Here is a 60,948-nt window from a genome sequence, read left to right on the forward strand (position 1 = left end):
AAATGCCTTCCTCCCCAGGACCTTCCTCTTCGGCAATGCCTTCCTCCCTGATTGTGCCTCAGGCATCGGCAAATAACCGAGAGGGAAGACCTGAGGCTAATCAGGAAAAGGAGGAGGGCATATCAGAGTCTCTGACTGAGAATCAAGCAGAGGAATGCTGGCTTGATGCGAGGCAGCATCACAGGCAAAAGTGTGAGCTGCAACGCAGGAGGAAGGGACGAATCAGAGACTGAGCTGAGGGACTGACACACCCCACAGGGAATAAAAGTGGGTGTGTTCACTCTGAGAGTTTCGTACAGGACAACGTGTGACTTATTCAGAGGAGCTTCGGAGGATTCTGTGTTGTGACAGCTTGTGTGATTTATATTCCTGCTTTCTTGTCGGACTTGGCAGACAGCGTGTGTGAGACTGCCAAGAACTTTATCGGCTCAAGGCATTAACTCTATAATTACTGGTTTTGCTTGCTTGTTTGTATTCAGTTGGAATATGGACTTCTCACCTCCTTTGTAAAGGTGAGACATAACACATATCCCTGCTCCATTCATTACACTTGTCCTTCTTGTCTCTCAGTTTGAGTTCTTTGTACAACCATGCTGAACTTGTCTGGTATCTTTTATTTTTCTTCCTTTGGAGAATTGTTCTTTTTGTCCTTGGACCTTTAGTGTTTCATTTTTCATTTTCCCCATGCATTCTGAACTGTTTTTCCTTCTAGGATTTTCATCCATGGAATCCTTCCTAACCTCGATTTTAATTTGTTAAAATCGGCTCACTCAAAGTGTAAAATACTGTTCTGACTTTCTTCAATCACCTGTCCCTGCATTATGGCAAATTATAGTATGATATAGTCATTCTCACCCAAAGGTCCTACAACGCTCTTTTAATCACTTCATGTCTATTAGTTGGGATTAAGTCCAGTATAGCTGACCAGTTTTGTCAGCTAAGTACATCAAAAAACCTGTTCAATATTGCAAAGGTTTGTTTCCCAGTTGATGTCAGGGTAGTTAAAGTCCACTATACTACATGGGGGTGTTTCCTGCATACCTTGGCTAACTGATTAGCAAAGAGTTTTTTTCTATTTCCTCCACTTGTTTAGGTGTGGGAATTGCTATCTGTTTCCTCACGCGCGTGCAAGGACAATGGGCCTTCTGGTAGTTGTTTGTAACACGAGGCGAGGGACAAGGTCAAAATGTTGCCACTTCTTACCCAGGATTGTAGCAAACTTAAACTTTACAGCTTTGTATTCTCATATGGTATTTTGTGTGATGTAATGAGTTTGTAACAACACACTAACAAAAATTGCAAACGTTAACAAAGATTGCTTCTAATAAAAGAGGGTGTCAGAGCTTGCCCTGTGCTCTCATCCCGATTTGGCTTCAAGACGACTGCCTCAGTGTCTTCATTCATGAGAGACCACCACAACTGGTGACCCCGACGTGATCATCTGCGAGGTGGTACGTCTTTGGACCATCCATACTCATCGGCTGGCATAGCCTTGGTATACCTCATCCCTGATTCGATCGCAGATCGCCGTGGATCCCTCCATCACGTCATTTCGCTTCTTCGCCTCATCCTGAACCCAGACCAACGGTATCAGCTTCCAGATCCTCAGTGGAAAGGTCCTGCTGAACTTATAACCTGGGGATGAGGGTACGCTGACAACAACAACACCATCTGGGTCCCTGGACGACATGTAAGGCCTTTTCTACCCAAACCAGCCTTGCCTACATCAGCATCATGAAGCTGCCCACTGCATTCATCATTTGTTTCCTGGGTTTCCACATCGTTCCTGCCAATACGACAGCCACCCCATCTTCCTGTGATGCCTGCATCAAAACTACTTGCAGTGGAACGAAGACCCAGTCCACCCTGATCTATCATACTTTGAAACCTGAATGCAACTCCATGACGGTCTCCCCTTGTCTGCATAACAACACTCAACACGCACGATGCTACACCAAACAAGGTATCCAATGCTACGAACCAAAGGCTGTGGGCCCATCACCGCCTCACTGTATGTCTATGCCTACAAAGGAGGATCCAGCTCTGACCTTGCCTCAATGTTCTCTACCAGTCAAGCAAAAATGGGTACATTACCCATAATGTCACTCGGGGGATACCAACACTTCTGTGTGTTTTGATGCTTGTTTTGCCATCAACAAAGGCCAAGGTCCTAACGACACTGCAGGAGTCACCTGCGGCTCACACAGCTGGCAAAGATCTTATCTACAGGAAAGGAAATATCTCTTCCAAAAGGTGTCCGGGACTAACGTGGGGGCCACCACTGTTACAACTACTGATACACCCCACCTATTGACTCTGCTCAAGTAAGAGGCCCAGGACGGGACTTGGGGGTACCGTATCCACATATATATGCTCAATAGAATTATAAGGTTGCAAGCTGTATTAGAAATTATAACCAATGAAACTGCTCTTGCTTTGAAAACATTAGCTAAAGGAAGTGCATTGTCTAGAACATATATCATGCAAAATCGCTTGGCGTTAGATTATCTTCTTGCCAAAGAAGGAAGAGTGTGTGGAAAATTTAATCTTAGTAATTGTTGTATTGAAATAGATGATAGTGGAAAAGTTATTCAACAAATCACTGATAGAATGATCAAGATTGCACATGTACCTGTACAAACATGGAATGGTCTTGATTTTAGAGACATGTTTGGATCCTGGTTCCCAAAATTACCTGATTTGCAAGCTATTGTAGCGCTTATTGGTATGATTGCTGCGGGATGTATTATATTGCCTTGTGTATTACCTATCTTTGTACGCACTATTTCTAACAGTTTATCCCTTTTGGCTGAGAAAAAGCCACTGCACAGGTAATGGCTCTCTAGAATCAACAAATAACTAACCACTGCCATCCGAAGAAGAAATGGGAGAGCCAACCTGTGATGACCCAGACGAGGACAAGATGTTTGTGATGGTCGAAGAAGTCACGAACGCCATGGATAACATCAGCATACACAGCACTCTTGCCTACGCGCCTAACAAAGGCTGCTGTTGGAACTAAAACACTCCCTGTCTTTTAAAAAAAGAAAAACAGAGGAGATGTGGGAATTGCTATCTGTTTCCTCGCGTGCAAGGACAACGGGCCTTCTGGTAGTTGTTTGTAACACGAGGCGAGGGACAAGGTCGAAATGTTGCCACTTCTTACCCAGGATTGTAGCAAACTTAAACTTTACAGCTTTGTATTCTCATATGGTATTTTGTGTGATGTAATGAGTTTGTAACAACACAGTAACAAAAATTGCAAACGTTAACAAAGATTGCTTCTAATAAAAGAGGGTGTCAGAGCTTGCCCTGTGCTCTCATCCCGATTTGGCTTCAAGACGACTGCCTCAGTGTCTTCATTCATGAGAGACCACCACATTTAGGTCCCCTATAGTGCACACCTATGGTAATATCATTTAATTTTCCTTTGATATTCACTGAAATACTTTCAAGGAGACTTCATCTCTAGTATTATGTATTTCTGTTGAGGTCTAATAATTCTTTACATACTATACAATTCTTCCCCCCCCCTTTTTTTTTTTTTGAATTGGTTTTGTTTCTTTTGAACAATATATATCCTTCTAGCAGTACAAGTAATCCTGGGGTTATGAGCATTCCTTTAGTGAATGTTTGAAGTTACGTGAAAAGCACCCCCAAGTGTTTGCGAACAAGACTGAAACTACAAATCTTGCAGCACCACGGCAGTTGTTCACTCTTACAAACAACTGGCCAAAACTGAACTTCTGAGGGGAGGATCCACCCCTCAGAAGCCCCATTCAGGAATCTAGAAGCCTCGCCTGGCACATTGACGGCTGAAATGGAACTTCTGAGGGGAGGAGAAGCCCCATTTGGCCCTCTGTGGGCCTCCCGAGGCCTGTTGTAGGCTTAAATTTATTTATTTTTATTTATTTTTGATTTGTCAATCGCTTACAAGATAATAGGTATAAGTATATACATAGTTATGAATACATGAAATGGGTACATATAAGAAAAATAAAAGAAACAATAGAACAGGGACGGTAGGCATGTTGGTGCGCTTATGCACGCGCCCTACAGACCTCTTAGGAAAGGGCTGAGGTCAATAGTAGACAGTCTAAGGTTAAAGTTTTTGGGGTTTGGGGAAGGAACCACAGAGTCAGGTAGAGTATTCCAGATTGAATTGAGCTTCTGAGGGGAGGATCTGCCCCACAGAAGCCCCATTCAGGAATCAGAGACCTTGGGTGGTCTTAGGCAGGTGGCCTCTTCCATCAGTAGACTCCCCATGGCCTTCCCCACCCTGAAATACCTCATGCGCACTTAACAAGCCTTGCATTTGATTAGTGAATGTGTGGGCAAAAGGAAGGAATGAGCTTGCTCAAGGTATGAGATTCACCCTCATGAATCCTCGGGTTACAAAAGGAGTGGGCAGGCTCCATTACATTTGTAACTTGAGGACTACCTGTATATCCAGGTCATGGTTTCATCCCACAAGTTTCAGTAATAGTAACAATATCCTTATATTTATTACCAGTAACCCTGAACAATCACCTGAACCCAACTCAAATCAGGAAAACAATCCAATTATAATCATGTTGTCTCTATTCTTCTCCTGGAGAGGCACAAAGACAATAAGAAAATATTATCTTTACATTACATGTCTCATTGCAGCCAGTTATATTGAAATATCCATGGCAGGTTCCCAGCAGACCAGAAGAGGGAAAGAACTTTACCAAGTCTGATCTTGTCATAAGAAACCAGTGTAATCTTTATATGGTGTTGGAGAATTTTGCTCGGGGAAAGGTTGTTTGTTTGTTTCATATGTGAAAGAGCATACCAAAATGCAATTATGCCACAACTAAACATTGCATTCTGAATTGGCATAGTACGTGAATTGTTTTCTCAAATAATTAGGAATTCTAATTATTCTGAAATCGCCTAGCCGTTGAATGAGGATCTAGGTTACATGATAATTTCACAAATGTCATATTGAAAAAATATGTCTAAAAAATATAGACTGCCACCTACTCAGCAGGATGTGGGATTTCTTCTGTGCATAGGTCTCTATTGCCTGCTCAGCATGAGGTTCAGTCATGTTGGTCCTCCACAATAAAACATTTTTAAAAATCTTACGGCTTTTATTTATTTGCTTTGCCAAGCAGCAAGAAGCAAAACATTTTGCAATGAGGATTTCGTGGGCCTCAAAGGCAAGATGGTTTTCTTTTTCATTACAGGCTGTGTTTTAAGAATATCCCATCAGATTTCCAAAGATACGACTCCAGAGACCTTTTTGAAGACCAAATTTCTACAATATACTCACATAAAGAATTTAGGTATGAAATTTTATCCCGTAAAATCTCATTTTTTTCTATACTATAAAATAAATCTTGGTGAGTTTTCTTGTACAGAGTAAAAGTGCATGAGACAAGATCCAATGATTTCAAGCAGTTGCTGACTTCTTCACTTTAGACTGTTAATCAGAAGGGAAGAATTTGCCCTGCAACTGATTATAATACTCTAAACCTATCCATACAACCATCATTCTCATGACATATATCAGACACACATTAGTTTTTCTAATAAGTATCTGCAAAAATCTAGACAATCACTAAATGGTAATGAGAATTACAGAAAGCTCCTTCTCCTGGTTATTCAAATCTGTTTGCAATCTAGGTGTAATTATCCTATGAAGCCAACTTTGGATATCCCTCTTTGCCCTCCATCTGAAGAAAAGTGGAGTTTAACAGAATTTGTGGACAGTTTGTATTTCCACTGGCAATGAAATTTATGGTATCTCAACCTGCACCCAGGCAGAAGAGATATTAATTTATTTTCTTCCTTCTTACATAGGATGAGTATCCTGTCTCTTCCATTCTAACCACTTACAACAACAGTTAGAAGTACTGAACTGCTGATACTGTTTTCTTACATTCAAAGGCTTATCAATAGAACAAAGTCTACTAATTGATCTTTTGGAGGTTTTTTTTTTTTCTTTTGCAATACTCTTCACAGTAACAGTTGTGGAAGTTTAACATTTTTTCTAGAAAACAAATCTTTTGAATGTAAAGTGGAAAGAGATTATTACTACGTGAACTCATGTGTTAAAGATTAGCATTTTGGCACTCCCACAAATGAGATTTACATGGCTTTTGTTTAATTGATTACATAAATAGTAAAAAATTCTGGGTCTCATGATGATCATGGAAACTTATATAGTGGACATTTTATGACAGAAAACCAAATGTCAGGCGAGGAATGTTTAGCTGTGCAGAAGTATTGGGAGGGAAAAGGTTTCGTTTCTTTATTATTTATTTGTTTGTTTCAATTTATTTGTTACAATCCAGTTGAAGAGCTGAAGATCTACATCTACTGCTGAGAGCCATTTCTAATCCATATTCTTTGGATTGGATTATTTGGAGGAAAAAGCAGAAAATAACTTCAGAATTACTGGGAAACTGAATGACTAACTATCAGAAGCTGTGTCCTTCAGATTACACTACAGCTATTTAAAACTGCCCAGAGTATTAGAATATGCAAAATGTCTCTCCCACCCTACTTCAATAATACAGGTAGTACTCAACTTATGACGTGGTTTATGTCAGAGCTGATTATTAGTTAAGTAATATATGATTCCTGTTCAATGAAAGCAAAAAGCTATTTGGCATTTCCTTCTCATTCCCACAATGGTCAATCAGGTACATAAAGTTTTTAAAAGTATGTCATCTCAGTAATAGTTTCCCTCATGGTTTACACCCAGAACCTGGTAGTGAGGAATACAAATAAGACTTGGAATTAAGGGTTGTGACATGGTGTGTTCGTAAAGGATGAAACTGGACAAAATAACAAAATGACTATTGCAAGAAATTCCTTCTTCTCTCCTATTTCTGCCACCCACTGGTGTTATTTCCTATCAGTGTATAAAGATTCATGAACTGGAATAGGCATTGCAACAACTCAGCCAATGGGGACTGTTTGGTGACTGAGACACAGGATTTGTTGTGTGAGCCATGCAAGTGGTTTGGAGCCTGGGCATGACTTAGCTTATCTGTTCTGTGCACTGGTGGGATTTGAATAACTTAACAACCAGTTGTCTGGCTGGGTAGGTATAGCCAGTTGGTCATGTGACTGGGTGGGTGATGTCACTCATCACCCAGCCCCACCTCCTGGCCACTCTCCTCAAAGGCAGAGGTAGGATTCAGCCGGTTGCAGATAATCCCACTACTGGCTGGCCCTGCCCCACTCATTCCCCCCCCCTTTTTTTTACTATTTTTTAGGCCATTTTTAGGCCATTTTCAGGCCATTTGGGGGGGCCAAAAACAGCCTGAAAAATGGCCTGAAAATGGCCTGAAAAAAACTGCCTGAAAACAGCCCCCAAATGGCCTGGAAATGGCTTGGAAAACAGGCTGAAAAATGAGCAGGGGCGGAGCCAGCCAGTGGTGGGATTTGTTGGTTCGCTGAACTGTGTAAAATCTTAACTACCAGTTTACTTGAACGGGTGTGAACCAGCAGCAGCCCACCTCTGCTTCTGTGTAAAACGAATTCATTTTGTCTTTGCTTGAGAGCGCTTGTTCTTGTACTTGCTACTTCTTCTCTCTGCCATGTTGCAAGAGCTGCATGGATATTGTATATATGCATTATGTTTTATATTATTGTATATAAAGAAGTTTCTTCTATATAATGAAACCTGCTTAATTATTTGTTTGTGTGCTACAAACTGCAACAGGTTATGGGCCCAGAACACACCCAGCCAGTCCAAACACACAGTACGACTGAACTGTAATCAAGGTGAGGGACAGCCTGTGTTATAAACAAAAGAGGACAAGGCTGAGAAGGCTTGCAGGATGGCTGTTGATTTCAAGGAGTGGTCTCTGCCTTGATTGTGACAGAAGAATTATATTATTTGGGCTGCAAAAATGGAATGCTTCCTGAAGGCTAAGTAGCTCTGGAATATTGTTATTAATCTACCCCAGGGGCCATTAGCAGCTGCAGATCTACAGCAGCATGATAAGGCATTTTAAATTTGGAAGTTGAACAATTCTTGAATGTAGCTGATTTAAAAACTGCAAAGGAGGTTTGGCTGAAATTGAGAAATGTGCATATAAGTGCATCAACATGCAATATTGTGCAATTATTGAGACAATTGTACAGAGCCCAGCTGCTACCACAAGAGAGTGTAGAGAAGCATTTGCTGCACATGCAGACTCTGTTTATTGAATCAGACAGTGTGGAATGCAGATTCCTAAATCTCAGAAACTGCTCTTGGTATTAAACAGTCTTGATGAAGCGTAGGACATTGTTTCAGCCATTTCTGAATGCAAACCAGAACAGGAATTATGTATGGAAGCCCTTAAAGTCTGTTTGATTTCTGAAGAAAACAAACACCATTTTAGAAGAAGCCACGAGGAGAAATTCCTGAGGTGGGGGCCCAAGGAGCAGAGAGAGAAAGGCAGCAGACATGATGTCTGCAGAAACCACAATAATAGAAGAAACTGGATTATTTATTTATTTATTTATTTATTTATTTGATTTGCCAATTGTTTACAAGACAATAAGTATAAATGTATACATAGTTGTGAATACATGAAATGGTTACATATAAGAAAAATAAAGAATAAGAGAAACAATAGGACAGGGACGGTAGGCACGTTGGTGCGCTTTATGCACGCCCCTACAGACCTCTTAGGAAAGGGGTGAGGTCAATAGTAGACAGTCTAAGGTTAAAGTTTTTGGGGTTTGGGGAAGAAACTACAGAGTCGGGTAGAGTATTCCAGACATTGACCACTCTATTGCTGAAGTCGTATTTCCTGCAATCAAGATTGGTGCGGTTTACTTTGAGTTTGTATCTATTGTGTGCTCTTGTGTTGTTATGGTTGAAGCTGAAGTATTCATTGACAGGTAGGACATTGCAATGTATGATTTTGTATACCATGCTTAAGTCAGACCGAAGACGGCGTAATTCAAGGTTTTCTAGTTCTAGAATTTCAAGTCTGGTGGCATAAGGTATTCTACAGCAGTAGAGGAGTGGAGAACTCTTCTTGTGAAATATTTCTGGACTTTCTCAATTGTGCTAATATCAGATACGTAGTGTGGATTCCAGACTGATGAACTGTATTCGAGTATTGGTCTAGCAAATGTTTTGTATGCTCTGGTTAGTAGTGTGATATTACCAGAGAAAAAGCTACGTAGGATTAGGTTAACAACTCTTAATGCCTTTTTGGCTATGTAGTTGCAGTGTGCTCTAGCACTTAGATCATTAGAGGTGAGTATTCCAAGGTCCTTTACAGAGCTTGGGTCATCAACAAGATCTTGACTATTCAGCTTGTATTTTATTTTCTGATTCTTTTTGCCAATATGTAAGACAGAGCATTTATTTGTTGAGATTTGAAGTTGCCATTTGTTTGACCATTCGGATACATAGTCAAGATCTTTTGTAGGGTAGCAGTATTGTCTGTGGTATTGAACAGCTTTACATCATCAGCGAAGAGAACGCATAATTGCTCTTAATATGATCACAGAGGTCGTTTATGTAGAGTATGAAGAGAGTTGGTCCTAGAACACTGCCTTGGGGAACACCACTATTGACAGGTACTGGATTTGATAGGACGCTCCCGATTTTGACCATTTGTTGTCTGTTTGACAGGAATGCTTCTATCCAGTTATTCAGTTGTCCAGAGATACCATAGGATTTTATTTTTAGGAGTAGTTTGTCGTGTACCACTGAATCAAAGGCTTTACAGAAGTCTATGTAGATTGCGTCTATTGTTTTGCCCTGGTCGAGTTGTGTCGTCCATATGTTTTTGCAGTGTAAGAGTTGCAGATTACAGGATAGTTTTTCCTGAAACCAAATTGTTTATTGGAGAGTAGGTTATTTGTCTCTAAGTGAAGGATGATGGATTGGTTAATAATTGATTCCATGACTTTACAGGTGACGCAGCATAAGGAGATTGGCCTGTAGTTTTCAACTAGGCTTGGGTCTCCCTTTTTGAAGATGGGGATGACTGTGGCTTGTGACCATAGGTTAGGCAAGGAGCTGGTTCTGAAAGATTTTTCAAAGATTATGCTTAGAGGTTTGGCTATGGCAATGGATAGCTTTCTTAAGAATTACAACCCAGCAAAGAATTTCTAAGAAGAAAGAACAGGAATGGCAGTTTTTCATCTATGGTGATAAGACTCGTTTAAAGAAAGATTGTTTACAAGGAAGAAAAACAACAAATGGGCAAGCTGCTGTCGCAAAAAGTTATCTATTGTAATAGCAAAGACAAATGATTAATAGACAGTGGGACTAGTCAAACAATTATTAATAATTCTAAAATGTTTTTCAAAATGGATCCAGCTAGAGGAGATGCAGTAGCCTTAGCAAATGGCCAGAAGGCTAAAGTCATGGGAAAGGGTAGTGTGCTGATTCCATGTCTGGAGGAAAAGTTTAATAACGTATTATGTGTGCCTGAAATGGAGCATATATTACGAGTTTAGACAAACAAGGTTTTGAGACCATCTTTGTAAATGGGAGATGTCTCATAAAAAGAAATGGGAGTTTATGTGCACAGGGCATACCTGTAAAACAACATAATCTTTTATATGTTGCAGGAACAAAAGATTCAATGTGCCCAAACATTTGGAAATGTGGCACAACATGATTCATGCATTCATCTCTTGCACAGAAAGCTTGGTCATGCCAACTTCAGAGTTTTGCAAAAGATGCAACAGTTTGGAAAAGGATTAAATTGAAAGGGTGTAAGGCATACTTGGATTGTGCAGTATGTAAATCTTCAAAGTCCAAGGCATTCGCAGTAAGCAGGAGTAGCATAAAGCAGATAAGAGCTCTAGAGCTGGTACATGCAGATTTGATTGGCCCAATGGAAGCCAGTTTGGAAGGAGCAAAGTATGCACTGGTCATTGTAGATGACTACAGCAGATTTGATTTCTGCTATTTACTAAAGAGTAAAATAGAGGTGCTATAGAAATTTAAGCAATGGATAAGCTTTATAGAAAGGAGATATAAACCACAGGTATGTCCGCTGAAAACTGACAGAGGTTCAGAATTCATGTCAGCAAGTTTTCATCAAATCCATATACAGCTGCTGAGAATGGTGTAGATGAGAGGCAGAATGGAGTCTTACAAACAATGAAGGACTCACTGCTAGAGGATTCTGGTCTGAGTAGGTCATATTGGGGTGAAGCCATGTTGACTGCTAATTATTTAATCAATAGGCTGTGGAGTTCATCTATTAATGATACTCCATATGCAGTATTATATGCGAGAAAGCCACCTCCGGCACATTTAAAGGTGTTTGGATGCAATGCATGAGTGGGTGCATATTCCAAAGGCAATCAGGAGAAAAGGTCAACCAAAGACTAGAAAGCTCAGGTTTACGGGCTATGAGCCTGGCTCAAACAGCTATTGCTTTAGCGACAGGAGCAAAAGAATAGTGATTTCCCGATCCGCTAGCTTTGCAGAGCAAAATTGGAACAGAATTGATGCCCATTTTTGGAATGATCCACTTAGTGATGGTTACCCATTTAGTGATGGTAACTCACTTAGTAATGGTGTTCAGGGAGAAGAAGCTGAAAAAGAACAAGAAAAAGAGTCAAGAGAAGATGATGACTCAGATATGAAGCAAGAGAGGGTTGAAATACAAGAGCAGTCTATGCCACGTAGGTTAGAACTATGGAACAAGGGGATTCCACTTGATCGGTATTCTGCTAGTGAAGTAAAGGTGTGTAATGTGTGGCATGAGCCAAGGAAGTATTGGCATTATGTAAAATTGAACAAGTGAAGTGGAAAGAAGCCATGGACAAAAAGATGAAATCCATGGGTGAACATAAAGTGTTCGCATCTATGACTTTGCCACAGGGTTGCAAAGCCGTAGGATGTAAATGGGTATACAAAAAGAAAGTACTACCTAACAATGAGGTCCAATATAAGGCAAGAGTAGTGGCACAGGGTTTTTCACAGAGGAAAAATGTACACTTTGATGAGGTATTCACACCTACAATAAAAAGTGAAAACATAAGGTTGGCACTAGCGTTCGCAGTGGCACATGACCATAAAATTTGACATTTTGATATAAACTCAATGCAGAATTCGAAGAATAAATTTACATGGTTCAAGCATCAGGGTATGAAAGTGAAAAGCCTAACACTGTGTATAAATTGAACAAGGTCATTTATGGGCTGAAGCAGTCAGCCAGGAATTGGAATGTCTGTTTAGATACGGCATTGAAGGGTCTTGAGTTCAAGAATTGCAAGGCTGATCATTGCATATATATTGGAAAGTTACAAGGTGGGGATTGTCAATTATTACCATTTGTGGATGGTCTTTGTTTCATTGCAAAAGATGTGTCACAGAAAAAAAAATTGCTAATCAAATAGAGAGAAAAATTGAAATAAAGGATTTGGGTGAAGTACAAAATTATCAGTGTAGAGATGCAAAAAACTGAGAAAGGTGGTTATGTTCTCAGTCAAAGAAGAAAAATTGAACAGCTGTTAGAGAGAGAGAACATGAAGGATTGTAATACTGCCCCAACACTTATGAGCACAGATTTGCATAACAATTTGGGTAAGGACAAAGTAAAGCCTGTGATCAAGAGATATATCAATTAGCAATAGTGAGCCTGTTATATCTGTCACAGTGGTCCAGACCAGACATAGCTTGTGCAATAAGCATCTTAAGTCGCTTTACTGAAGCACCAACACAGTTGCATTGGATCGGTGTAAAAAGATTTCTCAGGTATTTGAAGGGAACTGTGAATTTGGGTCTTCAAATACAGGTCTCTGAAGAATTAAAGTTGAAATATTATGTTAACAGTGATTATGTCAATGCTGTAAAAAACAGAAAGTCCAATTCTGGGATTGTGGTATTATTTGGAGGGGCTTTAATTGGTTGGAAGTCCAGAAAACAAACAACTAGCCATTTCTACTGCTGAGGCAGAATTAATTCAGAGGTAACTTGGCATGTACAGCTGTTACAGAATTTAAACATAAAGATAAATGAAGCTGTAACGGTATTTGAAGATAATGCTGTTTGCATTAAAATGGCAACAGGTGACAGAGTAAAAAATAGAAGCAAGCATGTAGATATTAAATATTGTAAATGTAAGAGAAGCCATCAAATGTAAATTAATTAGCTTGCTTCATTGTTCTTCAGAGGACAATCTGGCAGATATAATGATCAAGCCATTGGGTGGGGTGCACCATGGGAAGAATATTAAGTTATTTGGTTTTATGTCTATTCCAGTCATAAAGGGAGGAGAATCAGTGTATAAGGATTCATGAATTGGAATAGGCATGGCAACAAGTCAGACAATGGAGGGACAGAGATGGTATTCAGCAGGTTCTGACCAGTTCAGGAGAACCGGTAGCAGAAATTTTGAGTAGTTCAGAGAACCAGCAAATACCACCTCTGACTGGAGATTTTACAGTATCCTTCCCATGCCACACCCACCAAGCCATGCCCACAGAACCAGTAGTAAAAAAAAATTGAATCCCACCACTGTGGGGAATGTTTGGTGACTAAGACACAGGATTTGTTGTGTGAGCCATGCAAGATGGCTTGGAGTCTGGGTGTGACTTAGCTTAACTGTTCTGTGTATAAAAGAGTTCATTTTATCTTTGTTTGAGAGTGTTTGTTCTTGTACTTGCTATTTCATCTTCTCTTTATCATGTTGCAAGAGCTGCATAGGTATTGTATACATGCATCATGTTTTATATTATTGTATATAAAGAACTCTTCTATATAACAAATCCTGCTGAATTATTTGTTTGTATGCTGGTTGGATTGCTACAAACTGCAACATTTCCAAAACTAACAAGTTACGTAGATCTCATGAAATGCAGACAGTTGAGATATATTAAACTATTGACTTTTTATTGCTAATTTTCAAACATTAAACAAATCTATATATTCAGTTTTATTTAAAAATGTGTACATGTGTGAATTTATAGTTTCAAATGATACTTATTTTAATAACATAAATAAATCATATCAAAATGCATGATTACTACAAGAAAACAATCACAAATTCCATAATTACATCGTCTTATATTGCTTAAAATATAATACTTAAAAGATATTTAAATTATATCCTAGAATATTCCTATAAATAAATCATATAAATTATATCCAAATATATCAAACATATCAAAATATAATAATAAATTATTAGTTATATCCAGTGGTAAAACTCATTTAAATGCTATGGCAAACAAATAGTGATTCTTTGAAGATAAGTACTGTGTTAGTAGGTAAAATATTCTCAAAAATTATTCAAATACTTAAATATATAAAATTGTATCGCCAGATGCTATCAAAAATTCCACTTTTATAATTGTAACTCATTCAATTAGAGCTCCAAGGGAGTCATCAGTTGCATTGGGCTTCAGTTCCTATAATCTCTAACCATAAAATCATTAGGTGATCTGGCTGAAGATGAGGCAATTTGTGGTCCAACAAATCTACAGGATACCAGATTTAGAAAGACTTCCTTGTTCTAGAAACACTAATAAATTTGATGGTAGGGGTCAAGCATAAAAATACTATTTTCTAAATTCATTTTTTGCAAGAATGCTTCTAAAAATAAGAATCTCAGAATAGAAAGGGGCATCCAATTCTTATAAATATCCAACATGAATAGATGCTTCCATATAATTCGTATACACCATAATGGGGAAATCTATAACTAACTCCAACAATAGCTCTCCAGAGGTATTAGGATCACATCTATGCAGAGGTGGTATTCAGCAGATTCTGACCAGTTCTGGAGAACCGGTAGCAGAAATTTTGAATAGTTCAGAGAACTGGCAAATACCACCTCTGACTAGAGATTTTACAGTATAATTCCCCTGCTACGCCCTCCAAGCCATGCCCATAGAACCGGTAGTAAAAAAAAAATGACTCCCACCACTGCATCTATGGCATTGTATGGGTGAATAATTGCCATCTTAATAATTTTGAAAGATATATATAGCAGATAGGCTGCTTTAAGTTTTACTGTACTAACTCTCACCATACCTGATCCACATACAGTATGGATAAGGTCTGATAAGAGTTTAAACCAGTGACTTCTAGTTGAGCACAATTTTATATTACTGTTCTACACGTTAAACAACCTAATGCTATGATGATGGTAGTTCAAGAGGAGCTTTCTGAATTCACAGCCATTTTTGTACAAGGATACATGACTGAAGGTGCTATTGTTTAAATACTTTTAGTTAGTCTGTCCTCAGCTTAATCAATATTAAATTCTCCTTTACATTATAGTTAAAATTATTTGACATAAAAACATCATTTTCTCTTACATAAATTAGGCCTATTGTAATAAAACAGTGATCAAAATCTTTTTCAAAAATAAGCTAATATAATTATTCTTACTCTGGAAAGAAGTAAATAATTTGACATATATCTGAATTCTCACAAACTGCAGTATCCAAAAATATTTGTAATTTTTTTGTATCATATGAACAAAGATTTCTGTAAACTGACCTTAACATTGACCTGTAATATATATTGCTTTTTCTTCATTATATGAAAAACATATCATTTTGATCATCCATTGTTCTTCTTGCCCTGGTGCCCCTTGCTTGCTTTCTTTGAAGCGCACGCATCCCTCAGATAGTCATATAGCAAATCAAGTTCACCAATCATTTTGTTCATTCCATTGTCTCCCAACTGAAAAATCATAGCAAAAGTATGGTCTTCAACAGATCTGAGTACACACTGCTTTGCATAGAATTTTACTTGGTGATGATTTTTATAAAGGGCTCTACTTAATCTAGTATCGCAAAATATTGCTTGTTTGCTTTAACATATGGAAAGTAGGGGGTTTTTGTTTTGCTTTTGTCTTTTGTTCTATAGGATCTGTTGTGTTATCCCATATGATAGAAGACATAAGACATACAGTCAATTATCAAGCCTATTTAGGGTAATAATGACCTTGCAGAACCTAATTCTGATATCTCATACACACAACATCAAATAAAATGTAATCAAAAATTATAAAACAATTTTAAAATATCCTATGGCCACTTGAATAGCAACTTAAAAACTAAAATAATTAAAGGAAGCTTATGCTATATTAAACAATTTGGACTTCAAATTGTCATTATGCAATTCTACAGCTACTGCAGATTTTGACTGGGCTTACTAGATGTGAAAGCATGGAAGATTCTTTTAATCCATAAATTGGAGAGTTAAGTTTCTGTTGAAAAAAGATCATAATTCCTCTGACTGATACCTGTACTGCATGTTTACCTGCATCATGTTAAAAAAAATGTTTCCCAATATATTGCAAAGAGAGAGAGAGCTGTTGCATTTGCCATCACCAAGATTATTACTTTGCTCTGATATTGTTTGCCATCATAGTGAAAATATGCAAAAGCAAATATGCAACAGTTCAAAGTTTGGCAAAATAACATACTCAATAAAAACTAAAAATCAAAATAGGAAATGTTGAAAACAACTGAAGAAATGGCGGGTGAAGGAAGAAATACAAATAATGTGGATGCAACTATAAGATGCTACTTGTCAACTTTCCCCAATTTCATTCTTGTCTTGATTTAACATGGTCTACCTTTTCTCCAATAATATATCTACAATCCCTGAAAGGTGGTCAGAACTATTCTAAACATTTAATTCAACCTTCCATAGTGACAAAAATAGGCAGCATATCTCCATTGCTCTCACCAATCTATTCTTAAATTAATGTACCTGTTCTAATTTATTTTTCATTCTTTTCAAATTTCCTTCTATGTATGTTGTATCTGCTGTTGGTTTCTGAAAAGGAAAATATATATACATATATATAAAACAATGTGGTTTGCATTTCACACCTCTTTCTTTTTATTTATGTTGAATTTTAGAAATCTTGGATGTTTTGATTTGAGGTTTCCTCTGCTACTGTTATCAGTACCAGAGCTATGGTATTAGATGTAGATGATTAGATGTAGATGAAGATGTAGATATAGATGTACTGTAGATAAACAGAGGCCAACTCTATTTGCAGTTTGAAACCAACCAAGAAAAAAAAGAAGTGGATGATTTGAAGAAAGTTGAGAACAAGGGATACAGAAGAGATAAAAACCATTTGAAGTTTTCTCCAAACTGGCATTTCCTTTACATACTGTATGCTGAAATATTCCTCCCACCATCATCTGCAATGAAATGGTCTGTATTCTGACAGGAGAGAGTGTCTGCTCAATACACAATTTTTATGATGCTTACACAGTCACGCAGTTCTGTAGTCAAATGCGCAAAAAAATATATTACTTCATGGAAATTGGGATTTGGGTTCTTCAGATCATGGAGGACATGTGTGACAGTATCTGTTACTCTTTTCATTAAGTAGCAATGTTCATTCCTCTGCAAAATAAACAGGCAAACAATGGAGATTGGACTATGCAGGAATAAACACACCTACGTACATCGACAATTGCAAGAAGGGCAAAAAGGAACAAGTAACTAAACATGTGTTATGTTGTCCTGAGCAAAAACAGAAGGTATACATTAGCATCCAGTGGTCAGGATGTAAGTATGTAATGATTGAAATCATGTCACTATGCCTGTCTCAACATTTTGACAGTTTGTTGCCCTCTGGAGGAATGAATCACTGAAGCCAAGATAGCCCTGACTCTGGGCCTGAAGACTCTTCAGTAGATTTGCACATGTGATGCATATAAAAAAGGACTTTGATGTCATAGTTACAGCTTTTCTGTTTCATTTTTCAGATATTTTGCTGCAGAAGCTTAAGTTTATATTGATAAAAATAAATAAATTAATTAATGCATGTTTAAAATAGAGCCTCACCGTGACGTTGATGTATAAATCCTGTCCCACAAACCTGTTAACTGTGTCCTTATCATAAACTCTTGCCTGAAAAGAGAAACAGGAAAACTGTAAGGCAAAAAAATGAGACTTTACCTTCGTGAAAGTCCTATTTTGTAGCTACTAATTTACTGGAACTGCAGTAGCTTTCTAATTTCACCAGGGAGTTTTAGAAACCAAGAAAAAGGTAGAAATAAAAATGTACATTTTTTTTTTTGAGCTAGCCATAGATTCATACACACCATTTTGAATTTTTTAAAAATAAACACAGTGGCTGATTTCTGCATAACTTGGTAAGCATTATGCCATTTATGACAAACCGTGGCAGAATCACAAATTGGTCTAAGCTGAAATCAGACAAACCAATATGAAAATCTGGCAAAAAAAAAGTAAAGTTCACCAAAATAGAAAATCTGAGGAATTTGCGGGTGAATCTTGACATGGAAATCACAATATATTGTAAATATTTAACAAATCCGAGATTTACAAGATTTATAAACAGAACATAACAGGGAGCAAAATTAAACAGCTGACAATGTGCAGAAAGCCAATAAAGAAATGGACATGTACCAAGCTGCTACGAGATTGCCATGTAGAGACTTCTCGATATGTTCCACTGAGTTATGGCCTTTTCAAATTATACATATTATATATCCAATTTGGGAAACCCTAACTCACCAGGACAAATCCAGCTGTCACAAAATAGCCTGTCTTTTCAGAAAGAAAAAAAAAGGCAGAAAAAAAATGGATGCAAACTAGAAAATACCCAATAGAAAGGTCCTATAACCCAACTCTGGCACTGTGCAAAGCCATCTGGTTTTACCTCTCTGGCCACGGTATAGGTCATGTTCTTGAAGGCAAACTTCCTGAAGTGATTTCGGCTAAGGCTGCAGGACTGATTATTTAGCGTGCCTGTTTGGTTCAAGGGCAAAGGACTTGCAACAGTGAGGAGGAAGAGGTAATAACAGCAGAGCACCCAAAGAAGAGAGCATCTTGTCCAGTTCTTCCATGGATCCATAGTTCCAAAAGAATAGCAGTCACCCCTGGAATGTCTCAGCTACAGCCTTGGACTTTTTAATAGACACAGAAAATTAAGATTACCCCCAAAAGACACATAAAATGAGTAGTTCTAGTCTAGTCATGTCTATAAAATAGCAAGGCATATATACATTAGTACTTACCTGAACTTTTTGGATGTCATTTAAAACAGTCGAAGGTACTCTTATATATGCGTGTGCGCATATCCATTGCTACTATGCTCAGACAATACAAATGAGTTAAAATGACATCATCAGGTCTCACACTTTCCACTTCCTGACAATTTATTAACCACAACATTAAAAAAGCCACAGATACAGTAAATTACTTATGAAGTGTCCCAATTGATGATGCCGGGGGTAAAAAGGGGTTTTGTTACCTTAATACGTGCAAGTTAAGGTCAACCTAAATGTGATATCATGGTTTAAAAATGCAAATTATAGGCGGGAAAGACAATATATCTGGGTCAAGCTCACAGCAAAGAGTTAAAACCTCTCTTGACATTTTTCCCATCAAGATCATTACCACAGGTCTGCTGTTAGACCTTTTGAAAAGATAACTCATAAACTGATGGAAATTCTAAGTATCTCTGATTCAGTTCTGCTGGTTGCTAGAATTGCAGACAATATATTCTATAACATGGAAGAATCTCTGTCTAGAAATGAGACTGGCCTGCGTTTTGTTAGCTTTCCAAGAGGTACTAAAACTGGAATTGTTTAGAAAGCTTTCAAAAAATGTACGACATCAATGCTGTTTGGACTGCTGCTGTTGTGGTGAGATATTGTGGAGTAAATAAGTAGTCCTTATAACCATAACTGAGCCCAATGTGTCCATTGCTAAGCAAAAGAGTTGTAAAGTGAGTTATGCCCCATTTTAAAACCTTTTTTCCCACAGTTATTAAATGAATCACTGAAGTTGTTAAATGAAACATATAGTTGTTAAGCAAATCTGGCTTCCCCCATTGGCTTTGCTTGTTGGAAGCCAACTGTGAAGTTGCCAAGCACCCAAATTTTGATCACATATAATCATAGGGTTGTTGCAATGGTAAAAGTGTGAAAACTGGTCACAAGTCACTTTTTCAGTGCCATTGTAATATTGAACAGTCTTAAATGAATGCTTGTGAGTCAAGGACTACCTGAACATTCAGTTTCTTTCATGATTACCTAGTACAGTGTTGTCTACAAACCAGAAAGTGAAACGGATTGGCCTTTTTATTTATTAGCCTCATGCCTATAGTTGTATGGGCTTTTTGTATCCTTTTTTTAAAGCCTTCTTTAAGAAGAGCGGAATTGTCTCCTCATTCCTTAGATGCTCCATACACTATGTAACAAAGTTACTAACCAAGCGTAATTGGTCAAATATATTGTTAATATTTTCAAGCCAAAGAAGAACATTATAAAAAAAGAAAGCAGAGTGTGGAAGCCAACTGTCCACATATATATGACACATATATATGACACACACATATATCTTCAACAGTTTCTTTTTTTTTCTTTCAACATCATTTGTTAAATCATTTGCAGCAACAATCATTTTATATTTAAAAGTACTGAGTCTAAACTGGCAGTATTTAGAACTCCATGTGACAAATTGCACTATTGAACATATTTTTAAAGTGTTTATACTATATATAACATATTTCTATGTTCTATACAAAACATTACAAACACACTTGACACATCTTATCTAAAGGAGGAACTAGGAAAGTTCCTGAAACCCTGCTGGACATAATACAAAGCCAAAAATAGGTACTCAAGATATGTTCAATAGTGTTCAGTAATTGAAGAGCCAAAACGGACTATACCAGAGAGTATTCTTCCCAAAAGTGCAAGATTGCAGCTGCTTTAAGTCAATCATAAATTAAGTGATGGTATTATTCAGAATGATTAAGATAAGGTAAAGAATTGTTTGCTAATTATCACTTTTCTATATAATTTGAATTAAATTTTCTCATATATAATCAGAAGAGCAGGGAGTATGAATCTTATATTGCTTCAATATCTTGCTTATTTTCTGGCAAATGGTAGTTTCTACATTTTTTAAAAAAAATACTGCTTTAAGCCAGTAGTTGTCAATCTTTTCTTCACCACAGCCCCACTTTAAATACCTTTTGTGTCATGGACCATGGCCACAGACCCCCCAGACTTAATTCAAGATTTAAATCATAACATTTCTTCAATCCTTTGTGGACCCCTTGTGATGACGTCGCACCCCCCCCCCATGGTCCATGCGCCACAAGTTGAAAACCACTGCTTTAAGCCATGTTATATGAGATCCCATCTAGAAGAACAATAAATTGGTTGGAAGTTGTTCTCATTAATTCTATTATGCATATACAACTCTGCTGCACTTGCTACAGTATCTTGAACATCAAAATGATGTAGTCAGTCTATGCTGCTGCTTTCACTTCTTCAATCTGCCCTTCCCAGTTGGTTGGATAGAATCTAGGAGAACCAATTTCCGTGATTCTTCTTCAACCTTCTGAAAAATGAAAATGTCAGTAAGATACTGCAAAATTTTGAGGATCTTGCAATCTTGACCAAGTTGCTTTGGTAATAGAGTTCCTATTACTTCTTCCTGGAGTTCTCAATTCAGTTAACCAATTTAGCATTACAAAATTGTGCATATTGGTCTCCCAAATCCAACTGAGTTTTGACTATGTTGTTGTTGCTGTTATTGTTAATGAGAGCTTTAGCACTACTGATATGATCTGCCAAAGACTCAGTGTATATGTTGTGATTCCTAAACATTTTGTCTCTTCTTTGTCTAATGTAGATTATAATTATTTATTATTATTTATTTGTCAAGCAAGTATTAGATAACATGCATAAGTATAAACATGATTATGAATACATGAAATGGATACAAATAAAAAGAAACATCAGGACAGGGACAGTAGGCACGTTGGTGCACTTATGCACGCCCTCTACAGACCTCTTAGGAAAGGGTGAAGCCAACAGTAGACAGTCTAAGGTTAAAGTTTTTGGGTTTGGGGGGTTTGGGGGGTTTGGGGAAGAAACCACAGAGGCAGGTCATGTATTCCAGACATTGACCACTCTGTTGCTGAATTTCCTGCAATCAAGTTTGGTGCGGTTAACCTTGAGTTTGTATCTATTGTGTGCTTTTGTATTGTTGTGGTTGAAGCTGAAGTATTCATTGACAGGTAGGACATTGCAATATGTACTACACTTAGATCGAACTGAAGGCGGCATAGTTCTAGGTTGTTTAGGCCTAAAATTTCAAGTCTGGTGGCATACGGTATTCTGTTATGAGTAGAGAAGTGGAAGACTCTTCTTGTGAAATATCTCTGGACTTTCTGGATGGACTAATATGTTCAAGATTACGTTACAATTTTTGCTAGGTCTAAAATAACATTAACATAATGTAGCATTTACCACTGAAGAATTATAGCAGACATTCCCAGTTATTCATGACTTTTTATAAACATTATGTAATAATGAAAGACATGATATATTAAGTCCTACTTAGAATTTTTTTTTCCAATCACATTTTAGAAATATACCTTTTCCCACTTATAAACTAAAGAGTGGTTCCAAACCACATGTACATTTTGAGATTCCCAATTTGGTAATGAGTCAGAATGGCTGTTATTTTCAAAACTTAACCCATATTAAAAGCAAGGAAATAGGAGTTGCATCAAAAGCCACAATAATTTCCTCCTTAATTTTAGCTTTCAGTCATCTAGATGATCTCTCTTTTTTATCTTAGAACTTGTGCAGACTTGTTCTACACATATTAAACTTGTTGCATTTGAATGTTTGAAATTATGGCTTAAAAATTTGCAAGAAAATTTGAAAGATGAGATTTTGAAGTACTAACATATCAAAATAACAGCATCATGAAGGCAGATTTCTTTTTTATTAAAAAAAAGTTTTAAGAAAGAACATGAAAAGAGCCTGCCAAAGACCAAACAGAAGGAATGGTGAGGCAAATGGGAGAAGTTACCAAGAAGAAAAGTCAAAACCAAGAAAGAGAAAGATCTTAGATCTAAAGAACATAACAAGGAATTTCAGAGGGCTGATAGAGGGACAAAAAACTTTATTACAACAATATCTGTATGGCATTATTGACCATATACATGTTCAGGGCTCTGCATTTGGTATATTCTTTCTCAAACATACTAGTGCCAAGTATGACTGTAACAGGTATGTCATATCCAGGCTACAAAATCTCTGATATCTGATAACTTTGTTAAAATGAGTATTTACAAAAATATATTGACAGCAATAAGAGGGAATGAGTCAACATGGGACACATAGCATTAAAAGTGTGCAATATGTTCTAAACTTGAAAGAAAGCATCAAGTTCTGAAGTTTTGTCCCAACTTCACACTAACTAGTTTTATATTGAATAAAAGATAAAACACAGCTGTTTTAAGCTGTGCTGTTTGTTTATGTCAATGCCATGATCATGTTATTTTTAGTCACGATAATTAATGGTGAATCTTTTGCTACTTTTTCATGGACTTCATTGAAATTATTCCATTCAATGTTGGTTTGGATTCTGTTGGTATTTGTGTGGGCAAGCTGCAAAATTCAGTAAGGTTTGTGGGTTGGCTGTTTTTAAGAAAGCAACACTCTGGATGTTACAAGTTTTATTCTTTCAGAAATAGCCAACTTAGAACATTCCAGTGGAATGTAAAAATGGATCACAAAACAAATCCCTTTTTCCATTTTATGCATCTTATCAAGGCTTCAGATATATTCAGATTGCCATCACAAATCACTTTGGGCTTACTAATTAAACAAAGACTGGCAACTAATGTATCCAAAATATACCTGGAATCTGTCAATTGTGGCTTCTTTTGACTTTTACCTTTCAGAATCTATCTACTTTACTTTGTTGAACTTGAGAACTTGTATTTAAAATTTTACACTAACATCCAATGGTGCACATTACCCCCATCTCTCCTTGGAATGGACAGAAAAGATCTAGGAGTAATTTGCACCATTGAATGCTAGTGTAAAAATTTAAGAAGTATCATTTTATTTTAATTTTTGCCTGATATACAGTTATGCAGTTTTCCCCCTAATAAATCTGTTGTATGCATTATTTATTTATTAAATCTTTACACCGCTCATCTATCCTACAGGGTGAGTCTGGTCAGCTTTTACTTAGAATTATTAAATAGAATTATATCTATGAATATTTGCACTCACCCAAATTTTTCCTAATATGTCCTTTTAAATTGGAGATAAGATTTCAACATTTGGAAAAATGCAAATACAAAATTAGATGAATTTGCACTCATATGAAAGCTAAATAATCCACTGATTGATCCAGAATATTTGCCTCTATAGCCAATCTGTGTCTCCCAATGACACAAATATCACTGCTGTAATCAAGTTCATCAACCTGCTGCTGAACATTCTCTTTTCCTTTTTTTCTTCAATCTTTCCCAGCGTTATAGACTTCACAAGGGAGCAAGATTTCCACATAATTATTCTAAATATAATAATTTTGGATCCTGGCCACTTGTGCCTCAAGTGAGCACTCTGGAATTATTTGTTCTATTATCTGTTTCTTTTCTTGATTATCCATTCCCAAAACCCTTCCCAACACCAAAGTTCATAGGCATTAATACTCTTTCTATCCTTCTTCTTCTTGTTTTTGCTTCTACAGAACCATTACCTTCATGGTTCTGATCTTAGGTGCTATAGACACATCACAGCATTTTGTCCAGGTCCTTATGGCTATTATTCTAAGTCCTAGTCTCTTGGCTGCTTTACAATATCCTTTACAATTGATAGCTGCTTTTGTTCAGGACTTCAATACCTTCATCGCTAATTTTAAGACTATTTACTCTCTTTGTTATCATTGGTTTGGTCTTATTTATATTTAATCATAGTGGCATCTTTTCACTCTGCTCCTTTACTTTCATAGAGAATATGTGATTAAATCTTTCTTATTGTGGTTGTTGAAGTGACACTAAAAGTGATATCACCAAATTGAGTCCAACATCTGCACCTCTATAACTGTCTGGTTTGGTTCTGCAACCCAACAGGACAGACAGACTTCAGAGGATAATTATGACTACAGAAAAAACAATTATTACCAACCTGCCTTCAATCGAGGACCTGTATACTGCATGAGTCAAAAAGAGGGCTGTGAAAATATTTACAGACCCGTCACATCCCGGACATAAACTGTTTCAACTCCTTCCCTCAAAATGATGCTATAGAGCACTGCACACCAGAACAACTAGACACAAGAACAGGTTTTCTTTCCCCAAAGCCATCACTCTGCTAAACAAATAATTCCCTCAGCACTGTTCAACTATTTACAGAGTGTGCACTACTATTACTGTTAATCTTCTCATCATTCTTCATCGCTCCTTATCACCCATCCCACTTGTGATTGTAAGATTGTAACTTTGTTGTTTGTATCCTTACGATTTATATTGACTGTTTCCTAGTATGATTTGATTGTTGATTGTACCCTATGACTATCATTAACTGTTGTACGTTATGATTCTTGATTCCTAACGAATGTACCTTTTCTTTATGTATACTGAGAGTATTTACACCAAGACAAATTCCTTGTATGTCCAATCACACTTGGCCAATGAAGTATTCTATTCTATTCTATTCTATTCTATTCTATTCTATTCTATTCTATTCTATTCTAAATTTATCTTTCTTTGTAGAAAATGCCATATTTTTAAACAAACTTTTTTTTTTATAACATGTTCCTTCACGTTTTTCTTTTTTTCTTTCTTCATACCACTAAAACCTGTAGAGTCTATTGCCTGAACCAGCCTTCTATAATTGATGTTCGGCTATTATGAATTATTATTTATTTCTATCTTGCCTTTTTACACTCTCAAGGCACTGAACAAAGCCTAATTCTCCTGCCTTCTATTTGCCCCAACAACCCTGTGAAGTGGTTTTTGCTGAAAGAGAATGACGTTCAAAGTCACACAGTGGCCATCATGCCTAAGGGAAGCCTAGAGGTCTCATATGTTCCTGGTTTCTAGACCAGCAATTTAACTACTATACCAATAAACAGCTTGCCTTGATAATATAATTTAAGGTTGGAAAATGCAAATCTACCTCTTTCTTTTGAATCTGGAGGGATTTTTTTTCCAAAAAAAGAGAGAGAAAAAAAGCTTGAAAGAGAATGCAACTTGTTACTTGATTTTTGTCAAAATAAGTCAGAACATCTAGCATTTCTCTAAATGTGGTGTAATTTGTTTTGGGTGGTTGTAAGTATTATTTTGCTGGCATGTGAAATTAAGATTATTGTACATTGGAATTTGACAACTGGACAATGTAAACGGATTTTCTATGCTATGAATTTGTTAAAAATAGATCTTGCTAGATTAGTGTTATTGCATTTGAGAAAGTTACTATATGACAGCTGATCAACAAACTAGTTAAAAACTGGCTGGATTGCATAAAATTTAAATATATACATATTGAACATGCTCATATGAGAATTCACCAGTGGGTTGTCATCAAATTAAGAAGAAGTTCTAGGAAATCAGAATCAAATGCCTCAATCAGAAGACAGATTTTGACTGAATATTAGAAAAAGAATCCTAAAAATAAAACAAGTTTAACACTGGAACCAATTTCTCAATAAAAGTGGATCAGAATATTTATTGCATTAGCTCAAGCCAAGGCTGGAAAGAAAGGTAATAAGGATTCTGTACCCAGAAGGTTTGGCCTCAATGACCCAACTATTTCCAACTCTAGATGTTCCCTTGGTGCTTATTTATAACCAATTTGATATATCCATTAGTCATCAGTTTATTCATGATATTGGAAGAACAAAATTTCTAAGTACTATCATTCTGCATATTGTAGCTAATCTCTCCAGAAAACCTATCTTTCTTATCTCTTTAACCACAGAAACAGGAAACACAGTAGAATTTTGCTGAGATTAGATATTTAAAAAAAAACTTTTCAAATATTTAATGTTACAAACGTGGATTTTCAGAGTAACTTTCTACATTTACATCAAATTTCTTAAATATTGTGATCTGAGTTGGATCCAATCTGAAAATTGTTTCAGCCATGCATCTGATGTTTGATAGAAATCTTTAATAGATGCTCACCCTGAATGAGAAGTGTGGTATACACCACATTCCTATAGAACTATTCTGACCATAAAAAGTATCCATGGACAGTCTGAAATAGGTTAGGTTGCTTTGTAGGAAAAGGCACTGCTACCAGGACATTATTTACTTAATATCAGCAGTTAACTCAAATACAGTATTATGATTTCTATACCCATGAAACCAAGACTGGCTGTTCCTGAACTATCTGAACACATTATGGCTATTGACCCAGTTAGCAGAAAATATTCTTATGACCATCTACAGTAGGAGTGTCAAATTCAAGGCCCAGGGGCCATATCCGGCCCACGGGATACTGAGATCTGGCCCATGAGGCCGCCCTGTAAACAGCAAAGGACTGGCCCATGGTGCTTCTGCCAGTGAAAACAGGATCCTGAGCTCCGGTTTCGGCTGCCACAGCCTTTTGCAACCCTCTGCCAGTGAAAATGGAGCTCGGGAGGGCCGCATTCACTGACAGAATTGCAGGAGGCCATGGCAGCTGAAAACGGAGCTCAGGATCCTGTTTTCGCTGGCAGAGCGCTCAGGCCACCACAGGCGCCTCCAACACAAGTGACGTTGAAGTGGCCATGCCCACCCTAGCCCTCCAAAGTCAAACACAACCCTGATGCGGTCCTCAATAAAATCGAGTTTGACACCTCTGATCTACAGTGATTATTATAGGAGGGAGCCTTATTGACTTATGGAAGGGAGGAATAATTCTGCTTGCAATTGCCATTTCTTTGCCTATAATGTTGACTGGTCTAATTGGAGAGGGGAGGAATGAAATGGCTAGAAGGGCAACCTAAGACCAAATCAAAAGACAAAATCGTGACGTTGGTCTACTAGGTAATAGGGTATTTTCTAGTACCTTACTATCCTAGCCTTCATTTTCAGGTTTGGGGGGGAATGACTACACCCTCCAGACATATTTATTTTCTAAGCCTGTATGCAAAACCAAAGTATGGCCCAGATACATTTTGATAAATATTATGTCTGAAGTTAATGGGCTGCTTTATAGTATGTCAGCTTCCCCATTATTTATTTAATTTCAATGTTAAAAGTTTGATAGATGCCAAGGGCATTACTTTACCTTCTGCTCTGGGTCCATTTCAAATTCTGAGATTGTGCACCCACAAATTGTTCTGTCCTTCCCATCTACTGATTTGTGCTTATTTCTTTGCACTACACATTCACACATTTTTGAATGGTGGGGATCTTTAGCAATCAAGATCTCCAAGAACCACATAAAGCAGGAAGGCTTCCAAGGATCAGAATCCTGTACAATCTGATAATTTCAAAAATCACTTTGAAATAAATAAGCACATAAAATTAGGTGTAAGCCATCATATTAAATGTAGGCCTATTTTTATCTGTTTCTGAGATGGGTGATTCACTGACCACATAGCAGCTATAAATGCAGTGACTTAGATATAACAATTCCTTTCATGTTTTTACCATCAAAGAAAGTATGACAATATTCCATTTGATGACCTATTTAGGCAAATGAATGCTTCTTTATTATCGGTTTTAAAGTGGTGTTTCTTAAGCAGTGATTTATTAAAAGATTTAGAACTGCATCCTAAAATCATTTATGGAAAACTGCAAGGACATTTTGGGCTAATGGGCACATATCAGTAGAGCTTTCACATACTTGTTTATTGATCAATTACGATGTTTTGATGCATATGGTAATTTACAAAACAGCCATTTACCTGAAGACAAAACTCATAAGGTTGCTCCTACTACTCAGCCATGATACTTCTATCAAAACAATTTGCCTTTTCTTGAGTGCATTTCCAACCAAAACACTGTAGAGCAGAGAACTTGGCAGGTGCCAAGCAAAGTAGTCTAGATATAGGGCTGCCTTTGGGCACCAGGGTGAGACTATAGGTTTGGAGAAACCCAAAGAACTCAAAACTTTCTTCTGAGCAGCCTGTACAGAATTGGTGAAATTATGCACAAAAATGATGCAAATCAGTAACTTTATAAAAGGTAATAATATTATACAAACTAATTGTAATGTTTTAATTTATTATATGTAGAGTTAATTAATCTGACAAGTTGAAAACAAAAAGGCACATAACTGCCAATGTTTCACTCGACATGGACTGATGTGGATATTCAAGTTGGATGTTGACATAATCAGAAAAGAATTTTAAGATTTTCATCAGAAAATAAAGGCTACATAGTAAAATTTAGCCTTCTTCATACCATATAAATTATTTCTTGATAATGAAAAGTAAAGGTGACAAACTGTTGAAAGGAAAGAGGCTAACAACAGTTAACTGTTTTCAATATTGATTTCAATCTTGGATCTCTGAAAAAATGTTGTAACTCCAACCTTACATTTTCATTTAGAAAAACAAAAAAGCTGCAACCCATGAAGGTTCATGTGTGAGACAACTGGATAAGAGGCCAGTTCACTAAGTCCAAGCAATTATTTTTTTGATACCTTGTTTTGTGCTCGTCAAATATTTCAGATAGCAATTATAGATCCATCAAACACCATCATCCAATACAAATACATTTGGATTGAACTATTCTTACAGAAACACTGAAAATTCCAGGTCTGAAATAGAAGATGATGCCCAATGGGGGTGTCTTATGTCAGAGGTGGTGAATGGACTAGGAAGTATATCCCACTCTCATCCTGTTTTATTCTGGTTTTAAACTTATCGTAATAGCCTTTGTTCGTTTTAATTTTTAATGTTTTGTGTACTTGCTTTTATGATGCTGTAAGCCACCCAGAGTCCCTTGACAATAAAATGGTCAGCATATAAAGTTAATGAATAAATAACAATAAATAACAAATTGAAAACATCCCATATTATATATCACACAGGATTTAAAAGCAGGGCTGTAGGGAGAAGATTGCAAAGGGACAAACTGTCTTAATTTTTTAAAAACAATGTCTCCACAATTCAGCATTTAGTGGATCCTGTCCCAACCCCATACCTAGCTCAGGGGAAGTTAAAGCTGGTAGCAACACATACTAGTTACCAAATTGGCCAAAATATTTTTCTTAGTATGTGCATGAAATCCATTCTGGAAATCCTATAATAAAGCCATTAAGGGTATATTTCATAACTTGTGGTGCGCGTTCTGTTCCTTGAGAACTTTTATGATACAGGTAGTCCTTGACTTACAACAGTTCATTTAGTGATTGTTCAAAGTTACATAACTGAAAAAGGTAATTTATTATCATTTTTCACACAACTGTTGTAGCTTCCCCATGGTCACATGATTTACATTTGAATGCTTGACAACTAACTCATATTTATGACTGTTGCAGTGTCCAGGAATCATGTAATCCTCTCTTCTAACTTTCCAGAAGATGGAATGATTATGAATGCTACAATGCAGCAACTATGTCATAACCACATTTCTGGGTTGTAATATATTCATTCAAATTAGAGAGATTAAATACAGGCAGGAGTGCCAGAAATCTGAATACATAAATATTTCCAGGAACACCGCGCTAAGAAAATGGTACACTCATTCTGTTCGGCAGACAGAATTAAATAAGCAAAACCCTCATTTATTGTATTCAAAATAAGCAATTGCTTTGTTTGGACCCAAAGTGAAAGACCAAAATTTCCAAAGATAATCAATTTGTTACATTAATGAATCAGTTGGGATCATTTTCAGATAAACCAGACTGAATGGTTCAGCAGCAATTTTTCAGTCATTACTTCATGTTGTTATATGAACATTAACGAAATGAAGTAATGACTGAAAAATTCCTGTATGATTTTCTTCCTCAACTAAACCTATCTCAAAAAATTGATTTTTGCAGAGTTGAAAATGTAATTATCTGACCTACACATAATTTCTGGATTGATATGCAAATGAAGACACCAAGATTTTCTGTTTCTCGAAATGTTTCAATACAATTTAAATGTATGAGTACATAGTTTGAATATGTCTTTTAAAATAAAACAAAATGTTGAATTAACTGAAATTTATGTTGAAACAATGATACTGCAAGAAACATGAAAATGTGGCACAGATATAAACATTTCTAATTAACATTTTTTTGTTATACAAAAATATTACTCAATTTTAAAGCATGTACAATCCTATCACACAAATCTAACCATTTTTAAAATATTACAGAAAAGTCAAGGGTTTTTGCACAAATCCTATCTTTTTAATATAATAATAGTAATATGTGAAAATAACTAATTATATCCGGCATATTTAACTATAATTTTTCATTCTAGTTTAAAACTATATTTTACAATAATGCAATAATTACATCAAGAAAATTTCTGAATTATTAAAGTATAAGACCAAAAATACATTGCTTCTAGAACTTGCTGGATTCAAACATTTCTCTTACCAATAGTCACACTGACTACAAATTATGAAACTTGGTGTCCAACAGCTAGGGAACCATATCCCTAATTCAGCTTTTTCAAATTACCAGAGTTTGGGGAAGAATTAGTAGTCCCTAAACATAATATTTAAAACAAATTTTACTCTTAAGTTTGGCTAATGATTCTCATGTACAAAATCTAAGGCTAGCTTATGATTTAAACTCAAGAAAATGGATTGCCAAGAATGCATCTTCTCTGAAATTTTGAACTATCACACGAGTAATACATGCTCATGTGCTTTATTATATAAGTCATGTTAATATTACAATCTGAAATGCAATAGACTTCAGTTTTAAGCTAGTCATCATGATATAAATATTGAGGTAAAGGAGAATGGTGGGCAATACTGAAATGCCAAAGTAATTATTTGAAAATTGATTATGACAGTAATATTTGTGACTGTATTGTTCATAACTTCATAATAGAAACTGCTTTAAAAATTTCCCTTACTTGGTTTCTCCCCAAATTTTCTGAATTATAATTTCCAGAATTCCCCACAACATGGCTATTGGTCCTAATGGCTGGGAAGTATAGGAGTAATAATCTTGAAAGATCATCCAATTGGGCAAAGTTAGTTTAGTATTGTAGAATAAAAAAATTGTATTTGATCTATCAAAAACTGATGGTCCATGCTGGAACACAGAGATTAATAATAAATAATCCAACTAAAAGTTATATATATATGTAATGAATGAAGATTTCTAAAAAATATATTTAGGCTTGCTGAGTAATACAAGAATAACACAAATAATCCTTTATAGTTGTTTCATCTTTTTTTGCTTTCACATAACTTTTTCATTGGCTATGTTTAATGTTGCATTTCTGTTATAAGATCAAGGACTTCTTGAAACGTATAATATGGCACCAAATCACTGCTTTTTAAAAGTGATATGAAGTCCTTTGGAATTCATTAAGTAAAAATAGCTTATGATGTAGTCTATTTGTTTGTAATGCTTTTTTGAGAGTGAGGTAGAATGCATATTTTGGATAAGTTGATATTTCAAATCAAGTACTTGAGTATTAAACCAAGTCAAAAAAGAGTATTTGAATTTGCAGCATTCTTAAATCAGATCCTTTCCCCTTATTGGTAAAAAAAAAACCTCGGTATTTAACAATTTTTTTCTAGCAAAAGTTAAAATACCCTACTATAAAACAAATTACAAGCACAGCAAAATTCAATCACATCTTGCCCCAGAAATTTTCTTTTCTTCTTTGAGCTCGTTCTAGAACCTGAGCTGCAAGAGAACCAGAAGCAGCAGATCGAGCAGACAACTGGGACAGTCTGTCATCATCATCTATAAGTACAAGGAACAATAATGATATGAAAATTAGTGTTATTATGAAATAAACCCATAATATAGATAGCACAAAACATTAGTGAAATAAACATTGTCTAAAGTCAGAAAGCGATCTCTAACTAGCATACACTACACTGCATGGGTTATCATGAGAGGACAAAATGGGCCAATGAATAACACTTCAATATTTTGTTTTGGAGAATATTTAAGAAGTTAAAAAAAAGAGAGGGAAATCATTTAAATAAAACAGAACTGAAGAACAATCAGAAATATTTTGCTAATGATTTGATGGTCAAAGCAAAATAAAGTAGTGAAAACTGTATTTACTTGCAAGTATACATGGGGACTTCTGATGAACAATCTGATAAATTCTAGAAGGTTCTGAACACAGTTCTACACAGACACAGAATCAATTTAGATGAATTATAATGGTCAAATGAAGCCAGATCTTGTAAGGTATATACAGTAAAACTTGGTAACCACCATAGGCAAACATACATTATAAAGATTCACCATGAGGACTATGCAAAATAAATGTGTGCATTAAAAATAACCTGACTTCTATGATATTCAAATCCTGAAACCCCTACTGCTAATGATCCTTGATTATTTCATTATCTTTGCTTTCCTATTTAGCAAAGGTATACAAGTAGTCCCTACTTACTGACCATTCATTCAGTGACAATTCTAAGTTGCAACAGCACTGAATGCGTGATACTTGTAACCAGTTCTGGAAGTTCCAGATGTTCTACCACTACTGCGGTCATATGGTCACAATTCAGGCATTTGGTAATCAACTCACACTTAAGATATTTACTGTGCCCCATCATCATCACAAAAAGTCAATGGGCAAGCTGCAGGAAAAATGGCAAGTCGCACCAGTAAGTGCCCTTCGGCTTCCCTGTAGCACTGACCTGCAGCCGTCTTGCTCTCATAAGCTGCACCAGGCTTTTCTTAGCACTGCCTCCCCATGGAGTTCTTCACACTCCTTACCTGAGCCTCCTGCAGCTTCCTGCTTAATGACCCACACATTTTGGATTTATGACAGCAACTAAAACTGCCAGAATTTTTGTTGCTAAGTGAGGCACTCATGTGATTATGCTATGACATCGCTTAGCCAACAGCAATCCCAGTGCCAATTGCCATTGAAACCCATGTACGACCTGTAATGTCTGAACAATTATCATCACAAAAAGTTTAGGAAAATGGAAGGCATAGATAAGGATCTGATAATTCTAAAATGTTTCAATATTTTCAGTAGCTTTGCTAAACAATTTGAACAAGCCCCATGTTTTCCAGTCTCAACTGTCAGAAAGTATGAAGTTGCAGAAGATCTTTCTTTTTCTTTCTTTCAACATACAAATTTTGTGTATGCATATGCATGGATCAGATTCAGGCAAAGTATTGTCAAATTTTCCCTTTTCTTATTTAGGGGTATTGCAGTCATAACAATTTGCCCTGTAAGATAAAGTTATGCTTTGCAGTGCAAAAATCAGCAAATGTTGATTTTATTTGACTGCAAGAAATCATGACTGTACATAAAAATGCCAAGTTACAAAGAAAATTACATTTCAAATACTGTATTTCCTCTTTAGTGGTTATGACACAATTTTCTAACCCACCAAATAGTTCCAGATATAAAAATTGTGCCAAATCTGTATAAAGTAATTTTATCTTCTCGTGAATATTTTTAAACTCACTGCCACCCATTTTATATTGCTCTATTTTCAGAAAAGACTAATCTTGCCAAATGAGGCAATTCAGCAATCTTACATATCAATCTTAGAGCATATGGTCAAAAGGTACTATTGAAATAGTTTTTGAAGGTTTTTAAACTGGAGCAGGATAGTTTTTTCACCCACTTTATATGTTCTTTGTTGCACAATTTTGAAGCTACTGTTCAACTATCATTTTCTCATTGGTGCCATCTTTATCTTTAAAAGGATACAATAGCATCTTGGCTGATTTTTCTACTATTTTTATTTTTTCTTATTCCGGTCTTTGTAATAGCTTGCAGGCTGTCAGTTAAAATTAATGTCAAAGTCCTGGCTGTAATTGAAATCCTATATGTGCTGTTTGGGAGTGCCAGTGTGCCCATGGACATTTATTATTATCAAGTATCATATTCCATCTTTTCATATTTATTAAAATTATTTCAGGCTTAAAAAAAACCTGGAAGTTGGAATGCTATAAAATAAAGTATCCATCAGCCAGCAGGTTTTTTTTATTTCGAAGAAAACATTTTGATTCCAAATGTCTTCCTTAAGCTTTGTTAGAAGATAAACTGGACAGTAGCTACATCCATATTTTTATCACAAAATTACACTATCTATGAAAGTTAGTAATCCTTACGAATTTAATAAGCTTTCAAATGCTTAGTTAAAAAAAAGAGTTATGAAATCACTCCAAAACTTTTCAAATGAGAAATTTCCATTTTAACCATGTCTAAAAGACGTAAACCTTGCTATTAAAGAAATTTCCATTCCATTAACATTAGTAGTAAGCAAGCAATACTTGTTTAGGTATGTCTTGCCTATCTCTTACCAAGATATAATAATTATTACTACATGTTTTATTTATTATTTAAACAATATCTGAAATTTATTAACCAACCTTCATCATGATAGTTTCTCTCCTGAAGGGGTAACTGTAACCAGCTCCTTTTGGGGCTTGCAATAGTACCTATTAGAAAAAGTATAATTTACTGCATTTATGTAAAAGTAAATTAAATTAGAATGTTATCTAAATTATAGCAAATTTTGACTCAATGTTATATATATCACTATATGATAGCATATAGGGATGACAGAATGATGTACAGTAGATTTTCAGAATAGGTTGTTTAAAGAAAACATTGCCAGCTGCTTAGTAAAAAAATAGTTATGAACACTCCAAAATAGATCCAGGATGGATCATATCCTGATATGCCACATATTTCCTAAACCTGACCGTAACAAGTTGCTCTAAGGTTTTTGAAAGTTCAGCACAACTGGAAGACGCTAGACTGAGGAAACCAGTCTACATAGCTGCAAGCATTTATCTGAATCTAAAACCAATAGTAACTAACTTTCTGCCTATGTACTGTAAGTTATATTCTTCTTTTTATCATTATTCTTCAAAGGATAATCACATTATCAAGTACTGTTCGATGCAAACCTATATTTCAATTTATTGCAATTTGGTTATTGGTTACTGTTATTGCAACAAAATATTAAAGTTATTTTAAATAAATAGGTCAATCTAAAGAACTATAACGATGTATGATGGAAACCAACCATTATGCTGAAACTCTGGATCCCGGAGACTTCCTTGAATGCGACACAATGGACTCCAATATGGTACAGCAGAACCCTTAGCCAGCTTTCTTTCTGACACTGTAGGCATCTGCTCTGATGTTGCACCGTTTCTTGTACCAGAAGTATCTTGATTGGAGTACTGATCTGTTCGTAGAGGCAAAGGGTCCAAAGTTTTTAGCCCTGCAGCTGGGGAATTAGTCACAGTCTTTTCTTCATCCTAAAATGCCAAAACAAATATTCCCATTGTAAATAATTCTGTTATTTGCTATGATCCCTAATGTTAACAAAACACCCAAAAAGCCGTCGTAATAATTGGTATTTTAACAAGTGAAAACAGTTTAAAGTAATCAAATGAAAGCTATCAGCCATGCTTCTGTTTTGTATGCCTTATCAGTAACTCAAAGAGATGTGCAAAACTTTTTGAATTCTAAAGTCTTTCAAACATGAAATACCTCATCCCAAATTTGAAACTAAAAAAACTCCGTTTCAAATTCAAAATGATCTGATCTAAATTTGAAATATCTATTCCAACTTTAGCAAAAGGTTTTCAAGCTTTGAGACAACCACATTTTGTGCTCAAAACAGTTGTTTTGAGTTTGAAAACTTCAAACATAAAAGCAGCACTCGAACACTTCTGGTAAGGTTGAAATAAATTACTTTCAAATTTTAAATAAAGGCATTGTGAACCTGGAAAGTTTTGCCATCTCTAATAGAACTTGTTAAAAAACTTTGTTATATAATTTATTTACTATAAGGTGCCTTACAGTAACTGCTTTTTCTGTAGAGATTTCATAAATCCTGCACGTAGTTGTGTGCTATAATTTATATAGTAAATAAATATATCATTGTATTACATATAATTTTTCAGAGTATGAATATGTAATAACCAAAAAGAATTATGGATTTTGCAATGAACTGAGACACACACACACACACAGTTCTTCTCCCTTTCACTGCTGGTCCTTGCTGAAGACAGCTTGCCAGAGGTGGGGAGAAGGCACTGGGATACAGCAGTTGGAGGAACCCTGTGTTCTGATGTTGATGCATAGAATGTTGATGCCTGCAGAGATCACAGTGGGATAGGATTCCACCCACTGCCTCCTCCCTCCCTTTGGCAGGTGAAGCTATGTGCACATGTCCTTGGTGCACATGTCCCAGATCTGTGCCCTCACCCATGCCTTGAAACTCAGACCAGCAGTAGAAAAAGACAACAAAAGTCAGGGAAGAGGATGGAGTGGGGAAAGGCACAGATGAGGAAGAGACAGGCAGGTGGGAGAATAGACACCAGAGCAGCATAATGTGACCATGGGATGCTGCAACTGGTCATACATGCAGGCCAGTTGCAAGTGCCCAAATTTTGATCATGTGATTGGGGGCACTGCAGCAGCCAGAACCTCAAGGACCAGTCGTAATTACCTTTCATTCAGCACCATTGTAACTTTGAATGGTCACCGAACAAATAGTCATAATTGAGGACTACCTGTAATCTCCAAACAGAATGAAAAAGGTGACTCAAGCAAAGAGGACATGAAAACCTCCAAGAATGATGCTAATAGGAAATACAAATAAGGATGCCTAGTAGAATTATGAAGTTAAAGAAATTTTGCATGAGAATAAAATGTATATAAAAGAATTGTTTTTTCAAAAAGTAAACATGAGAGAAATGTGCATAATGTGCACATAGACAAAAATTATTTACAAAGAACGTAATCAAAGAAAGCAAGGAACAGTTAAGATTTAAAAAGACATTAAAAACGTAGAGCTGTTTAAAAAAACTGTTTAGGAAGCTATGAAAAGGACTAAGAATACTCCAGCAATGGGACTGAGTTAATAACAAGTTAGAAAAAGCATGGCTTTTTGAATTCTTTACAGCTCCTTTACCAGAAATGACCACAGAAAGCGTGTTTTCTTCTATGTAATTAAATACAATATTGTTCTGTGTCAGATTTCTCCTTCTCATGTGTATGTGCATATGGTCCACCCTATGTCATTGGTTGAAGGTAAAATGGAGGGGGTCAACAGCTTTCTCCAAAAGTGATATATTGAAAACTTTTTTCCCTGCAGTATTTTTTTTCATCAGCTGCAAGTTTATTTTTTAAATTTAATCTTTTTGCCACCTTCTCCATTCATACCAATTTCGTTCTTTTCTATTCAGTTTTCAGACAGTTATTTTGCTGACAGAAGTACACAGTCACCCTGGATGATTTATCAATAACGACATAAAGTGTAAATATACAAATGCTTGTTAAAAGGAATTTTGTTTGGGAATGTGAAAATCCATGTACTTTTCTATAATGATGCCATGTTATTGAGAACCTGAATGATTTAAACAGTATGCTGTATAACACAACAAGTTTACATTTGAAAAGTAATTTATCAATATAATTAACACAGAAAATGGAGCCAATAAGTGTAAGATATACCTAAATGATAAAACCAAGCTAGTGGATTAATTTATGTAAGTTGGAAAAATATTTAGTAAATTAAAAGAATAGGAATATTGATAAATGGAAAGATTTGGAAATGTGGTTAAAAAGTGTGTCTATTTCAAAAAATAAAAAAAGAAACAAAATCAACTGATTTTTATGGTGCTGCCGATTTTGTTATACTGAAGTGACAGTTGTATATTGATGGTACTATGGATATAGGTTCCTGGTTATAACCAGTACAAAATGTTTGTTTAGGCAGTTTGATCATAACGAGAAAGTAAATGTCTATCAAACTATACAACCAATATGTGGAAGAAGAATAAATAGATTAACAGCCAGGATAAAATTCAGAAGGTCATAGTTGCAAAGACTTAGTGAGATTGTCAAAATGAAAGAGGTGAGATATTGAAGAAATATAAATTGATACAAAAGTCTGAGGAAAGCAATAATGGTTTGCCAAGATTTAAAAAATGAGACTTATGATAAAGGGTGTTGGAGTAAACATACACATTATTTCCTAAATCATTCTTCTGCATATCACAATTTATAATCAATTAAGTCAACTTTAAAACAGGAAATAAAATGTTTCAGATTTCATTATAGCCATATATAATTTCCCCAGTGCTACAGGTAGTCCTTGACTTACAACTGGCATTTAATGGTAGTTTGGAGTTATGGTGGCCTTGGAAAGGGTGCTTTACAGTCCATAAAGCACTTCCGGTCATTAAAAAATGATGCACTATCCCCACAGCGGTCACAACTGCATTTTAGGCACTTGGCAACCAGTTCACATTTACAACTGGTTGCAGTATCCTACAATAACAAAACTGCAATTTGCTACGTTTTTTTGTCCGTTTGGGGCAAAAAAACCCACTTATGACTGAGTTTTAATAACTGCCATAAAATCTACGGTAAAATCAGGTCAGTCACATGGGTGCTTCGACTTACAATCATCAAGACTTATAATCAATTGTGGCCATATGTCAAGAACTACCTGTACTACTTTACAGTTTCTTATTTAACAAAATTATAATTTCCTTTGCAATTTTAAATTTTATAGGAAGCAAAAAAGGACATTACAAATATTTATTACAGCAATTATACCTTACCCTGTTAGTTTTTCCTTTTATTTGTTCTCTTGAAACTTGACTATTTGCCAAAGACTGCTTTTCTGAAGATTCCTTTTCTATTTGCAGTAAGGATGTATGCTTCCCTTTCTGAGGAGATACTAGAATAGCTCCTCCTAAAATAAAAATGAAGAATATGATTGCTAATTGTGGATATTTTATATATTATCTCCAATATGTAAGATACTATACCACCTGAATATACAGTAGAAGTATAGAAATGCAAAAGGGAGGCTACTAAATTCATATTCTGCTTGTAGACTTCCCAGGGGCACCTAGGTAGTTACTGTTGAGAGTAAAAAAGATGACCTTGATTATCAACTTCCTTATTTTCTACACTCTCATTGGAGCAGAATATTGGGCTAGACTGGCTTTAATCAATTAATCATCACAATTTATGCTCTTACCGGTATTAAAATTAATTTAACATAAAATGAATTCTTAAGGTGCATGTTAATTCACATTTTAGGAAGCGAAATAAAAACTAGCAGGCTTTTTACCTGTAGCTGGGGTTGTCAGATCATGATGTGTTCTTTGGATTCCACCAAGAGTTTTAAGTTGTGGAGTTGGAAGCCTACCACATCCTCTTAAAACTTCTGAAGAATCTGCCCTGCCTTCTGAAGAACTTACATTTTCCGTGGCAAAATAAATAAGAAATGTCATAAAATATAATTATTCAATGAACAATTATTTAAAATACTGAGTCAGCATAAGTACTGAATTATTTGAGTCACAAACAAGATACCACAACAGAGTTTCCAAGTTATTATCCCCAATCTCTGAATTCTGTTTCTTTTTTTGAATTTATAATTGTTTTTGAAGATTATTTGGGATTTTGTTATAAAATCTAGAGTAAATTGTGTCATTCAATTGAAATAATTAGACTGATTTTCAATCATCAATCTTGTCATTTTCTAAATTGTGCTTTCTCCTTTATTACATCTGACGAATACAACTGCAACCATTTTTTACATTGTTACTTTACTGTCCTACAAATGCTTATTAAATGTCATCCCAGACAATTTTCAAATGATAAATTTATCTTAATAGATATCTATGAAATAATGATTATGCAATTTTTCTTCACATGTTTAAACAGATGTTACTTTAAAAAAACATTGGATTAAGTCAGTGAACCATCTTTAATTTAGGTAAGTCATTATTTATAGCTGCATTCAAATCAGAAAAAGGTTGCTTTATCAATGTTTGCTAATCAGAATTAAAACAATATATGAATGAGTGTGCTATTTGAATATTTGCTTAAGGTATATTACCTATTAGAATTTATATACACAAATTCTAGCTCAAGTTATTTGACATATTACATTTAATCTTATTTATATCAATGCATCAGAGCTCCCCATTAATGGTGAAATTAACATTGCTCCAGCTACCATGTTTTCCCCAAAATAAGACTTACCCTGAAAATAAACTCTAGCTTGATTTTTAAGTGTGTGCCTAATATAAGCCCCACCCCAAAAATAAGCCCTAGTGAAGGGTTGAGTGTCGTCAGGATAGGAGGTGGCAAGCGCTGCCGGCTAATGGTGTCCAGCAGCAGCCGCAACCCGCACAGTACAGGTGAGTTGATTCCCTGTCCAAGCAGCAAGCAGATACAGAAATGGGGGGAGGCACACTATCTGGATGCGCCAGTTGGACTGTGGGAAAGCTGAGAGTCGGTGGGCCAAAGCAGGCAGCCAGCCAGCCACAGGAGGCTCCTCTTCACATCTCTCAGCTTGCCTGCGGCCCGCATGGCGCGTTGGGATTGTCTGCCTTCCACCCAACGCCTCTGTCTCCATCTGCCACTAGTGTTGCTGTATGAAGATGAGCTTCCCGTGGCCAACCACCCGCTCCAGCCCACTGACTCTCAACTTTCTTGCAACCCATGTGGCATATCCAGATCGCCTGCCTCCCTGCATCTGTTGCTTGGGCAACAATTCACCTGCACTGTGTGGGCTATGCAGCCTGAATGCGATGATCAAGGGACTAGCTGTCTGCAGATGCCACTGGATACCGTCCATCACTGCACACTTGCTACATCTTGTGTGCGTGCTGGGAGATGGGCACCCGTCTGGGCTGATCACCCTGAAACCCTGTTTCCTTGAAAATAAGCCCTAGTGTTTATTTTGGAGCCCCAAAAATATATATAATTATTTTTGGGGAAACACAGTAAGAGTTGTTTAATCATAGAACTAAATAGCCCCGTAATTTCAAACAGGAAAAATAATCTTTCAAATATTTACTTTTGCTGATTGTCTATACTGGCATCCTTGCCATTTTTTCCCACTTCTTTAACTTCATCAATTTCTTGCTTTTCTTTTTCTTTGCATTCTCCTAATATAGGTGATATATCTTCTTGTTGCTCATCATCATGTGATTCGTCCCAAACTAGGCATCGCTTGACAGGAATAGTAGAAGCATCTGATACACCTAAATTTCCAATGTTATTTTGCTGCAACTGTGCAGATTGTGCCAATATTTTAGGACCTGAAGATAGTTTGTTTTCAGGGACCCTAAATAAAGAATAACAATTTGTTATATATAAGATTTAGTAGCCATTTATATATTGTCAGAAATATTTGGGATCTTCCTCAAAGATATGAGTAATGGCAGTTATATCAACTTAAATACATTTATGTTTCAATTATACTCATCTGCAAATTTAATAATCAAGCAATCCAAATGAGAACTATACAACTACCGATAGCTATCTGACAGTAGAGGTTTGAACTGAAAATCAAGAAAAGATCTCCATGTCACATGGAAACCAGATTTTCAAAGAAGTTTTGCAATATATGTTAGCAATCTGCTAAAATAAAGGAAAGGGAGGAAACAGTTATCGGCTTGACAATCTTTGTGAGTATCTAAAATCTTTTTGAATTCTCTGTACACTTACTGTACACGTAAATGCACACATAAATACAATACTCAAGGACTTCTCTATTTTACATATTCTTAATCAAATTTACTTGTGAAAAAAATGCAAAAGTCAAGAAATATTTAATGATATGCTCCTATTGTAGTTAAAATGTTTTTGGATGTAGCCTGAATCTTAATGACTTCATGGATATATTCATGCAGTAAATGATTGATATATCATCACTTTCTTTTAAGATACTTTTAAAAAAAAAATCCAGTCTAGCCTATAGCTAAGGGATTGTCTGGAGGTGTTCCATCTAAATATTAACCAGGTACAGCCCTGTTTAATTTTCTATCCTAAAATACCACATTTTTAAAACACAACCTTCCATGTCTAATTTCTTACCCTGCTAAGTCAAGTGCTCTGATATTGTTGCTCATAGTTTCTTCCACACTGGATTCAGAAGACAAATCCCAGAGTCTATTGTTATCTGACAGGATTTGATTTAAATGATCTCTGGAAAAGTGAGTTCCTTGTATCCTCTGCTTATAAGCTTCTGCTTTTTCTCGAAGTTCTTTCACCTGATTATGAAGATTTCACACTGTTATTAATGGAAGGGGTTTTTTGGTCAACTTTGTTGGCTAATTAACAACCACCCACAGCACAGAACAGCATATCACAGACAATGCACAAACATTGCAGCACAAATATCGAAGGAAAAGATATTTTTAAAGAATGCTTCTTTCAAGCAGTCATGCCAACAATCACTGGTCAGTAAATTACTCAGCAAGCATCAAAAGGACTCCAACTATGCATATGCTTAATATAACAATAGGTTTTTTTTACAGTTCATAAATTTTATGATTTGTAATATAATTTTTATAATTGCTCCAAACATGAAAAACGTAGACATAACCAACCTCCATATACCACATGGTATTTAGGGTATTTTGAGAACCCTGAGGAGAGGAATACAAAAATATTTACTTACCAATTTTGTATTAATATTACAAATTTACTTCAAAATCTAAAATGATTTCTTCCATTTTGCTATGACTATATTATTATCCTGCCTCCTAGAGTTCACACTACAGAAGTGTAATTCAATTTAAAATATAGCATATCTAATGAACAAGTATTACTCCAATCCATCAGATTGAATAAATATTTAACAATGGTAAAATGATGCATAGTACATTTTCTGAATAATGAACAGCAACAACTGATCTCCATTTTTACATACATATTGTTATTTCCATAGCATCAGTCTACCAAACTAAATAAACAGTTGCTCCTCTGATACTGTTCCATAAATCTCATTTTTACTACTGGTTTCCTGGGGAATACTGACTTTAGCCAAGGTAAGAGAAATTGAAGATTTCTGGATTTTGTTCTGTGGTTCTTTGTTATTTGTGAGGGAGTTTGAATTAGCTTCAATGGTGGTTGTTCCACAACAGGCCACACCCCTTTTATTATTTTATAACCTAGCACAACTATTTCATCAAATCAAATTCTGTTTCACAATACCCAAGAATACAAATAAAGCATTTCTTTTTGAATGATTAAATAAGCTCCATCCTTTGCAAAACTCAAACAGCCGTTTCAGAAGCTGCCGATGGTGGTTTCCTTTACATGGCTCTCCTCAAAATGTGACAACAGCATTTCTCATTTTTTTAAAAAATTGCAGACTACAGTACTATAACAGAAACTAACAGACGTCCCAAGAGCATCAAAAACAGCACAATAGTTATATTAAGATTAGTTTCATAGCATTAAAATATTTAGTGTCTCCTACCAATTTCCTATATCGTTTTGTAGATTTTACATTAAATGTTACTATATTAACTCAAAATGAAGATTATTAATTATTAAATAAGATTAATTATTATTTATGGTAGGAGAGAGAATTATTGAAAAGTTTAGAAAGTCTTGAACACTGGGAATGAGCAAGAAATGCACATTGCTACAGAACCTGCTAGAAAGCTTTGATTCCCAGGGACATTATCATTCTGCTCTTTACTGTCTTTACTATCCAGTTATTTCACACTGTCCACTTATTTCTCCCCCTCACTCTTTTTTTTTGTGGGAAGAGAGGGAGCAGTGAGATGGCCTAGTGGTGAACACGCTCACCTCCCACTTGGAAGGTTTACAGTTGAATCCTAGATAGCAGTAGATTTTTCTCTCCTTAATTAATTCTTAATATTCAATTAATGTGAATTTATGTGATTCTGCTCATTTTGTAATATGGTCTTTACATAAGGGGAGATCTTCAAAAATGGTTCACATAGGATCACGTAGGATCTTTCTCTATGTTTAAATATTTATTTATTGTCTTCTTCTTTGTCGATGATCCTAAATTCAACATCATCTTTTCAATAAACCAGTTGATGAGAAAAATTTCAGAGAACTTGCAAAAGACAGTTGTTTTTTTCAGATTGCTCTAAAAGCTAATTATTTCCTCTATTCAATAACAAATAGAATGCCAAAGTTTAGGCACATAAAAAATATTAAAAAGATGTAACACATGAAACTAATCTCTATTTTAGTCTTCTTGATTACAGAGATCCAGTTCCAACTAATTCAGGAAACCCTCTGTAACTTTTAATGGAGAAATATTTGAAAACAAAACTGCTTATTCAGTAACTGAGTCCAATCTTGTTTTCTGCAGATACATGAAAAGTAAAATAAAATCAACAAAATGACAAAAGCACATTTACCAATCAAAACTGGAAAGAGCTGCCTTAGACCAGGAGTGGGCTTTAAAATTTTTAGCAAAGGATTCTCTGCCTGGTTGCTGAGTGGGCATGGCCATGGTGGGCGTGGCCTAGTCGGCCTCCTGCACCATGGGGGAGCGTTTTTGCCCTCCCTGAGCTTCGGAGGCTTTCCTCGAGCCTCCGGGAAGGCAAAAACAGCCTCCCTGGGCTCCGGAGGCTCTCTGGAAGCCAGAAAAGGGTCCATTTCCAGCCTTCCCAAACTTCTGGGAGGCCCGTTTTTCACCCTCCCCAAGCCGCCGCGAGTGCCCTGTACTTACCTGCATCCAAAATGGGCCGTGTGGGAACTCCTGGGAGGGGAGGAGTGGGATGGGCGGAGCCAGTCAGGAGTGGGATTCAGGGGTTCTCCGAACTGCATAGAATCTTAGCTAGGGGCTCTCCCGAACCCCTGCAAACCCCCAGCAGCCCACCCCTGCATTAGACCTCAAATCAAATGAGGGAGATATTATAGTAGAAAAACAAAACAGCAGCTGATTAAATGCAATACTTAAGTTCTACCACAGTGGTTCTCAACCTTCCTAATGCCGCGACCCTTTAATACAGTTCCTCATGTGGTGGTGACCCCCAAACATAAAATTATGGCTCGGTTCCTAAGATCATCAAAAATATGTGTTTTGCGATGGTCTTATGCGACCCCTGTGAAAGGGTCATTTGACCCCAAAGGGGTCGCGATCCACAGGTTGAGAACCACCGTTCTACCATATTCAGTAAAAATACTCTATTCTACATTTTTCTGCCATATAATACTATCTATAAAATATACAATGGCACGTAATAAAAGGACAACTTTAAAAAGATGAAACAATATCAAAGCTTTCAAATGAATTCCATAGAAATAATCACATAACTCACTTGATTAGGTATATTTTTTCTGACATGAACCCAGGCTCCTTGTTTATAGATGTATTGACTAGGAGACAAGAATTTCGATCTATATTCTGTGTTCATTTTCCTAGAAAAACACAGTTGAAAGTAAGAAGACTTAAACATTACTTCGTAATTGTATAGGGAAATAAGAATGCTAAATATCAAAGTAATACATAGAATAAAACAGAAATTCAGACAAACAACATTGTGTGGGAAGACAGTGTCTTCAACAGAAATTAATTTTTCAAGACAGATATATAGGTCTCAAGAATATCAGGAACGAGACTAGATGTTCAAAAGGTTGACATACAAATAAACATATGGGCAGATCATAATCCAAGAACAGGTGGAAGGGACAAAGGAAGAAATTGAGATGGACATTGAACCAGGATAACTAAAGGATAAGGAGTTTATACAAAGACTTTTTCCTTAAAGAAAATAGAAAAGAAACATTACTACAAAATGTGTGGGACACGGCCAAAGCATATATGTGAGGATCAGCCATAACATCTATAGCAAAAAGAAACAAGAAAAAGAAATGACAACAAAAATACTACAAGAAGATCTTAAAAAGATGGAAATAGAACTGCAGAAAACTCCACAAAAGAGCACTATAAAGAGAAAACGGAATTAACAAATTAACAATGGAATTAACAATTTTTAATTAATTAAAAATTGAAAAAAAAAGTCCTTTGAGGATTTAAACAAATTGATTTTAAAGTTTATTTGGCAAGCGAAAAAAGCAAGAATAAAACTGACAATGTTACAAGAAGATAAAAACAAGGCAGGATTTGGGTTATCAGAGTGGGAGCTGTATTACTACGCCTCAATGCTCACATGGCTGAAAGAATGGATAAATCTGAGGAATAAAAGAGTACTGTCCTTAGAAGGACATGATTTACAATTGGGGTACCATGCGTTCATGTGGTATAGGAAAAATAAAATACATAGTTATTTTCAAAGACATTATATTAGAAATGCTTTGTTCTCAGTATGGGAAATAATTTAAAAAAAAACATTATATGAAAATACCAATCTGGCTATCCAAGATGGAAGCACTAGTTCATCCAAATGTTGTTGACTTGGGAAAAATTATATAATTATAATTATATTATTATATAAATTATAACAATATTCTAAATGAACAAGGGAAATTAAAATCGAAACAAGAACTGGAAAACCAAGGAATTGATTTAGCCTGGTATAGCTTGGAATAGTTTGATTTAGCTATTCATCCAAATACAATCAAGATACAAGAAAGATGCAGAATTGTATGGATTTTATAAAGAACCTTTAGAACTAGACCAGATATTTTTAGGGACGGTTCCCAGCCTGCACATGTGCAGAGCTGCCAAAAGGAAGGAACAATTAGGAACTCAGGTTCGACATGGGAGTAAGGCCACAGGAGGACAATGAATGGGCCCTCCCATCAGGATTAAAAGAGGAGCAAAAGGGGAGGGGCTTTTGCAGGAAACAACTCGTTCGTTTATTCATTCGTTCCATCGTGAAGATTTGTCTGTGTAACCCAGCCCTTCCCTGTGAGCACTACGTGTGGAAATATTTACTGGGCAGCTTTCCAGGATAGATAAGGTCTGAGCTAATTAGTATACCTTTGCAAGACTGTTTGCCAAGCCATTGGCTGAATGTAAATGCACTAAATTCACCTTTGTTTAATAAAAGAGGTTTTGACAGGACTCAGAGTTGGCTTAGTGCTTTTTGGGGAAGCCTAGGATAGAACAGGTACACTATAGAATTAGATAAATGTCAAAAACTTTGAGAAAGAAATTATAAATTGACAATGTCAACAGCTTATAAAGAAAATTTGTATAGAATGTTTTATAGGTGGCATTTGCCTCCAGCAAGGATGGCAAAGATGTTTCAAAACATATATCCCAAATGTTGGAAATGTAAACAGATACCGGGTTCAGTGGTGGGATTCAAAATTTACTACCACCAGTTCTGTGGTTCTGTGGCGTGGCTTGGTGGGTGTGGCTAGATGGTCATGTGACTGGGTGGGTGTGGTCAACTTGACGTCACTCACAGCAAGGCGAGGCAGCACCTTGCTGTGATGTTGAGTTAGCCACACCCACTCAATCACATGACCGATGCTGCAGAGACAGGGTGATTGCCTACGTACATACCTTCCCCTCCCCTTCGCCCTTGGACTGACAAAATGACGAGGAGGAGACTTGGCCAAACTTTTCTGCCTCCTGCCCTCTCCATGCATGCACAAATGGAGAAACAGTGGCCATCAGCTGTTCCTTACTTTCCCCAGGGCGCACCGAACGCACATGCAGATAACAGCAACATTGACTATCATCTGTTTCTTGCATTGCCGGTCACACCAAACACGCAATTCGCACGCATGCAGCAACACCATCACCATCAGCTGTTTCTTAGCTCATCTGAGACGTGGCAATCTGCTCTGCCATGCGAATCAGCTGAGCTAACAAACAACAGAATATAGGAGAGATGAAAGGAAAAAGTGGGGGTGGATGGGGCCGGTCAAAATTTCCCCTACCAGTTCTCCGAACCAGTCAACATTTTCCTTACCTGAACGCAAGAACTGGTCCAAACCCCCTGAATACCACCCCTGACTGGGTTTTTTTAAATCATATGTAGTGGACTTGCACGATGGCAAAAAAAGATTGGGCAAAAATAAAATAGTGGCTAAAACAAATGACAAAACAACAAATATTAAAATCAGAAATGTTTTTGTTTGGTATTTTAAAATATAGCAAAAGAATTACATATTTAATTTTACATGTGATAACAGCAGTGAGAATTGTGTATACACATAATTGGAAAAATGAAAATATGCCTACAGAGGAAAATGTAATAAAGAAAATATTAGATTGTGCTGAAAGGGATAGTTTAACTTTGAAGATCAAGGATAAGGACATGGAATACTTTTTAACTTGAGAACTATTTTATCAATGGTTAGAATAGAAAATAGAAGCAAAAGTTAGAAAATTAAAATCAAGGAGGATATGTAAATATAAATGAAGTAAGTGTATAACTAAATAATGAATGTTGAATAAATAGGATAAGGAAATGTGATTAATAGATTGGAGGATAATGGTGACAAATGTGATATTTATAAGGTCTGGTATTAACTAACTATATGATAAAACTGAACAGAGTGTTTAATTAAATAATGGAAATTGTTTAACAAGTGAAGATTATGATGAATAGATTGAGTGAATAATGGTTATAATTAATGTACGTATAAGGTTTGTTATTTGAATTTAAAAGAGATTGTACCCAGATAGTAACCTGCCATTGTGGATATGGAAATGTTATATATAATAATGGACATTGCGTAATAAAAAATAATTTTAAAAAGGATACCATATTTCTAGGCAGTACCAGAACCAGTACATAAAACTGGGTTTCTATTTTAGAAGTCAATGAATAGAATAAACTTTGCTAAGAGAGATAAACTAAAAGATGAATCAGGAAATTTCCAAATCCTCCATTGATTCATATGGAGACATTAAGCAATCCCTATTTCTTAAACACAAGGAAGGAAGGAAGCATTTCAACTGACCGAATAATCAGGAGATAATAAAACACTCCTTTTACTCGTTTTCAAAGTTGACTGTATTTAAACAACTATGTGTAGTGAAAAGAGAATTCAAAGCATTTTATATTCTGATATGTTTACACTTACTTAAAACATCTGCGTGAACACGGCAACTTCTGTTTCTGTTTTTCTTCTTTCTGTTTTGCTTCTAATTCATTTTGACTTAATGAATTTTCTGGGGTCTTTGAAGTGTTTTTATTTTTTTCATTCTAAAAAAATAACAAAAATACTTTATTGTTGTTTTTATAAATTATAATTTATTAAAATATATATTTTATTAAACATCTAACTTCTAAACACAATGATTAATCTTAATTTTATATGGTATATAAATACTGTATTATTTTAAAATTTCCAATAGAACACTTACTGATTATAGCTCTTAGTATGATATTCGTGAACTTCAGAAATTCAATAATTGTCAAAAATAATTTGAATATACTATGCTGCTGGTAAAAATATGTAGTTATATTTGATTGAAATATGATCAGAAAATAGGAGTAGAAACAAATAGACATAAATGTAAATCATGAAGTACGTAATATTTATCATATTACAGATAGTTCTCAACTTACAACACTTGTTTAGTGACCATTCAATGTTACAATGGCACTGATAAAAATGACTGTTTTTCACACTTACTCACATTTTTATTACTTCATTGGCTCTTACGTTACTTAAGATACTATTCCCAATATTCTAGATCCATTAGTGTTTCTATTGATATATTCATGCCAAATCATCTACCACTATCTGTAAATATCTGTCATATCATGTTTTTAATTTTGACTTGATGGCATGAAGATTGAGCCTTACATATATTTTGAAATGTGTGAATTAATATTTAATATTTCAATGAATAAGACCAAAAATATCAAGAACTTTAAAAAAAAGTAAAATCTACATGATATTTTTAAAATCTTTTAAAAACATGTATCATTTCTTTATGTGTCACAATCACCAGGACAAGAACATAAAATGAATCAACCAAATTAGAAATTCTAAGTATAGAAACTGCTAATTGAAAAGGGACATAATGCTTTAATAGGTAATAAATGAAGTATAACACCTTTTCTCCAGAGGACACTGATTCAGATCTAGGACATTCACTCTCTTCCAGAAAGCACTGTTTCAGTTGTTTTATAGAGGGTGAAGGTTTGAAATTCCTTTCATATTCGGTTTCAGGGATAATAACAGGAGACTTAAATGGGGGAATGGATTGACTTGATCTGTGAATAAACTTTGGTTTATAAAATACATTAATTTTTTTTGTAAAGCTAAGTAACTTTGCCACTGAAATTAAAGAGACTTAGTGATGTTTAATCTCTGCTACATTATTGCAGAGAAGAAAAGTCTTAATCAGTTGATATGGAATGATCCAGCCATTTCCTTCAGGCAATACTACTCAAAATACAACAGTATATACCTGAGAAGTCAGCTAATAAAATCAATTATACAATATTTAGAACAAAATGGAGCATTTAGCATACAATGTAATACAACAAAAATGCAATACAACAAACAATAACTGAAAAAAGCCCCAATGAAGACATTATCCTGCATAGTAAATCTGCACTGAACAAGTATCACATTATTTTATTAAGACTTTAATCTACCTTCAAAGGAACTCACTGAGCAAAATTGACCTTGTTTTTATATTAAACTTTATAAAATTGTGCTATACTTTTCAAAAATGAAAACGCTTCTTAAAATACTTAGTTACCTGATCTGCTGCAAGGACCGGAGAAAGCTTCTGTGGGGTTTTCCAAACAAACTCTCTTTGATACTCAGAACTTCTAGGGAAGCTTCTTGATCGTGAAATATTCATGCCTGCTCTCCTCTGTAGAACTCTGTTGAGCTGACAATCGACATTAACAATAAATTCAGAATGTCATTTCTTTTTGTGGTCTAATATCAGAGTTTTTTTTATCATTAATACTAAGATGAACTACGCTGATAAAAGCAAAGTATATTATGACATTCTGCAAGCGTTCTTATACACAAAAATGGAAACATACTTTTTACGTCTAAACCCTGGTCCTGTTAACATTAGCTGTCAAAACTGCCTTTGATTTAACATGACAGAAGTATTGGGAATATTTAGGCTCTCACATAAAGTCAGTGGCAATTTATTTACTTGAATAATGAAACAATATGCATGGACAGGTAATCCTCGACTTACAACAGTTTGTTTAGTGGCTGTTTGAAGTTACAACGGCACCAAAAAAAGTTACTTATAGCCATTTTTAACATTTATGATGGTTGCAGCTTCCCCATAGTCACTGATTTACATTTGGATGCTTGACAACTGACTTACATTTATGATGGTTGCAGTGTCCCGGAGTCACATGATTACCTTTTGCAACATTTTGACAAGCAAAGTCAATGGGGAAACCGGATTCACTTAATAACTGTGTTACTAATTTAACAACTTCAGTGATTCACTTAAGAAATGCAGCAAGAAAAGTCGTAAAATGGGACAAAACTCACTTAACAAATTTCTCATTTAGCAACAATAAATTTTGGGCTCAATTGTAGTCATAAATTGAGGACTACCTGTAAACAATTATTTTAAACCATTATGTCAACATTAGCTTTCTTGACTGCTTCTTCTTTATTATGTTTTTCCTTTTGGCTAATTTATATTGCTTATATGGGAGTTTAGGGGAAATCTATCAAATTTGTATGATTAAATTCTTAGTAAAAAATTATGGAACATTACAATTTTCTTCATATTTCTTCCTTGGATTTTCTCTTATGTTATTTATAATCCTTTAATTTTCTGGTGTTTTTTTCTATTGACCTGATATTTTAGCCTTCTTTCTGTAAACATTGCTTCCTTCTTTTTTCAAGCCCTCAAGGGGATTGCTTGCTTTAGCCTTTGTTAGAATCCAAAGATTCTTGCACCTCTCCTAGTGTAATGATTACTTTTCCTGAACTGAGCATTTTTCAGATGTGTAGACTCTGATTTCCAGAACTTTCAGCAATTGCCATCCTGGCTCTCTGGAAAATTCTGCAAATTGAAGTTCATGAATCTGGAATGCATCCAGGCAGGGAAGGTTGTATTGTGCATATTAACAAAGTTACAATGAATTGATTACAATGAACTTTAACTCACAACATCAAATCAAACTTTTTTTTTACTTCCTACCCCATGATCTGTTTTTCCTAATTCTTTTTTGGTAGATGCTAATATTTTATTTTCATGCACTGGAGTTTGGGGCACTGACTTCTTGCTTCTTCTAAGTGCTTCAGCTGATTCAGGTCCAGATCCTGCAGAGTTGAGAGGCAGTTTTTCAGGAAGCCTGGGTGCATCCGGTGTCTCAATTGGGTCCTTATTCAGTTCAACATCCTTGCTGTTGGTTTTGTGCAATTCGACTGGCTCATTGACTTCCAATGCTGATAATGCATCTTTCTCCAAGCTATTACCTCCATTCCATTGAAAAGATTTTGAAATTTGTGTGTCATAATAAGGCACTCTTCTCTTGGAAATAAAATTTGGTTCTCTTGTGATCCCTGTAATATACGTAATATCAAATACTCTGAAAATTCTGAAAAAGAACGTGAGCATCACTCTATTTCTTTTGCATGCATGCAGAAGAAAAGAAAAATATAAACAAGCTGTCATATACAAAAACATTTCATCAAAGAAATGCTTCTTTTAGTTTGGATAACACCTAATAACAGTGGTGGTATTCAATTTTTTTTCCCTACCAGTTCTGTGGGAGTGGCCTGGTGGGGGAGGTCATGTGACTGAATTGGCATGTCCAACTTGATGTCACTCACGCCCACGCCCACGCAGTCACATGACCTCCTCCACCAAGCCACGCCCACAGAACCCGGTAGGAAAAAAAAATGATTTTTCTACCTATCTACCTATTTTTTGCCCAGTCAGGCCTGGCCTAATCTGTCAAAGGCCTGACCTAATCCTGCATTCCGCCCACACTCCCTTCACCAGTCACATGCGTCACCCCATTTCCCCTCTTTCAGTTTTTGCTGCTTCTTTGCCAGCCAGAACTGAGCCAGGAGCGGCAGATTCTCCTGCCAGCAAAGAAATGGTGGCTGAAGGTTTCTCGCGCCACTTTTTGCAAGCGTGAAGGGCCTGCAGTAGCCACTTCATTGCCAGCCGGAACTGAGATGGGAGCGGCAGCTAGAGGATTTGCCTGCCAGCAAAGAGGTGGCAGCTGCAGGCTTCTTGGCGGGGGGACGACACGGCGAGTCTCGGCTTGGAGTCGGAAGGCAGCTCCTGCACCCTGCCTGTCCCTTTTTGGTCCCCCCTCCATGTCGAAGTACCTTAAAGGACAAGCTGGAGCAGCTGCCTTCCGAGCAGCAGCAGAGCGAAGGGAGGCATAAAAGTTCACCCAAGTCTTCTCCTCCTCCTCGGACATACACAGAGCGTGTGTGCATCTCATGGTGCTGGAGGGACTCGCCCACGCACCATCTCCTTGCAGGAGGTCCCGGCCTCATGTGTGTACATGTGAGGTCCCAGGACCTTCTGCTAGAAGATGGGTTGGCTCTGTTCCAGCTGGCAAAGAAGAAAAAGCTGGGACTTGCTGTCCCAATGGTGCACCCCATTGCCTGCTGCTTGCCCAAGGAAGTCCCTCCACCGCAGCAGGCAATGGAGTGCATGGCCGGTGCAAAGAACAGGGCAGCGATAACGTCGGGACTTCCACTTTTTTGGCATGTTCGAAAAGCGGAGGCCGGTAGTTTTTGGTGCAAGAAGCCTGCAGCCGCTGTCACTTTTTTTCAGCATAAGAAGTCTGCAACCAGCCAGCTCAGTTCTGGCTGGCAAAGAGGCATCAGCTGGGAGGCTTCTCACACACAAAAAAAAGAGGCAGTGGCTGCAGGCATCTCACAAGGGGGGGCGAGATGTGGGCTGGTGGGGAGCCCAGCAGCTCTCAGCCCTGGCTTGCCTTCCCTGGAAACCAGCCACAGGGGGGAGGTAAGGTTGCAGCCACAGACGACGAAAGAGACAGTTGTAGGGGAAGAAGTGAGGAGATTAAGGGCCAGGCCTCTGAAGGAGGGGAAACTGGGTGATGTGTCGCACTTAAGGGAGAGCGGGTGGCGAGCAGGTGGTGGCTCCGGTCAAAGATCAGAACCGGGGAATCACACATTCCTCAACCCGGCCAAGGCAGGCAGCGGCTCCAGGGCCTCTGGGAATAGCGCATCCCTGGCCGGGGCTCCCGAAGAGTGAGCAGGTGGCATTCATTGCTTGCCTTTGGTGAGCAGAGCTGACCAGGCATCGGCAAGGCAACTGGCGAGGCGATTAGCTGGACCACATGGTGAAGGCAACATATATAGGGCGGGGTGGGCAGGGCAAGCATTGAGCACCCAGAAAAGGTGAGCGAGCATCAAGCAGCCAGAAGGGGTGAGCGAGCAGTGACCAGGCGACTGAGTCAGGGATGTGGCCAGCCAGAAGTCGCTACCAGTTCAGCAACCCAGGCCAAATCGTTGCTACCGATTCTCCCGAACTGGTGCGAACCGGCTGAATACCACCACTGCCTATTAGTATATTAACCTCCAGTCTTACTATTTTTTTTACTGCCAAATACATATCAAACAACGAAGAGTTAATTATTTTGACCAAATATCTAAGTACACTGCTCAAAAAAATAAAGGGAACACAAAAATAAGACGTCCTAGATTTGAATGAATGAAATATTCTTATTAAATACTTTGTTCATTACATAGTTGAATGTGCTGACAACAAAATCACACAAAAATTATCCATGGAAATCAAATTTAGCAACCCATGGAGGTCTGGATTTGGAGTTACACTCAAAATTAAAGTGGAAAAAACATTACAGGCTGATCCAACTTTGATGTAATGTCCTTAAAACAAGTCAAAATGAGGCTCAGTAGTGTGCGTGGCCTCCACGTGCCTGTATGACCTCCCTACAACACCTGGGCATGCTCCTGATGAGGTGGCGGATGGTCTCCTGTGGGATCTCCTCCCATACCTGGACTAAAGCATCCCCCAACTCCTGGACAGTCTATAGTGCAACGTGGCGTTGGTGGTTGGAGCGAGACATGATGTCCCAGATGTGCTCAATTGGGTTCAGGTCTGGGGAACGGGCGGGCCAGTCCATAGCATCAATGCCTTCGTCTTGCAGGAACTGCTGACACACTCCAGCCACGAGGTCTAGCATTGTCGTGCATTAGGAGGAACCCAGGGCCAACCGCACCAGCATATGGTCTCACGAGGGGTCTGAGGATCTCATCTCGGTACCTAATGGCAGTCAGGCTACCTCTGGCGAGCACATGGAGGGCTGTGCGGCCCCCTAAAGAAATGCCACCCCACACTATTACTGACCCACTGCCAAACCTGTCATGCTGGAGGATGTTGCAGGCAGCAGAACGTTCTCCACGGCATCTCCAGACCCTGTCACGTCTGTCACTTGTACTCAGTGTGAACCTGCTTTCATCTGTGAAGAGCACAGGGCGCCAGTGGCGAATTTGCCAATCTTGGTGTTTTCTGGCAAATGCCAAACGTCCTGCACGGTGTTGGGCTGTAAGCACAACCCCCACCTGTGGACGTCAGGCTCTCATACCACCCTCATGGAGTCTGTTTCTGACCGTTTGAGCAGCCACATGCACATTTGTGGCCCACTGGAGGTCATTTTGCAGGGCACAGGCAGTGCTCCTCCTGTCCCTCCTTGCACAAAGGCGGAGGTAGTGGTCCTGATGCTGGGTTGTTGTCCTTCTACGGTCTCCTCCACGTCTCCTGATGTACTGGCCTGTCTCCTGGTAGCGCCTCCATGCTCTGGACACTATGCTGACAGACACAGCAAACCTTCTTGCCACAGCTCGCATTGATGTGTCATCCTGGATGAGCTGCACTACCTGAGCCACTTGTGTGGGTTGTAGACTCCGTCTCATGCTACCACTAGAGTGAAAGCACCGCCAGCATTCAAAAGTGACCAAACCATCAGCCAGAAAGCATAGGAACTGAGAAGTGGTCTGTGGTCACCACCTGCAGAAACACTCCTTTATTGGGGATGTCTTGTTAACTACCTATGCTTTCTACCTGTTGTCTATTCCATTTGCACAACAGCATGTGAAATTGATTGTCAATCAGTGTTGCTACCTGTGGACAGTTTGATTTCACAGAAGTGTGATTGACTTGGAGTTACATTGTGTTGTTTAAGTGTTCCCTTTATTTTTTGAGCAGTGTATATTCTCCTTCAATCTTAACAGGAACCAAGTTAATTTAGTATCTAAAATTGTTGTGTTTTTAATGGTATCTAATGGAATCTTATGAACCCAAACTATGAAACTGTGTTTATCCCTACTGCATGATAAAATTTATTTGATGAAATCTGGATAATTAGTATGTAAAAAGCAGTAACTATTGCAAGTATTTCTTTTACAAGAAATACATAATAAAATATTTGTCTTACCAAATTCATCTGATCGAAGGCCAGCCCATTGGCACTTTTGTCCATGTGTAGAATTGCAGTGTATAGGCTGTTCTGACTGCTTCCATTTGAAGTTTCTTTTGTACTCACTTAATCCCTACAATAATATAAAATGCAAAATAGTAATTTTATGCCTTATTTCTTCCAAACTCAATAAAGTCACAACCTGGAAGAATTGATGTAAGCATTTTTACTTGACATGAAAAGGTCAAATCATCTTTTATAACAGTAAAAAATAAAGACAAAAGATTTCATCAACAGGTTTTCCTATTTATATGATTTGACTCTACCTGAATCCACTATCATATATTTGCATAAATTCAGTTACATTCACACTTTGAATATGCCTATCTTATTTCCTTAAGTAGTTTATTATGTATACACAGTTCCTTCGTATAGTAACATTTACTTTAGTACTAATAGGAAATGTCTTGCAGAAAGGAAACAAAATTTATTAAATTTGTACTTCAGATTACTTAACCATCAGAATCTAACTTCACATCATGTTTGAGATTATATATGTACTCCTTGATTTACAATCACAATTGGGAGCAGAATTTCTGTCATTGTCACTACAGTCACTAAAGTTGCTGGATCCAATTGTCATTGCTAATATGTTGTATGTTTCAACCTATGTTTATACACCTACTGTCATGGGTAAAATTCTACTGTGTAACAATAAATCTGAAACCTGCCAATCTTACACATGTTGTACCTGCAGAGCAAATAAAATGGATTAATATCAGCAGGAAAAAATAAATTAAAAGGTACAAAATGTTTGTATAAGCTATGTGCAAGTGCAATGTAATTTTTATTGCTTGTGAAAGTGTTAAACATAAATTAATATTCATCTGTATTTCAAATGCCTTGAAACTTGTGTCTACTTTTTCTTAAAAGCCACTCAACTTTATCTTTATTTCATACTTCTGTGGCTTTGTAAATTAGCTTTTGTCTGAACTACTGCAAACTGAATTATGTATTTTTTTATCTTTATCACTCACAATGGTTACACTGTCATCCTTATTTCCACAAATTTAGGACATCATGTCATATTCAATTCACCACCTCTCCAAACTCCAAGCGAAGAATCCAAATAACACTTCCCACAGCTCAACTCATCCCACAAATATCCAAGAGGTTTTCTGCTACATTCTTGGGCTGTTCCAATTCATTTCAGTAACACACTGGGATAGACCATATATCATGCCCAAGATGCAAAGATAGTCAGTCATCTTCTATTCTAAACGATACAATTGAATTATGATACTATCCTTGCCTTTATCTAACATTCCCACCTTTTCCTTTGGCAGGCTCCAATTTTAAATGTACTGATAGGCATTAGACTAATTTATTGTTATACTATAATTCTTTCCATTTGAGCCCAAGCAGAGCAAACAATGGACTTTCCCGTCGTCGTACAGCTTTTAGCACCTGAATAAGGACCCTGAATAAGGAGAGACCCAGCCTTAAGACTTACCACCGATCCCAGTTTCCCATGCCAGCTCATTCCCGTTGGTAACCACATACTAACTAACTCAGATAGGCTACTGAGCTCTCTGCCTTCCTATCCTGGGGTCCACTTAGGCTGGGCTTGGCGAAAGGTCAGCGAGACAACCAACCGCCGCCGACCCGAGTTATTTGGTGGAGGAGAGGGAACAACCCCCCGGAGCGGCGACAATGAGCGCTTCTCTTGAAACGACCAATAACGCAACGGCCAATACCAAATATGCGCGAGGGGAGGAGAGGAGAGGAGAGAACGGAAGCTGAGCGCTTGTTCTAGCTTAAAGTTGCTGAGCTCTAGCTTAAAGAAGCCTCTCGCTGGGGACACGGCGGCAGCCCCCTCTCACCTTCCAGCGTACAGGCATGATTCTTCGCCTGGCTGGAACGAGACGTGGGCAACGAAAACCTGCAAGTCTTCTAAGGAAGAAAAAAAAAGAAGGCGGTTGCGATGGTAGCAGAGGAGGACTCAACAGCCGTAAACACTGGCGTTTCCTTGACAAAAAGCCCCGCGGCCTACTTGGCTCCGGCCCTTGGACGCCTGCGCGAGAAGCCACCAATCAGAGCCTCTAGCCGCGCCTCTAACTCTGCCCTTTCCAACTATCGGCGGGCAGTCCCGAGCTGGAGCGCTTTCTTTGCCGCATGCGAGGGGAAGGGCGGCTTAATGTTGATCTCTTCTCTCTTGGAGAGATCTCTATAATCGTCTTTTATTCCTCCTAAGTGGTTGTTACCGCTGTAGGACAAGGTGGGTTTATACTCGGATTCGTGGCCAAATAAATGGTGATATTTATCCCAAATCAGACGATATTTACCCCTTACGATATTTACCCCAAATCAGATTGTTGAGATAAAATGAGACAGAGATGAGCAATACTTGCATGTGTAATTAATGTGTAATTAATACCGCTTCCCTTCCACGTTGCTTAGTTGTAAAAGTCTTTGAAAGAGATTCGAGTGAGGATTACCGGATATTTATTGAGGCAAAGGAGGATTTAGAGAATTGGAAAGGAGGAGGATGAATGGGGTAAAGCAGGACACACCAACTGCTTAATCTCTTGTCATCTGCAACAAAAATTACATTGAAAAACCCGGAAAAAATGTATTTAGACCTACATGTATATAAAATCACTTTTACAAGAAAACCTGAGTTTTTTTGTCTTGCTGAATCTTTCCAATACATTTTTGTTTTCAAGAACGTGCTAGTGATGATAAAGAATTCAGAAAAACATGCTTTTCTTCACCATAGAAACATAATGAGTCGTGGTTTACAGACTACAGTAATCATACATATGAAGGGTGCAGATTGAAAGAAAGGGGATGGAATCAGGAAATAATGTAAATCTAGGCTGTGAGTCTCAATAGGCAAGGAAAAGAAAAACAATTTACAGTGGCACATTCATAAATGTTTTAATGGCTACTATTATTAAAATAGTCCAAAATAATACCAGACAATATTTAATTTTAAGGCTGTCTGCGGAGGGAACATGTCCTCCTTTTCCCAAATAACTGATAACCCTGTCAGATGTCACGTCTATACCTATACAAACTTTTAAGCTCAATTTACAACCATTCATTTAGTGACCAAGTTACAATGGCACTGGAAAAACTGACTTATGATACCCACTTAAAACCACCACAGCCACGCCTTCCATACCCTGACACCTGTCGCACCACTTCCTGAGTTCTGTTTGCAGCCACTCATGGCAGGAGGTTGCATGGTGTGTTGTGTTATTGCACGTGCGAGCAGCAGCACTGGTGCGACAAGCCTTGTGTTGTTCTACAAGTAGCAGCACTGGTGCAATGCGCCACGTGGTTTCTGGCCACAAGTGGCTGCAGAATAAGTCTGGCAGTGTGGGAGGCCTAGCTGCAGCAGTCTTCCAGTAAGAGGACATGGGGGGGCAGCTCCACCCCCCTTCCCCCCAGCTTTATACACCTGTGCCTTGTCCCACCTCCTACAAGCAGGCAGCGGCCGGGATTTAACTAAAGCTTATTTTGGGGGTAGGGCTTGGATTAGGCGGAGGCGTGAAAATTGGGTTGTTTGGGGGCTAGATCCTATTTTTGGGGAAACACAGTATTTTAATTAACTATTGTGTTTACAGACCTTTGATTTATGAATTAGGTCTAGATAACTTATTTGGGGGATTGAGGAAGTTTGAGTTTGCTATTTTTACTTGATTAACTTATTCAGCTTTACTGTCAATTATCTAATGGAGATGCTGATTCTCAGTCCATTGTAGTTTCTGTTAATGTTAAAGGAAAGATGGAGACAGTATAAAGAATAAAATATATTTTGATATAAAACTTTCCACACAACTGTGATGAGAAATCATAAAATGGGGCAAAATTCAATGTCTCACTTATCAGTCCCCACAATTTTGACTCATAAGTTAAAGGGAACTTAAATCTAGGTATGAAAAGCATAGGACTAAATTCCAACTAGGAACAAAGAATTGTTCAAAAAGAGCAAAATATATTATACATTTTAGTGAATTCTGGTCTATTCTTTTT

At 36.9% G+C, this 60,948-nt stretch overlaps 2 protein-coding genes across 5 annotated transcripts; both read right to left on the minus strand.

Annotated features, from left to right (window-relative positions):
* Positions 1 to 14,159: 14,159 nt before the first annotated feature.
* Positions 14,160 to 20,241, minus strand: IL22 (interleukin 22). The gene is made up of 5 exons (XM_026667638.2): positions 18,621 to 20,241; positions 17,780 to 17,845; positions 17,198 to 17,335; positions 16,685 to 16,750; positions 14,160 to 15,646 (listed from the first exon to the last, which is right to left on the minus strand). Exons 1-5 carry the CDS (start codon positions 18,813 to 18,815, stop codon positions 15,524 to 15,526), a joined length of 588 nt encoding a protein of 195 aa, XP_026523423.2. The 5' UTR covers positions 18,816 to 20,241; the 3' UTR covers positions 14,160 to 15,523.
* A 9,811-nt stretch (positions 20,242 to 30,052) lies between these two features.
* Positions 30,053 to 58,967, minus strand: SAXO6 (stabilizer of axonemal microtubules 6). 4 transcript variants are annotated; one of them, XM_026667765.2, is made up of 15 exons: positions 58,791 to 58,967; positions 56,926 to 57,040; positions 52,677 to 53,041; positions 51,249 to 51,383; positions 50,595 to 50,765; positions 49,613 to 49,734; positions 45,925 to 46,024; positions 43,222 to 43,260; positions 42,707 to 42,882; positions 41,685 to 41,954; positions 39,945 to 40,069; positions 39,427 to 39,560; positions 35,868 to 36,105; positions 35,206 to 35,274; positions 30,053 to 32,589 (listed from the first exon to the last, which is right to left on the minus strand). In XM_026667765.2, exons 1-15 carry the CDS (start codon positions 58,806 to 58,808, stop codon positions 32,474 to 32,476), a joined length of 2,193 nt encoding a protein of 730 aa, XP_026523550.2. In that variant the 5' UTR covers positions 58,809 to 58,967; the 3' UTR covers positions 30,053 to 32,473. The 4 variants fall into 4 exon arrangements, with proteins under 4 accessions (XP_026523550.2, XP_026523549.2, XP_026523553.2 ...); XM_026667764.2 differs by lacking the exon at positions 58,791 to 58,967 and adding an exon at positions 58,421 to 58,759; XM_026667768.2 differs by lacking the exon at positions 43,222 to 43,260.
* Between the last annotated feature and the right edge of the window lie 1,981 nt (positions 58,968 to 60,948).

This window comes from Notechis scutatus, chromosome 6 (assembly GCF_049901735.1).
Source record: "Notechis scutatus isolate UNSWTSFEM ecotype Mainland chromosome 6, rNotScu1.2, whole genome shotgun sequence".
Lineage (NCBI taxonomy): Eukaryota > Metazoa > Chordata > Lepidosauria > Squamata > Elapidae > Notechis > Notechis scutatus.

Excerpts from the sequence above, each read along its gene's own strand:
- IL22 (XM_026667638.2), bottom strand. The coding sequence starts at position 18,815 with ATGGATCCATGGAAGAACTGGACAAGATGCTCTCTTCTTTGGGTGCTC. Across the intron at positions 17,846-18,620 it reads CCTATACCGTGGCCAGAGAG|GCAAGAGTTTATGATAAGGA; the intron begins GTAAAACCAGAT and ends TTCTCTTTTCAG. Across the intron at positions 17,336-17,779 it reads ATTTATACATCAACGTCACG|AGGAATGAACATTGCTACTT; the intron begins GTGAGGCTCTAT and ends TTTATTTTGCAG.
- SAXO6 (XM_026667764.2), bottom strand. The coding sequence starts at position 58,468 with ATGTGGTTACCAACGGGAATGAGCTGGCATGGGAAACTGGGATCGGTG. Across the intron at positions 41,955-42,706 it reads AGAGCACTTGACTTAGCAGG|GGTCCCTGAAAACAAACTAT; the intron begins GTAAGAAATTAG and ends TTCTTTATTTAG. Across the intron at positions 35,275-35,867 it reads TCCAGAGTTTCAGCATAATG|GTACTATTGCAAGCCCCAAA; the intron begins GTTGGTTTCCAT and ends TTTTTCTAATAG.